A 72,089-nucleotide genomic window follows, 5' to 3' on the forward strand; every position below is an offset into this window, starting at 1 on the left:
TCGAAGATTTTTGTCTTACAGATCGTTTCTTGTCGATTCTCAGCATCCTTCATGATTCGTTTCTTTTTGCCGCATTCTTTCTGAATGCTTTGTTTTATTGAAGACCCATGTGACGTAGAGCTTTCTGCATCCAAGGCAACTGTTTATTTTTTGGGGGGTCACAGAAGCGAAGCGAAATGTTAGAGTATTCAGAAGGCTGTCTGTGTTTTCATGTGCATACCCACCCCCCTGTGAATTAAATCCCGGGGTGAAAAACGTCACCCCACGATTTAACGTGAGGAGGAGGATATGCACATGAAGGGGCCCTTTTTGGGTCCCCCAATTTATAAAGAAAAAACCATCATATCGGTCCCGTCGAACCAATTGTCCGTGACGAGATTCGATCCGAAGACAGTGATAAGTCACAGAGATGAAAGTCAGGTGAACTAACCACTGCGCCACGGTCGCAATATGAAAAATATAAGATTTAATAAACATCATATAAGTAACTTGACAGAGCTTGGCAGTTGAATTCTATTCTAAATTAAATTTTAAGTTCTGAACTAAATTTTAAGTTCCGAACTAGATTTTAAGTTCTGATTTTATGAAAATAACGTTTATTTGTACTGATAATCAAACGCGGAAGTGTTAATACGAAAATAGACTGCTACTAGTGTGTATACAATAAGACGGTTACAACAACTGGCTGTGAAAAACTGTATACAGTTCTGCCCACCGCTGGATAATGTATTTTTACAGGTAATGTGTTATGCAATCTCCCTGTACAAAATATTTACCTGGATTGACAATTGCAAGGTGAAAATAGACTATTGTTACAATTGACTGTGTAAAAAAAATATCTATAGTTCTGATCGGCTGATTTTACAGGTACTGACCTTGATTCGAGATAACTCCGTCATTGATTTTTACACAGCCGCTACAGAGTTATCTCCGTGATCTGTATCTACATAATGAAATGAAATCCAGCTATTAAATTTGTATCAAAACGATGATTTGTATATTTTATCTGCAACACGTTTGACCGAACACGACTGAATACCGAAATACTTGCTAGCCGCGTTCATTGACTTAAATATTTTTTCTTCGTTTGTATTTAGATTTATAGATACAACGGTTTTGGCATTTTTATTATTATAACCAGTGTTTCCAATTTTACAATTCTCGCTCTGCGTGATGATTCTCAGATTAGATAAAGAATTATTAAGTGTATTTTTATCTATATGATCGATCACAAAACCATCTTCGATAACTCCATTAAATACCTCAACTATAAATCGATGACAGATATAATGTTTATTCCCAGCTTTGAACATTCGATAACCAGTATTACTAACAACACCAACTGGTTTTTTCAATCTGCAATTCCTAACTATTCCATCGCGTGACGCTTCGTAATTCGTGATGATAGGGTGCCGGACAAATTCTTGGTTCATTATAATAATGTCATTTATCTAATTTATATTTGTCTGAAAACTTAGTTATATAATCGCGCTCGCATTTCAATATGTCATTTTTGTTTTTTTTTGTTATGCTATCTCTTGAGCTCGCGGTATCTTTTATCCCCGCAGTTTGCGCATAATTGTATTTTTCCTCTGACCCCAATACCACATTTTAGACATGGTATTGGTCCTGACTTTCTTTTTTTTATACTTTGGAAATGTTCTCCACAGAATTCTTTTTTACACAAATTGTTACAGACAGTCACAGATCCCACTCTGAACCACACACAATGTTTCATTATATGTATATATTTCTTATTTAAATGTTTGCCTTAAATATAATATGGAGGAATTTGAGAGATTATCTGTAATCAAACCCAGAAAAGCTTCTAGATTTGATCTTGACAGACTAACCCCTGATTCGCGAAGACGAGCATTAACTGATCTGTTTGATATTATCAGAGATGCCAAAAACGAATTTCGTAAAGATGGAACATCTCACGTATGGTCCACATTAAAAAATATACCCAACATTGATGAAGTCGATAAAATCAAAGACGCTATAATGAATGACAAACAAGCCAAAACAATCATGGATTGCCATGATATTCATCAAGCCAACCATAAATACTATTTCAGAATAAAGTTTATTGTGCGCTCGGATGATGATACTTGGATTATCCGTGACAAACGTGACCGTATCCTTGCTGATGGAAAAACCGCTCTGTTAAGTAAAGATTCCAAACCAGGAATGCTGACCGGAATAGACAGACCATATTACGCTCGAGCGTATCCTGTAACAGCGGTCATTTATGGAATTTATCCAATTAAAAAAACCTAACAAAAATAAACTTACTCCAATGAAATTTTCATCCTTGACTTTAAATTGTGTAGCCGAGTGAGTAATAGAATATTTTAAAAATGCGAAGCGCGGACACGGTTTAACTGATCTGCCACATAAAAAATAAATAAATGGGCTGAATCCGTTAAGGATACAGGAGCGTCAATAAACGATGTTGCTGAGTTATCAAGTAAATTAAAATTTCCAATGATAGTAAAAACATTAACGGGGGAGGTTTTATATGAATCAGTGAATAAATCAAGAGGAGCGCCAATTGAAATTATTGACCATAATTCTCATGCTTGGACTAATGCAGTCACAATATTTCCACGAAATCGTGTTGTGAAATATTACTCTTCAGAGAGTATTTGGGGTGGAATATTTGAGGCTTTTAACCAAATAAGTAAATACGATCCTGTGTCAGTGTGGTCATTTAAAAGCTCCGAAGAAGGTGAGTATGATCAATTTGTAAGACCTAACGGCGAATTATATCGTAAAGAATCTCTCCAAGAAGAAATGAGAAAACTCGCACAGAAATATTCAGAAAATACTGAGCAGTTATTAACTAATTGTTTTCCAGTCCCGTCAATTGCTGCTCATGCCGCTCGAGAAAGAAATTCATGGAAACCAACACACGCTGAGTTCCTTGAAGATATCCAGAATAGTTGTATCGAATATGGACACGGCGGTTTGTGGAACACTCAATATAATATTAGCGAGATGATATGACCGCGTGCTATCCTGGAAGTTTTCTTGGGATGGGTGAGTGTGCCGGATATTTTACGAGGTTTGGTCATCCTTGTCATGAGATGGTCAGAGTATCAATTAATGGTCCTTTACCTGACTTTGATCTGACAGGATTTACTCGTGTAACGTCGTTTAAATTCACTATAAATCTTCATCCGATTTGTTATATTTGGTTTGGCAGACACTTCTCGGAGAAACTTTGGTCGCCAATAGTGTTATTACGATATATGCTTGATAGTAAAATACTGATATCGTTGACGGTCAGTGAAGCAATTATATCATATCGAAAACAAACTTCGGTTTGGTTACCAACACCGGAGTGTATCAGTCTCGAAGACTGCAGACAGGACTATCCAAATTTATCTGAGGATATTATAGTTGATATTCTTAAATTTAAACTCAACTACAGTGAAAAAATAGCAAAAGGTCTCGGGAGAAGAATAATCGGTAAATGTACTCAAGGTGGTGCATATGATCATAAACGACATCATTCACGATTGATTATGGATGAGGCTGAATTGGATTTTATAATTGCTGATACCACTACGAGAGATATACTTTGTAATCGAGAAGATGCTTACTTATCTGACGGAACAAAATTGGGTACTATTGTTAGCTATATCGAAGGAGAATACCCTCAGTATACTCATTTAAGATCTTCGATGCTCGCTTATGTTTCTATAAATTTACTATCGATGATAAATAGATTTCCTGATACTGCAGTTAGAGTTGCTACAGATTCATTTTATATCGATAAAAAAACATTCAGAAGTATTAGTTCATTTCATAAGCAATGACGAATCATGGAGTTCATGGAGAATAAAAAAAGAAATGTTACACTGCTATTGTGAATCCGCTGAGGTTGAGATTAAAGATGGTTATTATGATTCAGAATTATCAGAAATGTCAAATGCACCAACTGTGTATGATCCCGTATCCAGACATAAAACCATTTATTTAAACGGAGCGGGTGGGTCTGGAAAAACGACTCGAGTAATCGAATTATTTCGACAGAATTCAGATATGATTGTGCTAACACCAACACACAGACTTGCCAAGGAGATGAAACAACGAGGAGTTAATTCTAGTACTTATCATAATTTTTTCAAATACAGCGGCGGTGTGTGGACTCCAGATCGAATGGGGGAGAAATATATTCCAAAAATTATTATTTGTGATGAAATATGTACGGTACCGTTAGAAATATTACAAATATTTCTCGATTGGTTATTAATAAAAAATACAGCTGTGACTATGTGCGGTGATCACGGTCAACCACCTCCGTTTGTTGGACCATCCCCACATGATTGGTTAAAGAATTTAAGGATTATTACGAAGTAGTGACTGATGATCATAGATCTCTCGATGCAGAATTAAAAGAATTTAAAACATTAATCAGACTACAACCGAATAAAATTCAATGTGAAATTATGCGCGAGGTGATTTCAGAAACTTTCTTGAATGACTTTTGGAAAACGTGGAGACCAAACGATTTAATAGTAGCAAGTAGAAAGATAGTCAGAGACACACTTCAACGGCAGTTATTTCTATTACACAAAGAGAAATTCCCAACATTGCCAGTGCCATTGTGTTATAGACCAGCTGATACGCGGTTACAGAATATTGACATTGATATACCAGGACAGACTGAGCAACAGAATTTAGTATTAAATGATATTGTTACAGTTGATGTTAATGTTGTTGAAGATGCATTAAAAATGAACAAATCCCCGTGGACGCCAGGATACGCAATGACAATTCATTCATCTCAAGGATTGACTATTACTGATACAGTTGTTTGGATTATTGATGATCGAATCGAGTGGTCAAATTTGGTCAGAAGAATATCTCAACTGCGAAGGATTATATTGGATGAGTCAATAGCTGATGAAATTAATAATGAAAAGAAGTGATATCATCAGAAAAAAATTAGCTGGTTACAAACAGAATGACAAAAAAAAAATAATTGCAATTTTGACCTCGATGTTGAATTTATCATGACACTGAAACAACAGCAGAATAATCACTGTGCGAGTTGTAATTGTATGATGTTATGGCAGTATTCGGATAAACATCCAAAACAATTTACCGTAGATAGAAAAGATAATCGTCTTGGTCATACACGAGAAAATGTGATGCTGACCTGTCTTGAGTGTAATCGAAGTCGAGGTGCTAGTTAAGTGATTTAGGCGGTAATTGTGTATCCTCGGGAATTACTTGTAATTGTTCACGTGCAAATCCACGTTGAGGAGCAGTTGAATCCAACCTGTAGATTGCTGGTCTACCAGTAGATCTAGTTATATTAGATATCTTGTGTGTGGTAACACTCCAGATAGGATTTGTCGCTCTTTATCTACCCTTTTCAAGTTCACCTGGTTCATATAAATATCTCACAGTAACATCACCCAGTATTGGTTGTGATAAAAAATCATGTCGTACGGGTATATGTTTTTTGGTAATTGCATTAATAGGTTTCATGTTGGTTGTTCGAGTTATTTCATTATTTAATGCAGCTATCACATCTGGTAATCTTGCGACCCATTCGCGAGATCTTTTATCTTGAATGAATTCCTTCGCGTATTGATATCCAAATAACCGCTCAGCAAGTGTTCGATTAAATCGCTCAACAATTGCCTGATCACGATGAATTTCAGTATGCCCTCGTCTGATGGTGACGTTATGTTGTTTCATCACTGATGATACTGCACCCTGAAATTCTTTACCAGGATCAACTTGTAATAGATTTGGCCATCGTAGACCACCTCGTTGATAAATTCGTTCAAAAGCACTGGCTACCTCAGATGCTGTTTTAGTCGTTAAAGGCTCAGCATCTTTATATCTACTTGCAACATCAACTACAGTTAACGCGTATTTGTATGTATTTTGACGTCTTCGGATTTTAATAGCATCGTGTGGCAGAAATAATATATCAGCTTGATGAACTTCATTTGGTCCACTAACATTAAAATGTGCAAAGTGAATTTGTTTAGGCGGTGGTAGATAAATTTGCCATATTGCTTGTTTGGATAACCAATTTTTAGCAGTAACTTGTAACTTTTGCTGCTTCAGCGAGTTTACTAATTGCTGCGCTACCTCTCCAATATCCTCTTGGGGAATAATAAATCGACTCCATTATAATTAATTACCAGCACCTAACGCTAATTTACCTTTCATCGCGGATTTTATTAACCAGCTAGCTAATTTTTCCTTGAGAAATTTATCAGTGATGGAATTTAACACGTGAATTAATTTTACATCTGCTAGATGCCTATCTTGTAGATTTTTACTTTTATAAGCTACATCATGCGCATGACATGCTTTATCAATAGCGTTTATCGGATACTCACCTGGTTTTGGTTGATCCTGGTCATCAAGTCGGATATCAAGTCGGGTTCCAGGACCGCAGTAACTATATCCTGGAAGATGTTTTTCTCCTGGGTATTTAGCCCACGGAGTACCGGGTAATTTTCCCAACTTGGCGGCAATATCAATTCCGTGTTGCTTTTTTTTTTTACTTGACTTTGGTTTTGATTTTGGTTTTGACTTTGGTTTTGGTTTTTCGCCTGACTTGCCAGTGGAGATAAATTTAAATTTCTTTGTACCGCATCGTTCACACTTGCCCGTAACCGCAGATCTTTTATTTTTTGTTGTAATGGTTGTTAGATCACTTGTCGGTGTGCGCGGCCTACATTTCACACAATATAAATCCATATTCTTTTTATATATTATTCTAATGGAAATCACTGACTTTGCCGCAACAAAACGACGAGAACCAGTTAAGCATCACGCAGCGCTACCAAATTCTGTTCGTATGATTATTATAGGTCCATCTGGAAGTGGCAAGACGCAGTTGTTACTTAATTTAATCATGAAATGGATGAAATGGGATAAATTACATTTGGTAGCACCATCTGTAGACGATCAACGTTGTTATGATGTAATAAAAGATTATAATGAAAGCGCAAAATCATTAAGCGGTGATGATGTTGTTGAATTTATCACCGACATTAATGAAGCACCAAGTATCGATTCTATTGATGGGTCAATGAACAATTTGGTCGTATATGATGACGTAATGTTGGACAAGCAATCAAACCCAGCTCGGATATTTCCAGAGGCAGGCACAAAAACACGGATATCATTTATGTGACCCAGAGATACACACAAATACCAAAAGTAATCAGGGATAACTGTAATATTCTGGCTGTCTTTAATGGAGTTGATACTCATACACTGCGAAATATTCATCAAACCTGGTGTAGCGGGGATATGGATATAAATAAATTAAAAAAATTCTTTAGTAGTGCTAAAATAACTCCTCACGGATTTGTAACGATAAACTTACATGATCCTCGAACACGGTGTCGAATTGGGTTAGATAAAATGTTTTAATTAACAGCAGCAGGGAGGGCGATGCTCTCAACGCTTCACTGACACTATCGCGTATATTTTCTTAAGTTAAATCGAAGAAAAAAAAATTATCAGCGATAACACGTAAATCAATCGGTCGGTGACGCAGCTATTGACGCGAGGCTTAGTTTCATCAAAGCCGTTTATGTCAGTTAAAGCAATTCCACTATTTGTGTTTATAATCATTTATATTGTTTTGTATTCCCTGCTGGCCACAATTTTCTAGTATTTTTAAACTGAGTTGCCAGAGGGTTGTTGTCTAATTTATCTGAATGGCCTTTGTGTTTACGTAATCTTTAATAAAAACACACGAACAGAATCTCTACTAACACCGATTTCATTGATTTTGGCAAGATTTCGTTACAACATCTGGATTCGCCACGTTACATGTTTAAAGATTTATATATTGGTAGAGGTCAACATCAACCCGCCCATTAAACGCACTCATATCTGCTTTGGTTGTAAACCTGCTCAGATTCACATTAGGGCCGCTTCGGGATCGGTAACGTCCGTAAATATCCGGAAGACTTTATAAATAAAAATGAAAAATCAACATAAGTACGTCGTGTTGTGAATGCTTGCTTAAATAACAAAAGGTCTTCATATCAAACCTTTTAACCGAATTTGTATGGCAGAGTAAAGCATCAGTGATAATCGTTCGCAGCATTGAGTTCAATAATTGACACACGAAAGTGGCATTGCAAACATTACGAGTCTAAACAAAACATATTGCTACGTGTTATTACTTATGTTATTCAGTGTGTCCCATTATTGATCTATCCATGTTAAAAACGTGTTCCACTTGCGTAAGAGCATTTGGTAATTTACTGACACTGCCATATAGAGTGAAATTAAATTTGTACCGGGTAGTCGAATTTCTGCCTGATGATATTCCTCCAGTTTTCCCTGGTACTCGAATTCTTTTTCTACCCCCTACATTTTAGAGTCATCGTGGATGCAGTTCCGATGGCCTCTAACTGAGCTGCCTTTAACCTGTGTTAATATTTGATGCCGGTGGATGTACGACCACAGCTTCCCACATGTCCATCCATCAAAGCGCGAAACGGTCCATGATGTAATTGGTGAGCTAACGTAAACAACAACTTCATGTGCTTTGTTTTGCCATTCCTTTTTCCCATGTCGTTTCTCCTAAATCTATATCCAAGGTGGACGTTAAAAGGTGAAGAACGTTGTGGTAATGACTCTGTGTGGTCCTTCGATGTCTTAAGAGTATCAGACCGTATTAACTGTCCGCGGCAGCTAACACGTTGCCATTGAACATATGTGAATGAATGAGATGCAAAGTCGCATTGTAGAATGTTTGTGCTACACGATATACATGTCGTTTCCGCAGATGTAGAACTACCGTCAAGGTTCATTTTGTCATATGCGCTTGCCCTTAAGGGTAAGTATGTATCTAAATGTACGGAACAATCCATGCGCTCTGGCAAAGTATAAGAACCAAATGTGTCCCTGACACATCCAATCGCATTTATAATTGCAAATTACGTGAGCAAACTGTTTTCAGTTCCCCGATTTTGTTAATATCTGTGGGCATTGTGTATATTTGCGTCCTTTATCATTTATACTTCTCATTAATAAGGGGCAACCACTCCCTGGCAGATACAGCGCTTCCGGTGTTAGTAGACATTCATTGCTAGATTTGAACAACCCGTCTGGACACACCAAGTCGACTTCAAACAATTATCAATTAGTCCTGTTATTGTCGACGTAGAGAAAGTTCACGTCTACGGATTGATCCACTCGAACCTGTCAAAATGCACGGGCAGCACATCCGAACAAGGTCAGTGAAGGAAAATATATGATGCAGTTGTTTGGAACAACAGAAATATATCCGTCTTCATTTGGGTTGCTAGGATTCTTGTAGCGATGACTCGACCTAGAAATACCGCGAAACATAATCCTTTCAATACACACGCATGGCTGTATCACGAATTGTATCAAGTACAGAAGGAAATAATGTCGCGAGGAAATCATCGATTTATAACAACTGAGTTTCAGTAAAGATGTCAGATCATTTCAAATACTCGAGAACAAAACATAGCGCTAGGTTATTGAACCTAAATTAGGTTTCACAGATGTCACGTGCTTATAACTGACACCGACCTTACACCATAGATTGAATTTCATGTTCATGAACAAACAGATCAAGCTTCGAAGTTTCCCAAATTATTAACACAATTATTATTGTCAGATAGAGGGAGAAGAACCTTAAATATTCTGATCAAAGTTATAACGAGCTAACCAACTCGACTTCCGCAGAAACTGAGTATATATGTAGAAAAACACTTGAATTTAGGAAACTGGTGGAAAATATTCGCGAGATACTCCACTATTTTTACTCAGAGTAAAGGCTACTCAATTTTGAATTAGTATTCAATAACCTATTAAATACATAACCATTTTGGTCCAATATTATGTTAATTATACATGGTCTTCAAATATTTAATGTTTAAATCTCTCAGAATGGTGTGTATATATTGGCTGACTCTTGTAATAAGGACATAAATTAATAATTTAGCCCCGAATTATAACGCATGCCAAAATTCAAATTGATCGATTAAGCCTAGTATTCTATTGCAAATTGAATGGAACTCGATACACATAAATTAATACATCCTCATACAAGTGTCAGTCTCTACTTTACTGGAAGGAAATACGACATTAAATCTGTATGTAAACATTGATCGGTCTCCGAACAAAGTAAGATCGAAAGCTGAACTCATATTCAAAGATTGTATCTGTAATAAATATCCAATATATGTGGCTGCACTCGTAGTATTAGTATTAGTAGTAGTATTAGTAGTAGTAATAGTGGTAGTAGTAGTAGCATGATAATATTAGCTATGCTATGTTAGTTACTGGCCTGTGTTACACAGCCTGCTTCTGCACATGACTTTTTTCTTGATAAGACCAAATGCATAGAGGTAGAAGGCTTTAGCCTAGATCTTTAACAAAATAGAAATATGTTATTTTCATAAGTCTGAAATATGTCGTCGTCTGTCCAGATTAATGTTTTTTGAATATTTCTCTTCATACTGCTACGCTTTACAGTAATGTAAAGTAAAACCTTATGCTTACCATGACAGATCAGATTCATCCCATTAAACACCCCTGAATGGCGAGAAGACATAGTAATATCAAAGCAATGTAGAGTTTTCCTTGTTTCGCTTTTTGTGGGAGAGGTTGGGGGCTTATTTACCTTAGTTACTAAGCAGAGCTCACCAACAGTCCTCATATTACCCAAAGACAGATGTCCATGCAGCCGCGAGTAATCACCTTAAGGCGCCAAAACAGGGTCCAGGAACAGCGCGTTCTAATCTCAGTTTCAGATTGATTACCCATGATCACCTCCCGTTGGGTCCTTGCTTCTATGTATATCGCGGGTCTGCCATTGAGATATTTTGGCTGACAAACAAAAATCCTAGTAGCTGACCACATAAGAATTCTTCTTGCCCCTGTTCTAGATGGCATTTTTCAGCAAAGAACCCGGCTTTTCTCGAAAGTTTGCAAGAGTTAGACGCTTATTTAATGGAGTGAATGTAGTTTCCTTAATTTCAGATATATTTTCATTCCAGTGACGGTAATGATCCCTCTACATATTTAATCCAGCCATCGATGAAGAAATATTATCAACTATTGCATGTAGATAGTACACTATCGATACCAGATATTTGTATATCATGATAGTATTTAAGAACACTCCATATCTGATATAATCAGGTTGAGATGATTTCATATTAATTTTAAGTGGTCATGACCATGTAGGCTTTCTATTTCTACAATACTTTGAGGTGGAAGGAACATTTGTATTTTGATATTTTATATATGTTAAAACGTTTTAAAAGAAAAGTACTTTATTGGGAAACGGAACTCGCTGCGGACCTACCAGGTAACATTATTTATCCGAAGACCCATATATATTTCTCCATTTTAGCCGACACTTACTCTAATTCTCCTGTGGTAATCGTTATTTTCCGATAGCTTCTGAGCACAGCATAGAAATTGTGCAGATATTGCATTGGGCGGCAGCAAAAAGTTTCCTAACAAAAACGTATAAGTAGATGAAGTTGATTTCAATGTTTCCAAAACAACATTGATGCTGTACACGTTTGACGTTTGCAGTTTTTAAGGTCGAGAGTGACAAACCACCAACTCGTTTGTGTCGACGCCAACAAAAACTTGGTTGTCAACTTAGTCAAATCGGGATTGATACCTGGTAAAATCCAGATTGAGGCCTCCGTCAGGTTGCTGTGCTTTATCGTCCTATAACTTTGTTTACTTTCAAACGTAGCTTCCAAGTGACACCTCTAAATCAACAATGGTTTGCGGTTTCGAACTTCCCGCGAGTGCACTCAGTGCACCATAAAAGTGATTCCCAAAATATTTTTGAGTTTGTAATTACAATATAAAATAACCAAGATTTCCGACATCAAATGTATCGTTAGATACTTACCAAATTTAGGTGTAGAACAAGACGTATGTGACTCAGTGAGTTTCATATCCTAATTCAGGTTAACGATTCTGGCTTTACACGTGGCGATGATCATGTTTCCTGATCCTTTGTCTTGAAGTTCATCCCGCATAAGGACAATCTAGGAATATTTGACAGATTTCTTCATCGCGAGTAAGTCATAATTTGTCACCAGGCTTCCAGAGAAACTTTGTTTTCACGTCCGTCAAATGCATGAACACCACAAAGTTTCCCTCTGGTCTGACTCCGGCAGTGATGTCGAAGATATTTTCTCTCTTCTAAAAGGTCCATACCTTCTCAGCAATAGTACATGGCTGAGAGGATACGTGATGCCACCAACACTAGGACTGGTCGACACACTAGCAAGGTGTGGGTCCACGATTGTTGATGCAAAATATGCTGGGTATAGTATGCACTGCTGTCTGTATCCTAGACGAAGATCATAGAAGAGCCAGACAATCGTGTACAGTCATTGCTGTTTTTTCTGGTAGGGGGAGGCAGACCAAGGATGTATTCTGGGCGATAACTCCAATTTTGACAAATATCCGGGCGAATTTCCGCGTGGAAGGTGGCCATTCTTATTATCTCGCTGTCACCTTTAGTATTGACTTTAAGGTAAATGTCCATAATATACGGCATATGTGTGGTGGTGTCTCCTGCTTTTCCTGATGTCGATTGTGCAACGGACCATCTTGAGAAAGATACCATACTGTCTATAATCTCGTATCATCTTTGCCACTTGTTCCGATGTTTCGCGCACGTTCTTGATCTATGGTAAGAGCTTGGATCCGAAACATGTGCGAATATCTCCACTTTTGGTCTCCTTGCAACTGAAACTTATATATTGTTTTACAAATTCCCGACCAAACGTGTGTTATACTTTGTGTAACGTACCTCCTGTCACGTTAATAATGAGGAAACTAGATGACTTCCACGAACATATTGAAAATTCCTTCCAAGACTAATCTACGGTACACAAAGTTCAACGCATGTCTACATTGTTATCTGCTTCAATCTGACGAAATATTATCAACACGTCACAGTTCTCACGGATTACATTAGGCATGTGTGTTTATCATTGTCAGGCAGATCACGTTTCCGTTGTTATCGTTTTTGTGAAGTATCACATCATCGTACAGGACAACAATTTTTTTTGTCGGCTTTACATCTTAATAGGCATAGTTTTTTTTGTTCAAGGAAAATAATTAGATGACCCGCGACGAATTTGTTCACATTCTTGAGTCATGCGCTTCTTCGAAAATTGTAAGTATGTTATATTACGTAAAGACAATCCCAATTCAACCATTTCCTCATCATATAATAATCATAATCAATATGTCTTCATATCGTGTATGATTCAGGTTGAAAACTGGTACATAATATTTATCTCCGCTGTTAATGCATACAGACAGAGCCAGAATCGCCATAACGTGTTACCTTCGTAGAGCAAATTAAATTTCATAGACCTTCTAGGTATATCTTGTCCATGATTCAAGGTTTTGTTGTGACAGTATACCTGATAGATACATTGGATTAAATAATCTAGTCTATTACTGGATGCAACTGTTTTGAGCCTAGAGCACATCTGAATTAAATTAACCGACCTAAGTCAGGGGAAGAACCTCTAAATTGTGTTGACTCATGATCTGCCTTACAATGCTTTAAGAGAAAGCTATGAGGGTCAAAAAGAGACGTTGATTCCAACCTTATGCCAATTGTAGGACCGATTATCTTTTGATAAGAATCAGCAGATGGCTTATCAAATGAGGCATGAAAAGGGTGAAGCAAACGTTGCAAAGTTCACGACATCCACAAAGGTACTAATAGCATCATCAGAATGTAGTTGGCCAACTAAGCGTTATGGCATATTTATTTACCCGCAAACAGAGGACACTATTGCGAAGTGTGTAATACTTTGACGTTGCCAGCAGATCAAATGAAGCAAAACTCTGAAACGTCTAAAGATTCAATAAGTGTTGCAGGATCATGCAAATGCATATATACATGTGGGCCGCTAACATGCCTAGACTTGTTCAGGAGGACCCTAGAAACTAATCTTCCGACGCTGCTGACGAACCATATTGTAATGGGTCTTCCTTGACAATACCAGAGATCATAAAAATCATGCTAGTGCGGAACGATTCAACTATGAATTTGGGAACAATTATTGGGACATCCGTACCTGCATACATTATTTGTTCACGACAAGTCTCGATAATGAATGATTTAGCTTCGATAGGTAATATAAATGATGAATAATAAAATGGAACTCATGACTGGTATCATGTGCTAAAATTTGGCAACCTCCATAGCTAGTTGTCAATAGTCCGGTTAGATATACGCATGCCCAGAAGAAGTTAGATTGCGAATTAGTTCCTTGATACAGGTACCATCTTGGACCAAATTAATATTCCTGGCAGCCAAGAAGCTAAGATTTGACAGCATCGACACCCGGTATTTTTAACGAGAAATGGCAAGTCGTTCATGCGAATACGCATTTACCACTAAGGCTTAGTTTAGGATCTTCGCTTCGTGAGTGGTGATTCCGTCAGAGAAAGTCCACCCCGTATTGTTCAGCAACTACAGCCATACTTTGGTTCAACGATGTAGACCGTTTCTTCGAATGAATATTATCCCATGGTGTCAGTCCAGGTTGTTCCTGAAAAAAAACCGCGTACTTATTGTGCTTGAGATTTTTGGCAACGACAGGTATCACCATCGATTTCATATCCCTCTAATGCATTTTCAAATTGTCACCGTACTTAGACGGCTTGACTGATTCGAAGTAGATTCATACAAGAGCAGCTTTGACAGATCCAACACAAATTAATGGATTCGTCAATTGTAACCGACATTTGTTTCTGTATAATGAGTACACCATTTGAAAAAATTATATGTCTTCAATCAATTTGTAGAGTTTTCAATGAATACCGTCCCGGACATGCTCGAGGAGAACTGTTTTTCGCAGATTATTTATGGTTTTCCAGAATATGGCAATGCTCGTTTGCATGAAAACAACGTTTCCAAATCCCTTCATGGGGGCCCTTTTGTAGATCTTTAAGCGTCGGTTTCTGGGCGGATTCAAAGTATACCTGATACATGGCGTCAACCGATGTATTTGAGACACATATAATCCCAACTTAAGATGAAACTGGACGACATACTTATGCTTCGTTGCAGATTCCGAAACAGCTTTGTGCATTCGACGAACTTGCATGCGGCATTTTCTACAATCTCTGACCGGAACGGTGAAAACTAGTTGCTATACCGAGGGCAGCAGATTGTTATTGCAGGAGCGGTGAATCTCGTCTGGGCACTCCATGTTGAATGGGAAGAAATAGTCATAGTTCTTGTTTTCATACTTGTGTAAGTGGTATTAAATATCGAAGTGTGAGGACATCAGCTGCATCATAGCTCATCTCTGCGTGTTGTTAGAGAAAGGCACGTAAAGTAATTTGTTGAGAGGGTTTGATGATATTCTGCCATACAGTGGTTATCCTCACAAGCAGAATTGTGAGTTGCTATGGAAATCCAGCCGAAGATACTATATTCCATATACAAATGTTAATCACTGTCAGCGACCGGTACCGCTTCGATCGTGGTTTTCAACAGCAATATATCCCAGACTATACCCTCAATGAAAAGTACTTTGTGTGGTTTAGCTTGTGCACTCTAATGGTGGTATTGCTGATAAGTTTTTATAGACATCAACAAGAAGCTATACATCCCTGCGAAGCTGCATTTTGTCGAATTCAACTAAACTCCGACAGGACAGTGATGAATAGATGGTCTGAACCGGTGGAGTTTCAGAAAACTTTTGCTGATTCATTCATGTAGTCATAGGGGGATACTCCATTGCGCGCGAGAGACTTGAACAATGAATTTTCATTTCAATCGTCATTGAAATAAGCGACTAGTATTGTCTGGCGCAGGGATGAACACAAGTTTATGCAGCATGGATTTGAGAAGCTGTGGGGAGAAAATGAGCTTCAGCTGACCAAGACAGAACGTTGTGTATTTTTCCATGTCATTGATAATATCACCTTCCTTTGCGAGATCTTAAGATGATAATAATACACAGGTTACGATTCAAAGCCGGATTTCTTGTTTTAAACTATAATCAATTTTTCAAAAACCAAAATTCCAAATATCCTACTAAGCCATTGTTCTATCCGACAGGGTGGAACTAGAAACGCATTAATTGGTTTTTCATTCGTTTCTATTGGTTTATACATTACTATATTTATTAGACACAAAGAAATAAAATCAAGTTTATTTGGAGGATCGATTTCAGAAATAGTATCATGCGGCACAACAGTAAGATTCAATTATATCAGGTATTGGCTAGTTTGTAAAACGACGTCAAGACCGAATAAACGAAATACAACAAGCGCATCAAATACCAATTGTGTGGATAAGAAATGATACGTTGATAAGTATTCTTCACGTACAAATCAACTATGGTTGAAATGTTTTTTTAACAACACAATGTGACAGCTCCGGGGGAATAGGTGGTTAGAGAGTCCGAATTGGAGATCCAGGATTCCAAACTCAGCCAAGTTATTCCAAAGACTTATAAAAATGGTATTAACAGCTGCCTCGCTTGATGTTCAGCATTCAAAAGTTAGTGTTAGGACTGGTCGGTCTTCTGGCAGGATAGTAGATGGAACATGATGCTACATGTCCAGGGCATAATGGCCCAGTGCCAGACATCGCAATAAACTGCAACATCACATACATCGACACGATATGATATAATAAGTGTTAAAGCTAAGTTAAAAATCTAAATCGCGTACAAAATGTTGCAGAAGTTGTTTATCTAATTTCCTGGTTAGGCTTTTCAGTTATTTCATGTTGTGTTTACTTTGTCTACAGCACCAACATACAAACAGGATAAGCTAGAAAGGAAACCATATTTACAGCAGTCATAAGTAAGTAGCCTATTACACCACTAATGAGTCTAGGTAAGTTTGAGACTGCTGTTTCCTTTCCTAATTTTTTTATCAACTATTTATGTATTTTCATTGCAAAATATTTTCACATTATCAAATTATAGACTATAGACCCAGCCACCTTCATATTTTCAACTTCAACTTTTTGCTGACCCTTTTTAATCTTTCTGCCGGTGATGCTATAACTCTTACAGAATTTGTAAAAAAAAAATCAAAATATGATAGTACCAAAAACGAAGAAATTATTGTAGCTACTATTATTCGTCTTATATTAAGCACTCGTTTTGACATTTCTCCTATATAGATCTTTGATGTTTCACAGATTATAGTTGCGCATTCACACAGTGGATTTGCCCTTTTCTGCGTGTTCAAAGTATCCACCTTAAAATCTGCCATGGTAAATATGCATTATACTAATGTTGTCTTATTTGTTCGCCAGTTTGTTTGTGTTGATTGTTTAGAGTTTAGTTTCCCTTTACACAATACTTATTGCTAATGCATATTTACACTGTTTATATATATATATATATATATATATATATATATATATATATATATATATATATATATATTGTCTACCATTGATTATTATCAGCTTTTATTATGTAATATTACTAATGAAACTTATCAAACATTACCCGCTTTCAGGAATATGACCTTGTTTTCTATCAGACAATAATTTGTGTCTGATGGCATTTTATTCATAGTTGATACATTATCACTAGCCTATATGTGGATAGCCCTTGTAAAGTAAAATATTATTCATTATGTGATGAATCAAGTGAGTACAAACGTCATAAGGAATACAATGATATATAACACATGTCTTTAATGACTGTCTTTGAAAATCTATCCTCTTCCATATTGTGAAGCACTGTTTGTAAATATGTAAATCTTGTTAAATGAGCCGCATCTGTTACTTGTTTCCATAACGTTTTTCTTATTGCCTTTTTCTTGTGTGGTACCTGTGTTAAAATAATACGTTATAATGTTCTATACTGTCTGCTTTCTAATTTATAAAGTGCTCCTTATTCTAATATCACTAATTTCTAAACAAATATGTACTCACTGCTTTAGTTGTCCCTAATATGTAAACTCTGTTGTTTTTTTTAAAGTTCATATTATTACATAGTCTGCAGGAAAAAAACCTAGTTCGACTCATTTGTAACTTTTCTACAAAATGCACTTGATTAGGACTTACTTCGTCCCTGTATCCCAGTTCATACTCTCCACTTTTCGTTTTCACCACTCGAGCCACACTGAGAGCCCTATCGTATTGAAAAGTTTCAGGCACACCACAAGCCCTGGCATCCCTCTTGAAATAATCCCATTTGTCGACGTCCACACCACTTGTCTTGTTTGAAACGATCTTAATAATAATAATAATAATAATAATAATAATAATAATAATAATAATAATAATCAAATTGGACTGATAATATTGTAAATAAGAAGTATTAAATAAATAGTCCAATTGATATGAGAAGTATGAAAATTAATATCTTATTTGAATGAAAATATTTCACATATGAAGCATGAAATGTATAATCCAATTGATAATATTGTGCATAGGAAGCATTACTCGTATATCCAAGTGCACTGATAATGTTTTACATGGGAAGCATTAACCGTATAATCCAAGTGATAATACTTTACATAGACACTATAATAATATTCTTAGTTCAGTTTAAATTAATTTCAGAATATGTAATGTTCATATTTGCAATCAATGTTATTATGATGTAAAAGTTAAAGAGAATCGTTGCATCTAAGATACTCATAATCGAATCTAAACTCTCCAATCTGCAACTACAAATTTTAAAGATTAAAGCATCGCGATCGCATAATATCATTATTGTTGTTACAAGATATCTTCATATCTTCAAGAAAAACTCCCAAAACTCCATATCGCACCAGTACAATAATAGAACGGTTATACTTTAATTCCCACTGGATACATAACGTATCTTGCTACAATCACTTCATTAGGACATGATCAAATATTTTCCTTCCTATTGTACATAAATGAAATGTACATTCCTCTTCTACGGCAAATAATATTGTGTTGAAATACATAAGATATATATCTTACCTGAAACATGTACTTTTTCTTCTTCATGCTTTCGTCTTCTTTGTACTTATCGAAATCCCCCTAAATAAATAATAAAAGGTGAAAAGTCTTCAAGCATCAAAATAATGAATAGAAAATGTTAACGCATTTGATAATCTAACGCTGTATCTCATTTTTATTTTATTTTGAATACCAGAAGAATCAGCCTGGATACACAGTCGAAAATGACAGCATAGTTGGTACGGTTTAATTGTAGCTAAAATCGCACGTGTGATTAAAAGTTTCAAAAGTATTTTGAACAAACTAATTGAAATCCATTATCAGATTAGGTGACGTTCAACGATATTGTTGCAAACTTTACTTTGCCTGTAAGCATAAAACAGAACTACGAAATTATAGCGAATGATTGAATTAACAATGGGGCATAGAGAAAGATGCACAAACAAGTAGAAATATATTGTTATGAAGGAATGTAAACGTTTAAGAATACAAAATGATTATATTCAGTCCATTAATCCATTTCGACACTTGATAAAGTATATGTTCAGTCCACTAATCCATTTCGACACTTGACAAATTATATGTCCAGTCCACTTATCCGTTTCGAAACTTGACAATGTATATCATTACAAATATGTTGATAAGTCATATTATTTTACAAATTTCGAGGTGTATGTTTTCCTAATTAAAGTGACAGCTGTGTTGATATTTTATTTCAGTAATGACACTATTTTCATCTTTAGCACATATACTTCAGATTTCATTATTGTTCTAAAGCTGTGCATTGGTACAAATATTTTGAGGTTTAGCTCGGTTTCGTTTTGGTTTTTTAAAACTGAGTTTCTTTTTCAAGGCCTCACACTCTTGGTGAAGTTAATTGTTGTACATGTACAAAAAAAGCCATACCATGTTTATGTGTATGCTCTAGAATATGTATACAATCTTGAATGGACATTAGATGCTCTTTTGGTCATCAAATTGCAATGGCGTTCAAAGATCTAGTTATATGAAAAAGAATATAATGGTAATGTTTAATAGTAATAATGCTTTCCTCCAGCTTGCAAACTATATTTACGAAAGAGAAGCAACTTTGTCTTTAAAATCCCAATGATTTCAAATTGATTGCATGAGTTCATCTGTATTGACGTCTGGACATATACCGAATGGCTGCTTAAAGGAAGTTATTTGATATGATGTGACAAATTACAAGCGTTTCACCGTTACTAATAAATGATTTAAGGAAAAATGAAACAAACTTCAGTGATGCCTTTGTTTTAGCATCAGGCACGAGATGACAATTTTTTAATTACTTCATGCACGATTATTTCCTAAAAACCTACGATTTATTCTTTGCTAATTTGAAGATATATTAAACCATATGTCCTCTGTAGAATGATTTTACGTTCCAAATATAATGATGCATTATGCAGGCACAATCTTAACATACCTCAATCAGATCTTGAATAAGTTCAATGCATTTAGATTCGTCGCCCTCACAATGATTCTTGAAGCCAGATATCTCCTTCAAAAGTTTTTTCACCAACAACCGAGAAATGCGTTCATGCTGAAAAATGCATATATATAATCGATATCTAAATCGATTAATTCAATGATACAGTCCTAAGACAAACACAAGCATACTTGCATGAGTAGACAGATGCTTGACATTGTTTAGTACGTTTTCCTACCACTTCTACTATTGCATTTCCTTATTACTTTGTCTTAATAAAGATGTTGGCAAATAAAAACTGCTAGATCTTCAAAAGTTAGAAATGAGAAGTGAAAGAAAGATTTTGAGGATTGTATTGTTACAACAAAAAGACATAATTGTTTTTTCTTTAATAATCGCACCTTTAATTTTGTGTTTAATTTCTTTTGGCCCGAGGGTTTGAAAGATAATGAAATCGATACTCTTGCTTTTGATGAGAGTTCCTCAGTTCTAACTTCATCTTCCACTATGACAGACAAACTGAACTCTGTCCAAACAAGATCAACACCCAGATATGTAAGGCTAACACTTCTGATAATCATATACCGACGAGAAACTAGAAATTACTGATACCAGTGTGGGATACAATAAAGAAAGGCCTATTTCTTCGTCTGAAAGACATACGTGACCATCATACCACCAGTAGTGTAAGACACGAAGCAACAAATACAAACCATTAGTACGCTATATTTCAAATTAGAAGGAGCCCAAAAAAAATCCTAGAACGGTTTATGTTGCCAGTGAGTTTTCAAATGATCCACTTTTTTAATCAATGAACAAAGCTCACATATTCGATAAAGACAAATTAGTATTTAAAGACCATAAAGCCTGGAAGCTATTGAAAAACATAAGATGAACATTTATTAATAATTTGATGAAGGAACCAAGGAGGACAAAGTCTTATATTCAAATGGACTCTAAATATACATTTTTAGAAAGATAGTGGTCAACATGTAGATTCGAATCGAAACACAACTTAATATAGGTTATAAAAATATAATTATACTAAACAAATGACAAGAAATGTAAGAGAGAAGAGATCGAAATTGTTAGGACAAATAAGAAGATTGGACATCATTTAAGAGATAATATAGAAAATAATATGACAGGTCCGAGGGAAGAAAGCTTTATGTTGGATAAAGATTTAGCAAATGACTCCTGTACAGTTAAGTAAATGTTAATATTATTGCTATACCTAGAGTTATCTCGTTTCTCTTATCGCTAATCGTTTTGTGTTGTTGATTTTATAACTTATTTGACTCTTATTTGGGAATTTCAATTCTATGGAAATTATACTACAAAAATATACATCGTCGTAGAAAGGAAATACATTCGATTCCACGGATCATGAATAAAGTATTTAGAATTTGTTTCTTTGCTCGTTTTCTAATCTTTTTTCTTCGTTCCAGTTTTGTATCTTCTTGGAAATCATTAGTCTTATTTTTATGATATGCATGTATCTTGATATTCCCCATGCATAAATTTTGTGCGACTGGCTAAAACAAAATATCATGCCCAAATTTGTGCTCTAATGTGTACGATTTTGATCTAAATGCTCATTGCAATAATTATAGGATCTTGTGACCTGTAGAAGTGACAGATTCGACGTCGCCATATCGCTATTCATACAGTACAATTAAAGTGGTCATGCTAAAACATGTTCTCTGTTATTCATTTTATCTCAAATCAAAGGACGTATTTGTTTCCACACTGTTCGCTTTAGAGATAATGTAAACAGTTGATTATACAGTGCGAATGCTGGATGGATAGATGAATGTTCAGCGGAACAAAATCCGCGTTATATATGCCGCATTTGTCTCAAAATCGTGCCGCAAAACAAATGTACCAATGTATTTTCAAAGTCTTCCAGGCATAATTTGAGGAAAGAGTATGTGTGATATTTGGCCTATAAAGATACAGCGTTCCACATGCCAAGTACTGTAAAATGAATTTAATCTTTATCAAATATGAATAGTTCAATATGCTGTATCCATTTAATACTACCAATAATAATAATAATAATAATAATAATAATAATAATAATAATAATAATAATAATAACAATAATATCAGAAGAAGAAGAAGAAGAATAAGAAAAAGAATAAGACATAATACTTAAATGAATAAAACACCCTTTGTATCAAGAAGAAAAATAAGAAAAAGAAGACTTAGAATTATTATATGAAGCAAACACTCATGGCATCAGGCAGCTTAATGCTGGAGTGATATGAAGCCATGGCGTGGCCGATGACATCTTTCGGGGATGGAGGAATTATGCTTTTAAAGAAGATTGTCAGAGACGTAAATTGAACGCATAACTGTGCTCTACACAGAGAAATTAATGTACAAGATTACCAACAAAAACTATATTATCGTACCTTCAGTTTAACTTTCTGGACGTCTTCGAATATTTCTTCATAACCATGGGAAAATGGTCCGTGACCTTATGAAAACAAGATAAAGCATTGATTTCCTAGTCTGCTATCATTTCCGATTGATACATCAATCGCTTGTCATTACATTGACACTTTACTGTGACAATTTGCACCATATCAAAAATACAATTGTTATCCTATGTGATGTAATCTAGGAGTCTGTATATAACCAAATAATGCAAACGTATATTGCCATAAACTTTTGGAAGACACCATATTTTCCTTTAAATGCCCTGGTAAGATCATCTCTTTGCAAATATTCCAATACTTATTAGACTTTGTGAAATGTTTGCTTAAATTTAAAACCCAATGTTATATTCTTATTATTAAGAGATAATAATAATAATAATAATAATAATAATAATAATAATAATAATAATAATAGTAATAATAATACAAATATTAATAGCAATCTTCTTCTTTTTCTTCTTCTTCTTCTTCTTTTTCTTCTTCTTCTTCTTCTTCTTCTTCTTCTTCTTCTTATTTTTATTATTATTATTATTATGCATTCATTATTATTATTGTTATCGAAGTTAATAATATGTGCCTTGGCAGTCAACAGCATACAAAAAGGAAATGTAAATTTTATAAAATATATATATCTGTGTTTCACGTAATGCGGTATCTGCTGCAAAGTCCTAATATATGGAAGACAGTCACTTTTAATGATAAATGTCGTGACATTTAAACACAATAACTTCAAAGCGTAAAGGACATATATGATATTTACCTAGATCATGGCACAAAGCAGCCACACGAATACACATTTTGTCATCTGGAGACAATCTGATTCTCTCGCTGAGATTTTGAGCATCGATAACCTTGATCATTTCACATGCTAAGTGATATACTCTGAAAATGATCAAATGATCATTAATGGTTTGTACTGTAATAACAACTAAGTGTAAAAATGGCCAAATTGTTTATATATTTACACATGCAATTAAAATAATTGCCAACAATACCATATATATATATATATATATATATATATATATATATATATATATATATATATATATATATATATATATATATATATATATATATATATATATATATATATATATATATATATATATATATATATATATATATATATATATATATATATATGTATATATATATATATATACATATACATATATATATATATATATATATATATATGTATATATATATATATATATACATATATATATATATATATATATATATATATATATATATATATATATATATATATATATATATATATATATATATATATATATATATATATATATATATATATATATATATATATGTGTGTGTGTGTGTGTGTGTGTGTGTGTGTGTGTGTGTTTGTGTGTGTGGTTTCTCTATTGTACAGATCAATATCAAGAAGCAGTAATGATTTCTGCAAATGTTTAGGATTTATTGTTTTAATCGTAGGTATCCACCAGCCTATGTCATTTACCTAATTTCTACTTGCCACATGACAAAATGATATATGAATAGAAAAACTAAACGTAGCCCACCCAACCTCCTTTTAAGCAATGTCTTTAAAACAACACTATGATACCAACCTTGCAACCACCTACTCTGAAATGTCAGAACAACGAATCCTCTTGTCTGTTTAAAAAAGCAGGAACAGTGAGAGTGTGTGTGTGTGTTTCACAATAACTATGTTATCACAATAATGCATATGTTATATTTATGATTCTTATCTTTGAGCAGATGTTTACGTAGCTTATTTATAAATATAATACAGTGTTTTGCAGGTGAAATAGGCATATTACATACAAGCTATATTGATATGTATATGCTGATATTTATATGTCTCATTTTCAGACCCATTATTCTGACCATAGTGCAAGCGGTCAGTATTCAGATGTTCTGGCTGTAGATAAATAAATGAATTCACTGTTTCCTTTTATGTTAAACACCCACTTTAAATCCTGGCACATTGTTCTTCACATTTACGTAAAAAAGTTTATAGACAATGAAAACGATGAAGTCAGGAGGGGACTTGTCCCCTCTCAAATTTTAATAATTGTATTTTCAATTTTAACTTTGTTTATTGTGTCATTTGTTTCCTAAAAGACAACACATCGTTGTGTTTTTTTTGCGTGCATGGCATTCCATCTGTTTGAGGAAACTTTATTTCGGTCACATTTGAATCAGAATCGTTTTTGTTCCGGTAGATTTTTATAACAGGAAGGTATCACGTTGTACTGAGACGTGATCAAGTTTCATTCATATAATTCATGATCTATTTGTTTGCTTTTGGGATTTTTTTATCTTCATTTTGCTTTCGTTTTCTTTTTAATTTTGATATTACCGCAATGCATCAGAACGAATTATATGCTTGCGTTTAGGTTTTTATTGAAATGGCGTATTGACTGATTAGCGCAAAATAATGGGACGTCATTCATGTGGCGTATGATAACATCCAGTATCACATTACGTATACCCAATAATTTTCAATGATAGGTTTTAGCCTACATATATTCACATTTTGTATACCATAACATATTGAGAAGTTGGAATATCCATCTTGCATTCGCATCTGAAACTGAAATAATCAAACGCTATAAATGTGATAAAAATAATAAATTGGCGTTTAACGTAACTGCAGAAGTAATAAACATTAGTTGGATGATGTATTACAGTTTTGCATGGAAGACGTTTAAGTGCTGTCGTGCAGAGGAGGTAGTACATACGATTTTTCTGTTTGTTGGCAATGTTTAATTGTTAGGTTTATAAAAAAGTAAATAATCTTTTAAAAAAGAACAATGGTTTGTTATATAATTGTATTTTAATATACAAATTACTAGATCACACTGCTAATAATCCGAACGATAACGCTGTTACGGAAACAATTTAAAGATTTAATGGAACTGTAGGTGGATGACGGAGGACAATATTTGTGAAAATGTATGTATCAGTTCGAATACAAGTGTCCCTATACAGGTTCAGCAAAAGCTGAACTATCACCAAAGAAAATGTATTCAGCACTATTGACCTGAACATTGAAAGAACAATCGATGGGGATATAGTATATTAAGGCCAAGGTCAATCATTAGGTTCTTTACTCCTGTGATACATAATATATATTATTGAAGAAATGGTTATGACATTAATAAACATTCTTCATGAATTGTTCGTAGCTGACATTTGAACATCTTTTAATTCTGATTTCACTTTGCACCTTCATTAACTAATGTTGAAGTCTGTTTTTGTTTCATTTATATTTTCTTATCTAAGTGCATCAACAATTTTGTTAGTGTAATATGTTTAAGTTGCATTTTTTCCTTATCAATACAATATTTTATTAATCGCTGCTGATTTCCTCGCTGCAGATTTCCTACTTTATATCGATTTTGTCAATATAATTCTGTAATGCACCAGTTACAATAAACACCTCTCCAAATGCATATATTTTACTATCCTTTAGCTTTTGGTATATGTGTGTCTTTTTCTTTTCCAGCAAGTAGTTCAATAACATAGTATAAAAATACTTTTCATTAAGAGTATCATATTGTAAGTCTTAGTATTCATAGAACTATGGTAGTTTTCACATTTATAATAACGTGGTCATCAATATTGTTATTTCTATTTAGTCTTTCTTGTTTTTATAATGCAACAAGGTATTTGTGCTACGAGTGTCCATTCCATTTTACGACTGTAGTAAATTATTCATTTATTGTATTACTCTCATTCGTTATCTAGTGCATTGTGTAACTATCCTAAATGCGATTTGAACGATCTAAACTCATCTAAAACTGGAATGATAATGTGCTAAAGTCTATCTAAAAAGGAATACAAAAGGAGGCGTTTGCTAATGTGTTTTATAATTGGTGGATTTTTCCCTAGCGTTTTCTTTCTTTATTTTGTATCTTTATAAGGATCTTTAAGTATAATACTAAGAGTTAAACAAATAAAATAAGTATATTAAGAGGATTGTCTAGTTTTGTCCCAAATGTTATTGAAACGTGCATGGTGTGGAGTTTTCAAAACAAGGAATAGACACAAAACAGGTGGGTAGGATAGCTTGCACCAAAAGGTCTTATTTGCTGCTTAGTCTGGACGCTTTTAAACTGTTATCAAAATGATGCTTTATTTTCATTATCAAATAACCATTAATACCGCTTCATAAATGAACAACCCTCAAAATTTGTTGAGAATCATTTATAATTAGTATATGAATTATTTGAATAAATGTTAACTAGAGAGACAGCAAACGCCAACACTAATGCATTTACTCACGATCTATACTGTTTCCATATAGCTTTCTTCAAATAAATACAAGTCTGCATAAAGATAATACAATAATATATTGCATGGATACATTTTCATCGACAACTTCAGAATTAAATTTGTAAAAAGCGGAGGATTCATTTTTTTCAGAAAAATGATAAGGTTTCAAGATCTTGACGACCATATTCCGCATGATATATGTGATTAATCGTTCTTGGAATATATCTAACAGCACATTGTATGGATGGCATCTGGGACTAATGTTCTCTTTCGAAAGATGCTTTCAGAGATTGAATACGCATATAATGATACCAATAACTTAATTAATGAGATATACACTGAAGTTTACAACACTTGCACACAACGTTTTCGATTTGTATTTTTTTTGTTGTTGTCGCGATGATATACGCAATGAAATATATATATATATATATATATATATATATATATATATATATATATATATATATATATATATATATATATATATATATATATATATATATATATATATATATATATATATATATATATATATATATATATATATATATATATATATATATCCTTTCCAGTCTATCACGATCATTTTAGGGCAGCCATCAAAAGAAAAGGTATCAGAATTTATTAATGTTCACATACTATTGCCTTGCGAGTTGATAGATTTAAGATTTATTTATTTGTTTTTTTATCTATTTATTTGCTTCATACGTACCCGATGCTGTGGACGAAACGCGTATGGGTGGCTCCGGGGTAGACGAATTCTGCAAAGGATAATTGTTTGATGTTCCTCAAACGCTGAAAGCGGTCAGTGTCAATAATTTTCACAGCCAAGGCATCAAGTTGTATGATCCCATAAATGGGATCCAGTACTATCTGTAAAGTAATAAGGTGGCCTCCTCTATCAGACTACCCAGACTACAATACCAACAATGTTTGATCTGATGATTAATTTGTATGGTAACGATGACAAAACAAAAGACGCTACATTAGTTGGCACAAGTACATATTATCTTATAAAAACCATATATAATGTGACTATTCATCTATGCATGTATCTCCAAAGACTTTCCGGCATATTTACTCAAGAATTGGATATATGACATACACATCTAAAATGAAAAAGAAAACTATTGTAAAATGTCTAGAATATGAGATACCCATATCCATGAGACCAAAACATATAGTGCTTTTCTTATTTCAAAATTAAATGTGTAATAACATATTGCCAATTAACAATCTGATGAAGTAACTAATTCGCAAACTATGGAGAATTAAAACGGTTACTGTTAAGGCTATATTTACTAGTGTATGCCAAGAATTAAAATAACTGAGAAACATGTATGTCTATTAAAATGAATCACAATTGTAAATAACCTGAAGATATTAATCTGTTGGCTAATTAACGCATTTGCAACATTTTATATGTCCTGGAGAAACTGATTGAACCAATGCAGTCTGAGGCAAGATTATTGGAAGCACATCTTCATCTCACTGAAACAGGTAATTACTATTAAGTGACGTCATCTTTTCATTAAGACATCATGCTTACGCTGGATGATTGGAATTATGTTCACTTTCCTAAGATCCTACTCAAATATTATCGTTTGAATTTGACATCGACTCCAAGTTTTAGCAAATTTTTGTTAAGTTGAGATGATAAAGATGCAAACTATACCTGACGTTCAGAACCTTTGACGCCATACAATACTGGACTGTAAATACAACAGCTTTATGAGTTTAGCAGAAGACTAGAAAGGGACTTATAACATATCTATCTACACTAATTACTTTTCTACTTTAAATATTTTGCTGTATTTTTCTATATTTATATTTTGTAACATGTTGCTGTGATAAGAACAAACTCCAATCTCATATGACTAAATCATATCTTACTTTTCCTTGTTCGGTAGCCATGCCTATCTCAGACAATGTGCAGATCAGCTGATATAGTACCGCACGTCACTTCTTTGTATTTTATTTGACAATCAGCTTAAAGAGTATCAAAAAGACAATATATATATATATATATATATATATATATATATATATATATATATATATATATATATATATATATATATATATATATATATATGCATGTATATAGATTCAGATATGCATTCATGGCTACATCTAACGGACATATCCGACAGGCAGACATACAGAGAGACATAAATGCATGCACACTTATATAGCAGCTGTCTTTAATAGGAATATTTGTTAAAGTTAATTCTTTATTGTACAAATCAAAATCTTTATCCTACAATCATTACTGCTTCAAAATCCAACCCAAATGAAAGACACATTTAACTTCGATCATATCGAAATCTAACTCTCTGCCCATAAAGTCCTTTCAAATTGCTGTTGTGAAGGTAGAAGTTTGGGGCCATCCTGCTTACAGCCCAATAATTTTTCTTCAGTGTGATCTTCTGCAATCGAATCTGAGCTGTCAGTCACTGATGAAGCAGGAGCTCCCAACACTGTTTTTGGAAACCTGACCGGATGCCTCCACAGTCTTACCAGATAAATATGTGCGCCTCTTATATCTACCATATAAAACGGATTCTGTCTTCTTACAGATGGATTCTCTCCCATATAGTAATCTTACACATTTCCTCACAATGTCACTTTATTTCCGCCTATATTTCCGCCTTAAGACACTCAATATCGCTGCTACTAATAGTTTCGCAGTCGTTTTGTGCGTCGTCTTCCCACCCCTGGGATAACCCTCGGGGATTTATGCTCAGTTACCACTGGTAGCATTGCTCTGTTTATATTATTCCAATCACGTCAATACGAGAAGCCAACGCATCTTGCACCAACTACAAGTCTTTTATAGAAGTTACCTGTCTCTCACTGAGCCACCAATCTCATTTTGTTGCCATCCACCCTTTGTTGGAAGACACTGGTAATCCAGATAAAAAAGGGTACAGATATTAGTATTTATCTGATTATCTGCAAGTACGCCCTCTCAAGCCAGATTCGATCTTGACAGAATAACCCATGGTCCCCTAACATAAAGTGCTTGAACCAAGTACCCCTCCCGCACATATTAGTTGATGTTAATCTGGAATTGATTGATCGTAACCGTGTGACTTAAAAGGAGTTTAGCGATGATAATGCAACGAATATCTGGTCAATATTCAGAGTAAAACACGACAATATTTTCAGCAGTGCTACCATGAATGACGAAGGAGCAATGATAATCATTAATTATTTGGATCCTGATTGAACACATACTTTTTTCAGAATAAAATGTATTGTTTCCGCTATCCACGCTAACATAGACATTGACGTAACCTGGATTATCCGTGATGAACGCGACCCTGGTAGTGAATCACGAAAACACACAAAAATGAGCACCGGGGTTGTTGCCGTGTTAAATAAAAATTCTAGAGAAGGAATGTCATCTGGCATTGAAAAACCAAACTATGAGACATCATGTCTTCTTACTCCAGTTGTTTATGGGATTTATCCGTTAAATAAGCCTAAAGTCAATAAACTATTGCCGATGCGACATGGGACTTCCACAGACGAAGTTATCCCGAATTGAGTCGTCCATAGAATTACATAATACTTTACAAATGAGTTACGTGGAAAAGGTATCACAAGTCTGCGACGCGAACAAATAAACTCGTGGGAAAATAACATTCAATTTATTGGAGCCACGATCAGCCACATCGCAAAACTGGAAACATGATTAAAATTTCCGATCGAGATGAGAACAATAACCTGAGATATCTTGTACACAGCTAAATGTGTAAGAAACGGAGCTCCTATAGTAATGATTGATCTTAACGCTCACGCATGGACGCCAAGTATAATGATATTTCCACGAGATAAACGAGTGATGACGATGACCACTGACATGTTTCAGTTCATCCATACGATCAGTTAAACCGAGTCAGTTTCCGTGTGGTTGTTCCAGTAAGATGAAAATAGTAGATTCGACCAGTTCATACTGCCATGGTGCGATCTTTATCGAGCGGAATCTCTTCATATCAAATGACAAAGACTGCGCTGAGATACACGGAAGAAAACGACAATATAGAACGATGACTGAGAAATTGTTTTACTGTTCCGTCTTTTGTTGCTTATTTTCCTCAGAAGAACAAAATATTGAGACCGATATGTGGATAATTTCTTGAATACATTCAACGATCATGTGTGTAATACGGGCATGGAGGGTTGTGGAATACCAAATATGATTTCAAAGAAGTTAGCTCAGCTGACATAGTTGCATATTATCCTGGAAGTTATCTTGTTATGGGTGAATGTAAGGAATATTTTAAACGATTTGGACATGATACACATGAGATGACTAGGTTATCGATATATGGCCCCCTACCCTGTGGGGTAGATCCATATTTCGATGTATCTGGATTTGCCGAAATTGAATCGTTTGAGTTTGCAGCGCATATTCATCCATTTATTGTTGTTTGGTTTGGCCGGCATTTTCATATACCTAATCCAGATATAAATATGATGGCTTGTCGTGCTAAAAGTGAACGTGGCTGGGCTCCAATAGTGCTGCAGCGATATATGCTTGATAAGAATATACTAACATCGCTAACCGTAAGAGAGACAATCATTTCATATTGCCCACAATAAACAGGTTTGGATGGCAAAACCCGCTTGTCGAATTCCTCAACATCGAAAATGATTGTCTGTTCAAAATCTAGCTTGTGTATAAATAAATAAATGTTAAAGATGCTTAAGTACACACCCAGCTTGTTGCTGAGTCCTTCGAGTTGAATTTCCTCAGGTCTAATCATATCGATGATGCGTATGTAAAAGGGTTCTGGAACATTGACAACACTGAGGCACCAGTTAGTGATGGAATAATTTATTGGTGATCATTTATCGATAATGTATAGTGTACCCTATCAGCCACTATATTCGATTTAGATGCCTAAATACGACATAGATTCGCTTACCTTTAAGAGGTGTGGTATAGGTTGATCAAAACGATCCCAGACGGCAAAAAAAATAAGTGTGTCATTTGTTTTGCCGGATTTTAAGTTTCATCTCCCTCCCTGTTTACCATTTATATAATTAAGATCCATAAATATACTTTCCGTAATAGTGAGAGTAGGTCCTATATAACCTGGCTGACTTCTACATCTATATATTATATTGTCATATCAGAACTTGACGAAGAAAACAAGCACATTTGATTTGATTCCTTTCTATCTACTGAATTCGGTCAGGTTTCTCGCAGTGGGTCCTCGTGAAAAACAATAATGTTGATATCTAAGTTGGACAACTGCAGTTGTCTAGTTGGATTTTTAAAAATCACACGCTCCATTGATTTATTGTTAAAAGTCAACAGCGAAACAATTGCTCCTCTTAGTCTTATCTTCTTTGCTAAATCCATAAATATCGCCTCCCGCGCCTGCCACTGCTGTTGCTCCTCTGTACATATCAACTCTCACGTCTTGTTTACTTTTAAGTCTAACTTCTAAGGGGCGTTGTCTTTGGCAAAACAAAATACATTATCAGCATATACAAATGTCCTTTCGATCTTCAAGAGAACAATTATATTGACGTGTCCTACTCTTCTAATTTTATTCGTCCAGATTCGTTGTGAACACTATATAATAATGATAATCTCGGAGGTTTCGATCAAGCAACAGAGAGGCGCCCACGAAAAACGAGTATTGAACACGTTTTTAATCGAGTCGTCATCCAGATAATTTCTAAGACATGGAATCTGCCATCTCAGCAAAACGTTTTAGCGACTTTAGTCATGATTTTACTAAAATAACTGCCAGTGTTCATGTAATCGGAAGTTTCGCTTTCCGGAGTGAGATCATGGCTGCTAGTGGTACTTTCATCCCTAATCGACGCAGTCAATCTTTAACTGATTGAAGCACCCGCCATTCCATATCAGCGCCTCTGATGCTATAAACGACTCGTATTGCAGCTTGTTTAGCAATGGGTGCAGATCACGAGACCAGGCCAGTGAAAACCGCATGCACAAAGGTGAACAATAACAAGAAGGTTGTTTTATGCTCACCAAGCGTATCTCCATCACATCTCCGTTCTGTTTCCCGAGGAGAAATAGGAAACGTTTGACATCCTTGAAGCATTTAGCTGTCTTGACAACTAGACCATATTGTGTTTATTTCCCATTATCGTTTCATACGCGGGCTTGACTAGAGACGCCAACCTTTGTTTGAAGCGCCGGTAAGGTCTTCGAAATTGAAAGCATTTTGTTTCCGCGATTTCTCGGACAGTCATTAATCACAGAGATGCTTCATTTGTTTGCGGTTATCTTTGTCTTATTGGTTAGCACATTCTACTATAATATCACTGGCGCCACATCCTATTCATACATCGCGGTCTTGAAGTTCGCTAAAGAAGCAGTTGTATCAAAACCCGCAAAAAACATGTATGCCTATTGTCGTAATGTCATTGGAAGGTTTAGTCATGTCGAACGTGTGAAACATACGTTTTTCCCGGGAGCAGGTCACACGTTCAACACAAACATGTCTCTAAACGCATCAACCGTACAAAAAAGCCAATTAAGTTTTGTAAGGTCATGTATGTAAACAGCATATCATAAATTTGTTGCAGTTGCCCTCGATCACTTTGGGCACATGTGCGTGCGTAACGTTGGGTCATATAGATCACGTCTTCGTCGACCCCGTAAAATATTCCTATCTGGTTGACTTGATCGTAAACGTCGAATCGTCATGCATGACATGATTAGGGTTTTCTGGATACATATCTCAAGGGTAGGGGACTCATCAATCATGATAAGTAACTGGGTGGCTGAAGATTGAGTCGTGTTAGCTTTAATGTTGGAACCGAGAAGAGGCGAAACCAATAAGTACGTTAAAACACATCTGATCGTCTACTCATGGTTAAAAACTTACAACGAATTCCAATTTAGCCTACGCGTAATCAAATCCATAAGCAGTTGCATTTTCCATTTTCCAGGATCTGACAAAATATTAAAGAGCGACCTTCTTCGATCGGAACTATGCTTGGATGGTCTGCTCATCCCCGGAAACTCAGTAAAGGAAAACTAGAACTTTGGACGCTTCTAATTTTAACTTTCACGGCGATGATATGTTAAATGTCAAATGTTGTGTACAAGATCTATATGCTGTCTTTGTGTCTGCAGTACGACATTATACCTCATATAACAACTCTAACTCAGAAACAGCAGTAGCAACCGCATGAACCTGCATGTGAAGCAAAGCAGTTTACCTTCTTTATTTAAGAAAATATAGCCTTTTTGTCGCTGTTGCATTAATGAAACTACCGGGATTATGGTGGAATAAATATAATGGTGACAAATATCCGTGGACACAGGTACTGCGGGCCAAGAACTCGATAAATAAATAGCACCTGATTCCAACGCTGATGTTGCATGTTACCGATATGATCTTGCTCAACATCAGGGATCTAATTCTTTACTAGGCCGCAATTGTAGTACCAGGTATGGGAACAAGATTCGCTGGATTGATTGTCAAAGGACCTTTGAAGGCCAAGAAAGCAATTGGCGAATCTGAAGTTCTTCTCAGGGTCTCCAGCTCGTCATTTGAAGGTATAGCCTCTGTATAATAAACGGAGACGAGCAACTGGCCACACTATACTATAGTCCTTGCGTTTATTAGAAGCTTTCGTCTTTCAATTTTTCCATGACATTCCTGTTGACATTGCAGAATAGTCCACGGGTATAAGCTGCTGTCATATTCACGCTAAAGCGACGTCAGACTCATAACTGTGTAGATCTTCATGGTAATGCGCATCATCAGCAACATAATGATGTCTGTATCATGGCATCATCGAGTTTACCAGAACTCTTCAATGTTCAACTAGGACAGATTCAGGACAGACGCACAAACGTAGATTTGTATCGTCAGTTTCAGTTTGAATTTCTTATTATGAACTGCATTCAATCAGCCATCAAATATAATGCGGAATTTGAACGCATTCCCATCAATCAACGGTTTGTATTTAACAAAGTCCCAGACAAGGTCTACACCAATGCATTTTTCCATGTTTTTCTAGTAATATAGCAGTATTCTGATAGAAGATAGCCTTTGTAAATTAGTTTGTTGCGGCCGTCTGCAGATTGTTTTTCGTCGGAATATAGGGGTATCTAGGGGCGATGACAAAATCTCATCACCGGTGATTCGAAACGCATTCCAAGATGTAAGTACAGAGTTCATACGTAGACGACATATTGGAGCTTAGTAAACTGTTTAGACGAACTTGGAGAACTTGATAAACTTCCCACTGGAATCCTCCACGAGCATACAATTTAACCGCGACAACCATTTGCTGGCTAACAAAATCTCGCCTGGAGCCAGTGTGTACTCCGTGTGGTCTAGTCTTCGCGTAAGTCATTGTGCATACCGACGTGTGCATTGCGTCTAGATTTACCAGTTAAACGTAGCCTACAGGTATTGGCTGCAGCACAGTCCATCGTACAGACTGTTCGTGTAAAGATTCGTTTTGTTACTGCTTGGTTTATCCAGGTTGTTTCGGTCCACTCATGGTTTGTTCACGCCGGATCACCAATACAACCTCAGAAATCCCGTTAGCCACTCTGTAGTTCTCAAGGGAACAATCGGAGAACCAACAATGAGTGGCCGCAAAATATAGCGTATTTCATCTTGGGTAAAAAAAAATTATGAGTGCGGAAGATAAAAGCTCTTGTCCAATTCATTTTGCTCTAACCTCAATCTATTTAATATAACCTCAACCAAGTCCTTGTATCGATATCATATCCTCCGACCAGTTTGTTTTTCGGACCGGACAACTTCTTAGCAAGACCTTTATGGGACTTTTTCCGCATTTAAATTCGAGAAAATAACATATGAGACTGAATATTCTTGCCTTAGTATGACATAATTGACGCTGCAGATTTTATTGACTCGTCCGCAGTTATAATCATGGTCAGATGACAACACTTCGGCATAATATATATGCAGGCGGCGTATAAATGCAAACCTGTAATTTTCTTGGCGATAAGAGTCATTGAAATCCGGGCTTGGACCCGGATGTATCTACTTGCTGCATTGTTGACATTATTCATGTATGCAGGGCGTAAAAAGTTTTTTCATTGCGCCCGCTCGACAATAGTAGTTTCGATACGATGGAGGCGGTTATCCTCATCAGCGACCACAGCAGTGACTCCAGCCCACCAAGACTGCGACACAATCTTAATATGTAACTGTAATACTGTTGTACAAACTTGCCTCCTGGTATCCTAATTTATCTGTAGCGCACGATTTTGTTTGAGTTGATTCACAGTAGGCATGACCATATATAAGAGACACATTATATAAGCTCCTATGAGATAATGCAAATCTTCTAGCATCATTGTATAGTATCAGGATCAGAATCAGACGTCTTTTTAAGATAGATATCTCTATTCTTGCAATCCTATATATTAGTTTAGTCATTGACGTCATCATCGGCCTTTCGACATTAGTGTTTTACCTTATCGCCGCCACCCACGATAAAGCTCAGCTACGGATCCTCATGGTCTGCATATATGATCATTTGTCTTGACCCATACATTACCTTAAAGGTACGATCAATCACGATTCCAGCATGTATTGGAATCAAAAATGGGATCTCAATATTTAAAATGTCATGTTTCATTGCAAAGTTATGCTTTTTCAAGCCATCAGTCATTGTATATATTGCCCCTCAATGGCAATGAACTTCCTATATAAATGAGGACTGTATTTTTTAACAGACAAACTAGTCAGTTGCCTCCCAATGAATGATGTATAAAACCTGATGCGATTCGATGCTTGCTCGTTTCATATTTATTTATTTGGATATTTGTGGGATTAGAATGAAAAAGCTGATGTTATATAGATGGATGTTGGCTATGGATTGTAATGAAACAGTTGCTGGATTGTATGATATGTAAAGGAAAGTAATAATACAAACCTTGGAACTGGACAGTAGAGGCATATCTTGGATTTCAGTAAAACGTGGGCTCTGTATGATAAGATATCCATGGGATTTCAAGCGAAACCCAGTTGCTGGATAGTATAGATATTTGTAAAAATTTGATGAAACCAAATGTTCGATAGTAGAATAGGCGTGGGAAGGGAATCAAAACTAATTCATAGCAGTGGGGTGTTTTGATTATTATGCAAAGTTTGATGGTAGATATTATAATATGTGTCTGGTTGTAATATAAAAGCGTGTGCTGGATAGTAGTTGTGTGTGTTTTGATTATAATCAAGAGGTGACTGATGGATATGTAGGATTGTAATCATAAAAGCGAGTGCAGGATGGTATGGATGTGTGTTTGGATTGTAATTACAAAGTGGGTGCTAGAAGGTAGGATACGTATGTGTGCGTGCGTTTAATTAAAAGGAGCTTTAGTCAATGTAGGAGCATGTGTTGTATTGCAATCAAAAAGTGGATTCTAGATAATAGGGTATGTTTTGGGATTGCAATACAAAAGTTATGTGTTGGATAGCAGGATATGTGTGGGATTATAATTAAAAGGAAGTTGATAGAAAGTAGAGACATGTGTTTGTATTGCAATAACAAAATTGGCTGCTGGGTAATAGAGGACCGTGAATGGAATGCAATAAAACAGTCGGTATTGGTAAGCAAAATATATGTGGAATTGTAATTAAAACGGCGCGTAATGGATATTAGAGATAAGTGCTTGGATTGCAAACAAAATGAGTCTGTTAAAAAGGGTCTGTGTTTTTGGAGTATAATCAAAACGTGGATGCTGAATAAGTAGGATATATGTTTGATTGTAACTAAACAAATAGAACTGAATATTAACTCTATATGTGGGCTGGTATTATAAAAGTGTGCGCTGGAAAGGTAGTGCGTGTTGGGATTGTAATAGAAAACTGTGCTGGTAAGTAGGATTATGTTTGAATTTGCAATCAAAATGCGAGTGCTGAATGTAATGCGGGTGATATATAGTATTATATATGATGGATTATAATCAAAATCTACGTCCTGAATAACAGTTACATGTGTCAGATTGTAAATAAAAGATTGGTGCAGGCAGTATTTTGAATTTTACATTATACTTAACGTTACAAGTGAAGACATTCCGATTTTCACAGTAACATTAAAGATGCAACTGGGAAAAGATATGTATTAAAAATGTACATTATTGTTAACCCTTAAGTTATAGGTATTCCAAAATATTCGTGTCCCTATAAACCTTCGACCCTTTATCGCTCATAATTTATAAGGTTAAATTTTCCGATTTTAAACTCCTCTCATCCCTGAAAGTTTTCGAACCTGTTTATAATGAGAATCCCGTAAAGCGACCGAACGTTATACATTACTACTCATATATGAAAATAAACATACATGAACAGCGCATACATCATGCATTCCATGCAGCAAAGCCAATAAAAGAGGGAGGTATATAAAACTGTTCCCTCACTCAGAACCTGTACGAAAGGCATTCAATATTTCGGTAAAGAGAGAGAAAGTGATTTATTCATAGTTCTCGGTTTATATTTAATAACACCCACATTTAAATGACTATATTACTTCGATGCAAATGTTGTTAAGTGCTCTGTCAATTGATATAACAGGGCAGCCGACTCGTCATTGTACGCCAGGATGTGAAACTTCGCAACCATTCAGTGGAATTACACATCGGTCTCAAATCGCCTACCTAAGTGTTTTTAACTGGAAGCTATAATACATATTTACAATCTTTTAAATTCTCCACATCAACGAATTATAGGTAAAATGTGAGTGTTATAAATTGGTAAACATCATGTGAAATAATATAAGGATAAACATTATCTACTCTAAAGGAAATCAAGCGAAGAAATAAAGTCAGATTTGTTGCCTACTGAAAATCTAATAGCAATGGGCATTCACATTGCAGTCAAACATGTCAATAGCATATAAACAAACATATTGTATTATTACGAATCTATGGTCTCAAGGTAAGAAAACACGTTCCTTTCTAGAAACTTTAAATTCATAACAGAGGCTACATCTTGTACTCCGATTCAAGGAAAGGTTTGTGTATACCTTACAAACAAGAGATAAATCAGGTACGCACTTAAACTATATCCTCAATCATGGGGAAATGTCAGGAACACAATAGAACTTAAATATACATATAATTGTATGTTTATAATATCAGTATTTCTAAATTAAATCACTGTTCAACATCTGTATCTAAGTAAAATGTATCCATTCGCCATATAGTTCAAGCAGTCGATAATTAGTTCTGAAGTAAGTGTTGACACGTAAGACCAACGAAAACGATATCGATATCTAGTAGATAATGATACATCGAATGTTTTATAGTAGTATGTTTTGAAGCATATCAATGTGCATTCTTTTAAGTCGTGCGTATGTTCTGCTTTGTTTGTGTGGATTGTATTGCACTAAGTCTAATGAATGGGTTTGTCATGACCAACGTATACTCAGATAACACGCTATCCTTGAGTCCTTGACAACAGCTCCACAATTGAAATAATTCTTCGTAATAGTCAGGGAATAGGAACATAAATAATGGTACCAAGTTCTTTATTGTGTGGTGTGGAACACAACACACACCTTTGCCTATATGCTGGGCGAAAAGAAACACAACATCGAATAATTACAGAAACACTCTTTCTCACAAGCATACCCTATCTCGTCATATATTATTGTTAGAGTGGCACTGTTTTATCCATCAGTTAACTCTCTGTTTAATGTTGTTGTTCTGGGGTTTCTCTTCTCAAGATAATCTATATATGACAGCCAGTATCAAAGATCGAGGAAGAATCTGGGAAAACCCTGGCAAGAATCACCGATCCACTGGATAATATTGGCTAACTTTCTCACATGTCCACATTGGCTGAGCCTGAGACTGGAACCCACACGGAGAGAACAGATGTGAAATGGCAGTAAGTGGTACAGACAAATGCTTTAGACCGACTGCTACCTGGTGATTTATGGTGATATATCCATACGTATTTAAATGCATACTTAAATTCATGCATACTTTTTCTAACCTAATATATTTATACCAATGAAACGGTCCTCCTGAAATTGGTCTATATCAACTGCTTAGGTACAAATGGCGAGTTGTATCTTTTTAAACATACATACATACATACGTACATGCATACATACATGCATGCATACATACATACATACATACATACATACATACATACATACCGATACAGTATTTATATTCAAAGGCAACTTTTAGAGCAAAGATAACACTGGGACAAAAGCTGAAAACATAATACCTTTATATTTTCCTTTGCATTTATTAGTTCTTAAAGATAGGGATCCTCTTTAAACAATCACATACCAATCTCTAATTATATCATAGCGTTTCAATAAATCAGGGACGTTTACTTTACAAGATAAACAGATGCAATTCAATTCATATAGCATGAATATAAATATGGAGAAAATATGTTAATATAGCTTACAAAAGCATACAATAGACTGATAATAAGGTAACACGGATAATCACATATAAGAAGAAAGATTTACTTACAATTCCCACCTCCTTCTTAAATAAATACAAATTTGCAAAGGTTTCGGAAACGCATTCATTGGTAAACAAAACGCATTATATTCCTCCAGATATGTCCTCAGCAATAGAAACTTCACAGTTTATCCCGCAAAAATTATTCAATACACTGCTGCCGAGACAAGAATTTAGCTGGCTTCGTTTTATCTCACTTTGCATTGTCTGTGACTGTACACTTTACATGTTAATACGCAATTATGATTAGTTAAACCAATACTTATGCTGATAAATTATAACAATATGTTATACAATGTTGCATAATTGGTATATAACCTGACTATAGCGTTTCTGATCATATCAGTAGAATATAAAGACTAAATTATAATTATTTATAAATATGAATGTGTACTTGAGTGTACGTGGATATATTAGCTATTTACGCAATGCATCGATGCATTTGATTAAAGAAAGTTTTAATTTGATCCTTAATACTATTATTTTTTTAATGGTTCGAGAGGATAGTCTTGACATATTCTTTAGTAGTGTTATGTATAGCTTTGAACTGTGCTTAACCTTTGGAGGCTCCGAGTGGCCGAGTGGTCTAAAGCGCTCTCCGTTACGGATCACTGCCATCTCACCTCTGTCTGCGTGGGTTCGAGTCTCGGATTCGGCTAATGTTGGTATGTGAGAAAGGTTGCCAGTAACTTCTCGTGGGTCGGTGGTTCTTTCCTGTGTTTTCCCGGGTTCTTCCTCCAACGTTAATACTGGCCGCCATGCATAGCCTATCGTCTGCTGAAAAATGGCGTTAAACCCCATAGCAACAACAAACAACCTTTGTCCATAGATGTAGGTTGTACATTAAGACAATGTCTCTCGTGAATAAAATGTTTTAATAGATAACCTATGTCCATGACTGTAAGTTGTAAATCAGATGTTTGCATAGCATTTAGAACAATCAAGGCTAAATATTGTTTTCAATTAGACTGACATATTTCCAGTGGAATGATTCACGTGGATTAAAGTGCTCATTCAATGTTGGGTTAACACATTACTTTGGGACCATTGTGAACTCATGCACCGACATTCCAGAATGAATCATTGTCATATCAGGACATTGAAAAATATTGAGATGGGACTAATAATAGGACTTTTGTGATTATTTCGAAATTAATTCCCAATATGGTAAGTGTAATTGAATTCCTACTTTATCTTGCAGAGGAAATCATAACTTAAATTGTTATTTTCATTTTTGTTTCTATTACATATTTTAAGACCTTGAGTCGTGACACTTGTTGAAGTGCATCTTTATAATGTAACCGATTTGATGGTCTAAATCTATATTGTAACTATGGAGATTTGTAAAATGCATATCTAAATGCTCTCACTTTTGAAATATAGAATGAATGTTGCCACACACGTAATACGTTACTAAAATGCAAAACTCTCTGAATACAGATGTAAACATTAGGCTCCTGCAAAACTACAGACGACTGGTTGCAAATGACCAAAACGTGTACTTACCGCATATGTGTAAAGGGCATGTTACAAATGCAATCAGGTGAACACTGTCCATGTAGATCTTTTAGCTCATGCGTTACCAAATATGTGAAACTAATCAGGTAACATGTATCAACGACTAATGTAACTGTTTCTTATTAGAGATGTAAAAATTATCGTTGGCATAATCTTTCACCGGGTGATTTGCCGAGACAAGAAACATTGTATGATGCATGAACACTAACCCACTATTAACCAGGACAGTATCTCAGGATTATTCATAACCCCAAGTACACGCTTTCCAGAAGGTTGGTTAACTGTATATGGTGAACAACTTGAGTTTTAGTACAGAAACTAAACGGATTAGTGGTAGACGCACGGACTTTTTATACAACTTCATAATATAATATGGTGAGCTTATAGACATTTACTATTATGCAAGTTTTGCGCCATAAGTATCTAGCTGGTAATGAATATTTACTCTCACTTTGGCATTCAATTTTCACTTATAATAGAGCAAATAGACATCGTGGCGTGATTATACGTTTATGATTGTTCTTGAATCAATAGCCATGTGGTATCCAATATATCATAGAAAGGGTTTCATTGTCCTTTGAGTCAGAGTCCATTTTAAAGTTCCGAAATATGGTAGAAAGGTAACACCGTTTCACAAGGATGCACATTAAAATTGGGTGTCTATCGGTTCGTATGAACATGAACTCTGTGGGGGCAAACATAACGAAATTTTAAATTTATTTTATAAAAATAGAGGCTCAAGTATATCCCTTTTCCCTCCTTCTTTGCCATGTGCACCAAATAGCAGATTCTGCAAAATTTTGTAACTAAATGCACGAGGTATGAACGGGTCAAACTGAGAACTCGTATAGCGTAATAACAGTTTGTCTGTTTTAAAATATCCACTTCATTAAAAAATATGTTTCAAGATCATAACTTGAATAACTCAAGGGAACTGTCCAAACTAATTCTGGAAACGTGTCAAGGTCATAAAACAAATATTTCTAGCCTTGATGAAGGAATCAATTACATATATTTGTCATTGATGATCGATGGTAATACCTTAACGTTAAAGTCGTGAACATTTCGTTCAATGGGTTTCTTTGACTTACACACTAATTGTTTTTAGTAATTATAGCAGTAACGTCACCTGCAGGCGAATTTATATGTTAGGGGACATTAATCAACTCTTATTAATTTTGAAAGTCTGCTAATTTTATCGATCTATCAAATGGGCTGTGTTCAATGGTTGTGGTTTATTATAAGCTTCTGTACAGCAGTGGGTCATCAAACGTGTAACATTTGTAGACCCAAGCGTACTTTCACAAATTGTTCCGGTACCGGTAATGTTTTTAATTTATGTACTTATTTTGGAATTATTTTATTTAAGATGCGAATTTATTTTTTCAGGTTTTATGTGGATAGTTTTAGGTACCATGGTGGTTCTTATTCAATAGACAAAAAATATATCTAGTTTTAGAGATAAATGAGTTAGATATAACATGGATACCATTTGAAATTCGAGATTCGCCAGATTTGGAGATCATTAATGCATCCTTAATTCTGCATTCCAAGTAATATCCCTTACATAGAACAAATACAATTTTACAGTTATATGTACTTATTTGCACTCCACAGCAAGGCAAGAGCAGAAGTTATGGTCCTGTTTTATCTTTTAAACTTAGTGACAGACATTACCAAAATTATTTTCAGGTTTAAATTAGTTTCCACGTGTTCAGGCTAACGTGGCTCGAATATCACTTATCGCCAAACCTGGTGACCAGTAAAGGTTTTGGTTTTGCACAAATACTGAAATGTAAGAAGCAATATTAGATTCGTGGTAGCTATATGATAGTTAACATTATGCCGTAGGTTTATAGCAGCATTGCTATTAGTGGTTACCCTAAAATGTGCTTATGAAGCTGCATTGCTAGAATTGACTTCGCTAAGCACTAAACTTTTATTCTGTGTTAAGGTTGTTCATATGTTTAAGTCTGACACTCCCTGGACGTCGTACGGTAAAGACTATATAAAATGTTTTAGTTATATATTATCCAACATCACATGATTATACCACTAACACGTCGAATGCAGTAACCAATACCCCACATGTACAATCCTCGACGTCATGTGTAATAACCGAATCCAGTTAAATACTATCCAACACCAAGTAAGAATTTATGATACTATCAATAAACCATGATACCACATAGTATCCAACTCTGCGTCTTTAATGAAAAATACCCAACACATGTTATTCACCATGCCGTATGTAGAGAACAATATCCTACATATACTATCCACTAAACCATTTATAGTGACTAAAATACAAACAATACTATGTCATGGTAGATGTATTGTGACCAAAACCAAGTAATATACTAGTGAACACTCCAAATTATTACATCAATACGCCTTGTGTAGTGACCAACACACGGGTATCTCCTATCAATCACCCTAAATAAAACTATCAATACACTGCTTGCTGTGATCTGCTTCCTTAATATGCGTATCCCTAGCGATCGGTTTATAAAACTGTACTTATGCTTTATATCGAAGAGTCTGGAAATTTGCATGTAATATGAATATATTACGCTGATGCTATAAATCAATATAAACAAAGGAGCCAAACTAACAGCATCAAAATGGGCACTAACAGATGTATTACAAAATGTCTAAACCGTTTAAGAAGACACCGATCTATATCTAAAGCGTTCTAACATATCGCACATTCAGTTCCATAGCTGATTGTGAAGCTCCAACATTTGTAACATAAATACACATAGAATATGTCGATAGTTATGAATGTAGTAAGGGTAGTTCAAGCAACTTTAAAGTGTGACCTATAATAATAGATTTTTATACTGATGAAGACAAGCTCCATAGTAAGCAACCAGTAGTATAATTTTTTTTCGATACAAAACGAATCCGTTGCAATTATGATTGCAGTGTCAGGGAATCTATTTATCATCGATAGCAACTTTATAGAAACATAAACAAGCACTGAATATCTTAAATGAGTATACTGAGGTGACTTTTCATCAGTATAACCAACAACTGTATCTAGCCTTATTCCGTCAGATAAATAAGCGTTTTCTCGACTTGCAAATATCTCTCTCAAAGCTGTATCAGCGATTATAAAATCGTACTCAGCATCGTCCATAATTAATCGTGCATAATGCCGTCGGTGATCATATGTCCCACCTTGAGTGAATTTACCAATAATTCTTCTACGAGATCTTTGCGGTTTTATCATTGGTTTTGAGTTTAATTTTAAGAATTTTAGGAGCTTCTTTGATAATATCATCCTCGGAAGTATCAGGGCATTTTTACTTAAATTTCTTAATGACTTCATCGAGACTGATATAATCAGGTGTTGGTAACAAAACTTCGGTCTGCTTCCGATATAATATAATTACCTCGCTTACAATCAACGATATTAATATTTTACAATCAAGCATATATCGTAACAGCACTGTTGGTGCCAAGCGTTTTTCTGAAAAATGTCTACAAAACCAAATATAACAAATAGGATGAAGACTCTTAGCAAACGCGAATCCGGTTAGATCAAAATCGGGTAATGGTCCATTTATGGATACTCGCGTCATCTCGTTTGTCGGATGTCCAAATCATTTAAAGTATCCAGAACACTCACTCGCTCCAAGAAAACTTCCCGGATAACATGCGACCATATCAACCCGTATAACGTCACTGCAATTATACTTGGTATTCCACAAGTCCCCGTGTCCGTATTCAAAACAACTTACCTGTACGTCTTCGAGAAACCCAAAGCGTGTTGGCGCCCACGAATTGTTTTCTCGGGCAAAGTGAGCTGCAACTGACGGAACGGTGAAACAGTTGCTTAGCAACTCGTCAATGATTTTTGTTGAGAATTTCTGTGCAAGAATTTTCATAGTTTCATGAAGAGATTCTCGACGATATATTTCGCCGTTAGGTCGTACAGATTGATCATATGTTTGATCATCTGAACTTTTAAATAACGACACTGACACAGGATCGTTTTTACTTATTTTGTGAATAAAATCAAACATATTTCTCCCCCCCCCCAAGATTAATCTGGGGAGTAAAATCTTACAGTTCGATCTCGTGGAAACACTGTTACTGCGATTGTCCACGCGTGAGCGTTATGTTCAACGATATTTATAGGAGCTCCTTTCGATTTATATTTCGATTCGTTCAATACTTTTCCTGTTATTGTTTTTACGGTTATTGGGAATTTTAATATTTTTTTCTAACTCAACAACATCGTTTATTGTAGCTTCTTTATCCTTGACTGAATGAGCCCATTTATTTATTTTTTCACGTAGGAGATCCGTCAGGCCGTTTCCACGCATCGCATTTGTAAAGTGTTCTGTTACTTGTTCGCCTACGCAATTTAGCTTTGCAAATTTCATTGGTTTTAGGTTATCAGCGCTGGGTTTTTCATTTATCGGATAGATTCCATAAATAACTGCTGTTACAGGATACGCTCGCTCATAATACGGTTTGTCATTACCAGTCGACATTCCTGGTTTTGAATTTTTACTCAGTATGGAAAATTTTCCGTTATGATAGACAGGATCATATTTATCATGGATAATCCAATTATCTGTTTCTGTTAACACAACAAATTTTATTCTGAAAAAAATATTTTCGATTGTCAAGGTAGTTAATGATAATTGCCGCTCGTTTATCGTTCATGGTAGCATCGGCGATGCCCTTGACATCTTTGTCATTGCGTATAATTTTGAACGTTGACCATACGTGAGATGCTCCATCGCCGCTAAATTCCTTCTTGGCGTCGTGAATACTATTGATTAAACTTTTGTTCTTCGGATCAACCAGATCTTTTATTGGCATGTCAGGAGATAATCTGTCGAGATTAAATTTATTTGTTTCCCAAAGTTTAATTCTGGATAATCTCTCGAATTCGTTCATATTATATTCAAGACAAACATTTAAATTAAAATATATTATAAATACAATGTCTCAAGCAAGAGGCAAATGCAAATGGTTTAAGATAGGTTCATTGACTCCTTATAATAAATCCTGCGTAAAAGAATCTGCGGAATTCATTTGCAGAGCGTTCGTAATGGAAACCTAGGACCAATACCGTGTCTGCTTTGTGGTGTCGGAGTTAGAGGGAAAACACAGTTGTGTGCACAATGTGGTGGTAAAAGATATATGGAACTCAAGAGATATTATGATAAAAAAATAATGACAGTGACAGGATTATAAAATGTGTAGAGGATTATCTAACTAAGTTCTCAGACAAATCATGATTTAAACAAATGATATATTATATATAAAATGGAGAACATAACAGACCAAGAATTTGTGAAACATCCTATAATAACAAAATACGAAGCAAATGGTGATGGAGTAATCAGAAATTGTAGGTTGAAAAGACCAGTTGGTTTTGTTAATTATCATGGTTATCTCATATTCACATACGAAAGAAAGAAAAATTATCTCCGTCATCGATTCGTACACGAGTGTTTCTTCGGGGTGATCAAAGATGGTTTTATGATTGATTATATTGACGCAGACCCTCAGAACAATTCTTTATCCAATCTGAGAGCTGTCACGCAAAGTCAGAATTGTAGATTTGGAAACACTAGCTGTAATGATAGGAGCGCCAAAGCAGTTGTATCCATAAATTTATATACTGGCGAAGAGAGAATTTTTCAATCAATGAATGCTGCTATCAAATATTTTGATATTAAAAGGTTTTCAATATATTCTGTCGCGGAAAATATAACCAAATTAGTTTTCTCTAACAAATATAAACAAAAAATCATTTTCCACTATCGTTAGAGGTTATAAGTAAGTAGCTGTTATATTCATAAACCATTTATTTAAGGGAGATAACTTCGTTGAGGATACGCCATGCGATTAGCTACCTCCGTTTGCCCATGTCAGAAATAATAATACAAACTTGTAATTATTTACATGATACAGACTTTGTAAATATTTTTTGTGGTTAATTCTTTCATGTTATGTATTTCTAAAATCAGTTGAGAAACCGTAATATTGTGGCGTTAATTCGACAAAAACCGTACTTATTTGTCGATATTGCCTTAGGGGAAGAGTATCGGTTTTTTGATATTAAGAAATGTCATTACGGCACGTGTAAGGGTAAATATGAAAACAATATCTTTGTTTTATTAAATTCGTTCGGTTTCTTGGTTCATCTGTATTTTGCGATCCAACTGTTAACTCTATAATGTAATATCAACGGTTAGCTATATAATAATTTCTAAAACATATATCTGTCAGACGATTCCGTAGCTCATTGCTAACCCGTAGAACTATAATTCTTTAGGTCTGGCGATCGAGTCCCATGACTGGCAACTGTCGGTGGTTTTCGCGTATTTGCGATTTTTATCGTATATAATTGGGGCTATGTCCAGCCTCGTAGCTCAACAGAAAAAAAACACTCTCCCACACTCACCACGTGGTGGGTGCACGTTTTGCATCACCCACGGGTTGATTATAGGGGTGTGTGAGTGAAGAGAATGGCCCCGTTCTGTCCTTACTGTAAACATTGTAAATACTATATGTTGTGCTGTCCTTAGAATTACGTTTGTATATACTGTAAACAGTGTAAATACTATACGTTGTGCTGTCCTTTGAATTAAGATTTATATATATATGTAATATGCCCTCTGAACTTGCTCGAATGCGGCGGCAAGTTCACATGGGGATTGTACTATCCTTATGTAAGATTTATGTGTTGTGAAGTCATTCACCAAACACGCCCTCTTGGGCCTGCTAGAATGCGGTGGCAAGCTAGGAGCTCACATAGATGGTTGTGTTTCGTGTGCCCCTGAGCCTGGTAGGATGTCATGTGGCACCCTAGAAGCTCATATGGGGATGTGTCGTCTTCATTGTGAGCAAAAACACCATTCTGGACTTGCTAGGATGTCATATGGGCAACCTAGAAGTTCACATAATGGTGTAAAATATTTTTCTTTTAAATATATATTCGGTATATATTATATACTGTATAATGAATTACGAAAATATCAACAGCATAATTTCTGTTTTAAAAAATTAGAGCGCGACGGCATAAATTTATCTGATGAACTAAATCCTGAAAAAATTATTTCTGATTTTGCGACACTGCAGGAAAATAAAAAAAAGGAAGACGGAGCATAAACGCTACCATCTGAGTACAGACTTGTAAAGAAAATTCAGACGGCTATGTTTCAATCACTAGCAGAGTAAAAGATGATCAAGTAAACGAATTTGTCTGTCGCTCTCGGGCCATTGAAAACATCAAATCAGAATTATCTCGTGAATACGAAGCAAAAAAGACAATTAATACTCGTGTGAGGCATCTAAGAAAGATTATGTCAGAAAACGAAAACACTGCCACAAATAATGAAAGTGCCTATCAACCATGTCATTTCTAAAGAGGATTGGGAAAATGAAAGTTAATTTTCCTACCGAGAATCAGTAAAAAATATTATAACAGAGAATCAGTAAAAAAATATTATAACAGAATATTTTTTTACTTGTATCACTCTGATGAGCTAGATCATATTTTTTAAGCCGATCAAATTTAATGCAGGAATGTGCATATTTTAGAATCTGATCTCTGTTACACGTGATCATAGAATATGTTCTAGCCGCAGTTCATCTAACTGTTCCTGCGTCAATAAAATATCTTCGTTACCGTATTCATCAATAACCACGTCAACACTAAATTGTTCTGTATTGAATGAAGACTGTGTAAACACCTTTCTGATGGAGTTTTCAAGTACATCTTTGTCGTGTATGAAAACCTTATCTTATTCCTGTTCATGTTGAGTTCAATCGTCGTCGTGTCACCGGTTTTTTTTAAAACGATTAGCAACGCTTCTTACAATTTCATCTCTGATGGTTGTAAGCGATATATTTGAGTCTCTGATTCTACCGCCGTCGCTAGACACAGGGATGTTATCCCCGGCCACACCGAGTATTCGTCGAACTATATCATTCCATTTGATGTTGCTGGTTTTGAAAACACCGTATTTATCCTAAAAGACAGCAACGTCATCTCGGTCGATCCCAGCTAGGTTCATAAGATCAGCGAGTTCATCTTTGGTCGCGTACTTCGACAAATCAATATCTTTTTTTCTTAGCACTGGTAGAAGAAGATCTTCCGTAAATATCAACCATTATAATTTAAGATCTGTTTAAAACGAAGCCGTTACTTGTATAATCATGCACGACTTTATGAGGTGCATCGGAAGATTTTGATATAGCGTTAAGTACATTAATTACTTCAAGGCCGCATATTGGCGGATCTGTCATGGTTTGCGTTGGTAGCCTTGAATACCAGATTGGTATATTAATTTCGTTGATATACTTTAAAAACTCAACTAGTGGTGCTAGTCCGTACGAATCGAAATAAACGATTCCACATGGATCAAGTGCGTATGATACCCAATGAGTACCGGGTCCTGAATTATCATCGAGATTAATAATACCTGTTTCAACGCTGTTTGGTCATTCCGGTAATTGATCTCCCATAAAAACACCCCTGAAGGCTTTTATTTTTAGTTGTTTAGCACTATCAAGTAAATCAAAATTTGACATCGGTGTAAAACCTCATTGGAAGTTCAACTTAGGTAAGTTCCTGGAAGCCTCAGACCTCTTCCTAGATGAGTTCCTGGTAATCTTAGGCCGCTCCCTCTTTCTTTAAAATCCTCGCTCTGTTGCTTTCTTTAATGCCATTCCAGCAGCGGTTCCAAAGCACCTAACGCAGCTGCTTTGCAACGGCAGGTGCGGCTGCGGCAATTAATGCTGAAATAGCTGCAAGAAGTGGAGATATACCGCCTGTTTTGACCACAGATTTAATGGCGCTTGGAGAAAGTTGAAGTTGAACTCCGGTTTTTGATTCTATCGCCTTATTGAAGTGTTTAAGTTGATTCTTGGTTAATGATAACTTGTTTGGACCCCCTGTGATCTGATCTCGCTTTAGTGATAATTTTATTCCGCATGTATTCTCGAGTTTTGATTGCAATTTTTTCACCTGACCTTGAGTCAGAGTGACATTAACATGACTATACGACATTTTTATCATTATATCCAGTAATTAATTGTCACTACATGTTTTCTACTGGTGCATCAACAACTCTCATTCGCCCACCAACACCTTCAGGTAACATTGCTTTATCGCTGAGGATAACTGCGATTGCTCTGTAAGAGTCGCGAATAACAGGTACACCAGGTATATCAGGAGGAGGGTCTGTTACTTTTGCTCAAAAGTATATATCAACGACAGATTGTCTAACGAAATCAAGATGTTCCAGTGAAAAGTAATAGGTTGGATAATATGTTATAAAATCTAATTGTGATATTTGTAAGCCAGTATCTATATTTAAATCACGTCCCATATATTTCATCAAACAATGATATACACGTGCAACATAATTAGTAATATAATCTAACAGTATATTCTCATATGGTTATTGATGTCCGTTTATTCTTAAGGAAACTTCAGAAACACCGAGTTTATCAAATATCATATGACTTTGTGTTTGTGAGTCTAATCGTGCACAATTTTGAAAAGCAACGAAAATATGTCGTGGTGCTGAAACACCTTGTTGTGATGCTATATGCCATGTAAATAAACCATTAATACTACTTTGAATAAAATCTGTGGTTACTGTAGACCATGATAACAACGATTTACCACCTTGATTCATAAAAGAAAGTAATCGCTCTTCTTCAGTAATTGCCGGATTCATTGCCGGCATCCACAATGAAAGTTTTGTCAGTATTACTTTACCATTATCAGTTCCAGCAGGATGCCATAAAGAATCATTCTCATTAACTTTTCTAACAAGCACAACTGTATGTTCTGCTCCAAAAAATATTTTTCTAACATCTCTGCAAAAGCCAAATATGTGTGACAACGGAATTGCACATGAAAATCTTCTATAATCACCACTCAACATTAATTTACGCGTTGTAAATCCTAAATTAAATTCTGTATAAGCACCATGAACCACCGGCCATACATTAGCATCAGCGTTGTTGGCATTGTTTTTTGGTCGTCTTATATTGTATTGATTATTGTTAGGATAATCAGAAGTGTCTTTAACAAACATCATTGATGGACCAGCTGATCTTGTATAATCACCAGAATATATTGCCAAACCTATTATTGTTGTAGCTACATCAACATCTTTTTGAATCGATTCAATATTTCTTCCGTCAATCATATATGTAACACTGTCAAACAAGGCCATAATTCCATTATTAACAAAACCGATTTTAACCTCACCTGCAAATGGATTATCATTATCTGCTCTTATAATTTCACCTTCTGCTTCAATAAATGCTTCAGCGGGTAATACATATCTACTTGTATCCTAATCCTGTAATTCAATTCGTCCATGCTGATTTGGATTTCGTGCGTCATAAGAATAATACCGAAAATCACGTTCTGATTCATTTTTAAGAACTGGTTCGTCTATGTCAAACGCTGGGTCGGATTCACGATTAAACATTTTATTATAATTTGTTATCTTCTAAAACGAAGATCACTTCCTGATATCAGACTTGTATTTATATTTTGTTCTACTTGTTCAGTCCCTTGATTCATCAAAGCTGCTAGTTTTTGATTTTACTGGTGGTGGTTTTCGTCGTATTAATCTTGCTAATCTATCTTTGATTGCCAAGAGTGCTTTGCCAGCAAGATTACCAATAGCACCAGGAGCTTTATCACGGATAACATCAATAGCTTTCAACGACAATTGTTTTGCAATTGGCATTGCTTTGGGGGCTATCTTTGTGAATAAACCTTGAACAACATCACCACGTCCATTTCCGTAAGTCATCCTATATACTGGTAATCGTGAATTTACCACCCTGACCATGATCGGTGTACGATGAGAATTGTGTACGATCATTTTTATTTAATTATTTATTTATTTAATCACTGTGATAATTAGTCACTATGATAATCATTAACGAGCTCATCAATAAGTTCTCGGTAAATATTAATATCCATGATACCACCTTGAAATAATCGTCGACAAATATCAGCTGATTCATTAATTATTTCTGGTGAACTATTTCCAGCTCGTTTTCCTCCTATGAGAACTTCTAACCGTTGCACATCATCGACGATATTGTTAGAACAAACAAGACCATCTCCCAAACCACTACTAGTAGCACCAGGGGCATCGTGAAATTCTTCCTCATCTGGATAATACATTTCTTCTGTTTTTTGCAGAGGTGGAGGAAGTTGATAGGAAGGATCTTGCTGGTGTTGATTTTTTTTCACTGTTCTTGCTTGTTTTGTTTCTGTTTTTTTATTTTGTTTCTGTTTTCGCTTTTCTTGTTCTTTTTTGTTTCTGTTCTTTTTGTTTCTGTTGCACCTCATCATGACATACTAACTCTCCCCCCCAAAAAAGTGTTATAAATGTTGTCTTGTTTGGATATCCGACTAATACCCTGGTTTATTTTATACACCCAATCAACCCATATATCACGACTAATATTTTTAACATATTCAGGTTTTAAAAAATGATGTCTTGATAGAGAACTTGCGGCAGCAAACGAACCAAACTCCATTACATCCTTATTAGTTTTCAACGTGAATCTTTTTATTTCTTGTATACCACCATCAGTAAAAATTTTCCTTAAAACAATTTCCCTTTCATTTTCTTCTTTACAAACATCTTTATCCACGACAGGGTCAACGACAACTTCTTGTGGTTGGGGTTGAGGCCGTGCGGCGGCTATTTTAGTTGGAAGCTCCTGTAAACAAATTTCTGTTCGTTTTAATACCGGAAGAAGACTCTCCTTCTCCTTCTCCTCAATATCCCCCACTACAACGTTTTCAGCAACTGTCGTAACAGGTTTAAATAGCTGTTCTGTACCCGTAACAAATTCAACTTGTGCTTCTTGACGTTCTTGAAGTTTTTGTCTAACAGAATCACGAATAGGAAGAAATTTCTTAATTGCTTCTATTCGCTCTCGTGCTAGCCGGGCAGTATAAGATTCTGGATGAACCATATTTGATATAATAATTTTTAATTAATAGCAGCAGAGAGGGCGTGACCTCAAGTTGGTTCGTTTTTGTAATACATCACGCTATTGATGAGTTTTTAGTCAGAGAAATAAAATGAACTAACCTCCAAGAGGGACTCTTGGAGAGGGACTCTTGGGGAATCCTCAGTGTAGTTATTTTGATTTTTTAAGGTCATTAATCCTTTTCTTTTAGGAAGGCTTATTTCGGCATTTGGAACCTTCCTTCCCTTCGTCCGATTCGCATTCTCTGCTGCTATATTAATATGGTTATTTGTTACAATTTCAAGAAGAACTGGACATATGATATCCCAGGGGTGGGCAAACTTTCTAGTGCAAGGGTCGCATACACAAATGTACACATTGTCGCGGGCGGCATAGTTCTTTAAGTAAAATAATTAATATTTGAAATAGCAAAAACCAAAGCTTTTTCTAAACAACATCATAATTAATTTTCAGTTGTTAATATGTTGTTAATATTTGAAAGCTTCGTGTGGTTACATTTCTCTCAAAATTAGAAAGAAATTTTACACTTGAGAAAATTAAATAGCGTGAACATAGGACTTGTTCCTAGGCCGCATAGAAACACTTGGCGGGCCGCATGAAAGCCCTTGGCGGGCCGCATGCGGCCCGCGGGCCGTAGTTTGCCCACCCCTGTGATATCCTATTTATGTTGGCATTACACATGTGAAAAAGTAAAAAATAATTTAACAACAATAGATAAGCAAGTAAAGATAGATACTTGACCTAAAGAGAGACAAAACAATACATACATACATACATACATACTTACCTTGTTCGAAAATCAAGACCACCCTCTGCATGTGTCTATAGGAATATAAACTATGTAATTCAACTTGCTTAATCTTATATACATCGACAACGAAACAAGAATGCACATGTCTGGCCGTTGATTTTATTTACGTATTATAAGCGAGGTGAGACAATACGTGTCACTACACGAATATGATATGTAGGACAATCATTTTTAAAAGAAACAGGAAGCTAATACAAATACGTAATTTATGAACCATCCGTTTATGATAAAGATGAAATATTAATGTAATCATCCTTATTACATGATTACTTGTAATGTGCAAATATTGGCATACATGCATATAAGGCAAATACTTTCTGAATCTGGTATGAACTCATTTAACCTAGTCAAAGCAATTTGGCGATTCTTTTGCAGATCTTGTAGAGGTATGGCTTGTTTATGAATAATGTTAATTGTTGATTGATTTAGTTATTATTGTCTGCTCATGCACAACGTATAATACCCTAATATTCAGGACCGAAAGCTTGTATTGAATATGACTCAGATTCGAGACATATTCAGTACAAGATTTCACCCTATTCAGCTCACCACTCTCCATCCCGCCTGCTAGAGGCCTCATAAGTATATAATTAAAGCTTACCCCCATTGCAAACTCAATGCGATACTCTCACTAAGCCTGAGATCTCATTTTTATCACGACACACATCAGGGAATATAACAGACGGAAAACAGGTTCTTTCATTGTGTGGTGCAGCGCTAAGATACAAACAGTTTGGATATCTTTATCAGAAACAATAACAATAATTGAATACATTCTTATAACCATCAAGATGATAAAAAATGTATATTTCTGATTGAGGGTTTCTATAGGATGCTAAAGTCAACAGTTTGTCTTCTGACTATAACATGATTTTCACATATGTACACGTATTTGAATACATATATCCGCTTCAAAAAGCATCCATCTCTCAATTTTCAAGACCATCATGGTGATATTATTGCAAGTGTTGCGTATGTACATAACGACTAATTGTATATTTTTCAATAAGATACATTAATGCATGCATACCGACTTGCACGCAAATATATTATTCTTTAAAGTCCAAAAAAAACGATTTATATTGAAAGGCAACATTCAATAATATACAATCTCATAAGAAAAAAGCTGAAAGCAATATACATTTGTTATTCCATTTTGTGTATTGATACCTCCAGGTAGGTGCGCACTATCCCCTAGCAGCAGAGAGGGTGAACAGACCATAGAATTCCGACAAAACAAATAAAACAAACAAATAAATCATCTCGTAGAAAGGTCCAGATTTTACAAATGAACTTTCCTTGAGATGTTTATTTTTGCAATGACCGATTGTACTAATAAAACCTCAGTTCGAAATAGTAGCTGAAAAAATAAAGTACTCTACGTGTTTATTTATTTCTTGTTTATTTTTTTGACGACCAACGTTGGTAGGTACCCTCTCTGCTGCTATTAATTTACCACCATACCAAGTTTGATGAATATTTTTCAACGCGTTCTCGCTGTCGTTTTTCCTCATCTGTTTCATCTTCATCTGAATCTTCGGAATTTGTTCTATGTTTCAAGTAATATTCAAGTTCTGATGGTGGTTTTTCTATTTTTGGATTTATGTTCTTTCTGTGTTTATAATATATCATCAAACTTCTGTATCGATCTCCACCGCAATTTTTACAAATCTGATATAATCCTCTAACGCCGTTGTTACATCCAACACATCTTCGTGGACCAGCATGAGGATTTTTCTTTATGAGATAATTATGTTTCTTGCAATATTCTCCACGGCACCTTTTGTTGCATTTATCTGTTGTTCCTTGACGCAGCCACGCACAGTTGTTCATTATATTAATGATATCTGTTTAATTAAATTTAATTTTATCATCACCCCTGTTACCCAAATATTTTATCAATACCCACACGATATCTTGTTCTTGGATCATGTAAATTTATTGTTATAAATCCATGCGGAGTAGCTTGCGCTCGTGAGAAGAAATTTTTGAATTAAATTATATCCATGTCACCACCACACCAAGTTTGATGAATATTTCGCAACGTGTGTGTGTCTACGCCATTAAACACAACTAAAATGTTGCAGTTGTCTCTGATCACTTTTGGTATTTGTGTATATCGTTGAGTAACATAGATCACGTCTGTATTTTTATGTCTCCCTCGGGAAAATATTCTGGCTGGATTTGATTGTTTATCTAGCATCACATCATCATACACAACTAAATTATTAATAAATCCATCTATGAAATCTACGGATGGTGCTTCATCAATATCGGTTATAAACTCTATAACATCAGTATCTTCATCCAGTAATCGTGCGTTTTCATTGAAATCTTTAAGTACATCATAACATCGTTGATCATCAACGGATGGTGCTACTAAATACAACTTATCCCATTTCAACCATCTCATTATCAGATTAAGTAATAATTGCGTCTTACCCGATCCAGATGGTCCTATGATAATCATTCTGATGGAGTTCGGTAGCGCAGGATGATGCTTAACTGGCTCTCGCTGCCGAGTTGCTGAGAAATCAATTATATCCATATATATTATAACATGAATTTATATTGTTTACGCTGTAGAGTTAAAACTCCAACTATTGATTTAGCTACAGTTACAACAAAAAATAAAAAAATAGCGTACGGTGGAAAATGTTCTGTATGCTGTAGAAAGAAATTTTCATTTTTACCTAATAAGCGGGGGGGTGATATTGCTAATTTGATGTCAAAGTTTCCAGGTGCTCCATGGGCTAAATACAGCGGAGAAAAACATCTACCAGGATATAATTATTGCGGTCCTGGTACTCGACTCGATATCAGGCTCGATAATCAAGATCAACCAAAACCAGGCGAGGAACCAATAAACGCTATTGATCGAGCTTGTCATGCTCATGATGTAGCTTATAAAAGTAAAAATCTACAAGATAGGCATATTGCAGATGTAAAATTAATTCATTCATTAAATTCTATAAAAAATAAAAATATTAGAGAATCATTAGCTAATTGGTTAGTAAGATCCTCGATGAAAGGTAAATTAGCGATTGGGGCTGGTAATTAATAATGGAATCAATTTATTATTTACCGAGAGGATACTGGAGAGGCAAAGCAGCAATTGGTAAACTCGCTGATGCAGCATCGGTTAAACATTCTACTGCTAAAACGTGGTTATCTAAACAAGCAATATGGCAAATTTATCTACCACGTCCTAAACAAATTCAGTACTCGTATTTCGATGTCAGTGTTCCTAATGAAGTTCATCAAGCTGATATTCTGTTTTTACCGCATGATACTGTGCGTGGAAAAACTTACAAGTACGCGCTAACCGTAGTTGATGTTGCAAGTAGATATAAAGAAGCAGAGCCGCTATCAGCGAAAACATCATCTGAAGTAGCCGATGCGTTTGAACGAATTTATCAACGAGGTGGTGGACCACAAGGTGGTCTGCGATGGCCACAGCTACTACAGGTTGATCCTGGCAAGGAATTTCTTGGTCCAGTATCATCGCTGATGAAACAACATAATACCAAAATACGACGAGGTCATACTGCAATTCACCGTGATCAAGCAATTGTTGAGCGATTTAATCGAACACTTGCTGAACGGTTATTTGGATATCAATACGCGAGGGAATTTATTCAGGATAAAAGATCTCGCGAATGGGTTGCAAGATTACCAATCGTGATAGCTGCATTAAATAATGAGATCACACGAACAACCAACATGAAACCCATTAGCGCGGTCACAAAAAAAAATATACCAACACAACGGAAAGATGCTGGAAAACAAAAAATATTAGGTGATGTCACAGTCAGATATTTATATGAGCCTGGTGAACTTGAAGGTGGTAGCGCGAGAGCAACTGATCCTATTTGGAGTGTTACCACACACAAAATATCTACCGTGACAAGGTCCACTGGAAGAAATGTAGGCGTTTCCAGACCTGCAATCTACAGATTAGATTCGGCCGCTCCTCAACGTGGATTTACACGTGAACAACTACAAATAATTCCCGCGGATACACAACTACCGCCGCGATCACTTCGGTGATTTCGATCACTTAACTAGCGCCAAGGGTGCCTGCACCCCGACGTCGATTACACTCCAGACAGGTCAGCATGGTATTTTCTCGTGTATGACCGCGACTATTATCTTTTCTATCTACGGTAAATTGTCTTGAATCATTACTTGAATATCGCCATAACATTATACAATTACAACTGGTGCAGTGATTGTTCTGCTGCTGTTTTAACTTAATAATAAATTCAACATCAAGATCAAAGTCACGTTTATTTTTTTTGTCAGATTGTTTGTATCCGATTAATTTTTTTCTTATTATATTATCATCGATGATGTTAAATTTATCAACGATTTCAGGAATTATAATTCTACGTAATTGAGATATATTTCTGACCCTCGATACCGCTAAATAAACTAAATTTGACCACTCGATACGATCGTCTATAATCCAGACTCGTGTATCAGAAATAGTTAATCCCTGTGACGAGTGGATCGTCATAGCGTATCCCAACACCCATGGAGATTTGTCAGCGCGTAATGCATCTTCGACCACACTGATATCAACGGCGACAATATCATTTAATACGAGATTTTGATTCTCAGTCTGTCCTGGAATATCAACATTAATATTCTGTTTTCGTGTATCTGATGGTCTATAACACAACGGTACGGGTAGTTCTGAATATTGTTCTTTATGTAGCTGAAATAACTGCTGCTGTAAAGCGTCTCTGATTATTTTTCTACTTGCTACGATCAAATCGGTGGGTCTCCATGAGTTCAAAAAATCACTCATTGATGTCTCTGAGATCACTCCACGTAATATTTCACACTGAATTTTGTTTGATTGTAATCTGATTAATTTTTTAAACTCCTTCAAATTTGCATCAAGAGCTCAAATCGTGTTGGTTTCCATGAATTTCTTTCTCTGGCGAAATGAGCCGCAACAGATGGAACGGTAAAACAATTAGTTAGTAATTTGTCAGTATTTTCCGCGTGCTTGCACTGTAAAAACGTCGCAAGATTTTTCATCTCGTCATGGAGGGATTCTGTGCGATATATTTCACCGTTCGGTTTGACAAACTGATCAAATTCACCCTCCTCATTACTTTTGAATAACCATACCGATACAGGATCGGTTTTACTTATTTCGTTGATAAAATCAAACATGCCTCCATCAGAATTATCTGTGGGGTAAAATCTAACAGTTCGATCACGCGGAAATATTGTTACTGCGTTAGTCCATGCGTGCGCGTTATGATCGATAATATTTATTGGAGCTCCCTTCGATTTATATTTCGACTGGTACAGTACTTCTCCCGTTATTGTTGCTACGGTTATTGGAAATTTTAATATTTTTCCTAACTCAGCAACATCTTTTATTGTAGCACCAGTATCCTTAACTGAATCAGCCCACGAGTTTATTTTTTCACGCCTTAAATCAGTTAATCCATTTCCACGCATCGCGTTTGTAAAGTGTTCTATTACTCGTTCAGCTACACAATTTAACCTTGAAAATTTCATCGGCGCTAGTTTATCAACGTTGGGTTTTTTATTTATCTCATAAATTCCATAAATAACTGCTGTTACAGGATACGCTCGCTCATAATACGATTTATCAATACCAGTCAATAGACCCGGTCTGGAATTTTTACTTAATATGATAGTTTTATTATTGCCAAGGACAGGATCATACTTGTCAAGGATAATCCAACTATCTGTTTCTGTTAATACAATAAATTTTACTCTGAAGAAATATTTTTGATTGCCCTCGTATTCAGCGATGTAGTTAATGATAGTTGCCGCTCGCTTGTCATTCATTGTGGCGTCCGTGACAGCGTCCTTGACGGAGTCAGGGTGTATAATCTTGAACGTTGACCATGTATGAGATGCACCATCCGTGTAAAATTCTTTCTTAGCGTCATGAATTTTCGAGATCAAACTTTTATTTTTCGGATCAACCAGATCTCGTACTGGCAAGTCAGAAGATAATCTGTCAAGGTTGAATTTATACTTAACAGGCCTAGTTTGGGATAATCTCTCAAACTCGTTCATATAATTAAAACAAATATTTAAATAAAGAAAATTATATATATATATATACAATGTCCCAATGTAGATGGTTGATGATCGGCTCAGTAAATCGATGCAACAAATCCTGTAGAAAGGAATTTTGTTGGATGCACTCACAAAACATACGACGAGGAAGTCTAGGACCAATACCATGTCTACGGTGTGGTATTGGAGTGCGAGGAAAGACAGAATTATGTGGAAAGTGTGGCGGGAAACGGTTCAGAGAGCTCAGAAGATATTATGACAAAAAAAATAATAGCGGTGAAAACGCTATAAAATCCGTGGAGGATTATATATCAAGATTTCAGACAAACAATGATTTAAACATATAATATTATTATAATGGAGCAAAATATATTTGTCCCACATCCTGTCATAACAAACTATGAATCAAATATTAATGGTATCATCAGACACTGCAAGTTGAAGAAACAAGTTGGTTATATTACTAATGCTGGTTATCTAATGTTCACATGCGGGGGGGAAAAGAAACATTATCTATGTCATAGATTTACATACGAGTGTCACAAGGGTTTGATCAATGATGGTCTTGTTATTGATCATATTGACGGGGACACTCAAAACAATAATTTATCCAATTTACAAGCTATCTCTCACAGCGAGAATAATACACGCGGTAATACAGGAAGATGTAAGACAATCGGAAAGAGGGCGGTAATTTCCTCAAACATAGAAACTGGCAAAGAAAATATATTTCGTTCAATATCTTCTGCTGCGAAATATTTTGATATTCACCCGCAATCAGTACAAAAAGTCAGCAGCAGGGAGGGTGTACAGACCAGGTGGCTCAGATAAATTTAACCCTCCCACCAAACATTTATCCGTAGAAGCCTCAGAAAGCAGAAATAACGCCTCCTACGCAAATTAATCCGCAAAATTTCAACCCAAAGTGCATTTTCAGACATAAAAAAAAAACAGCAATTTTTGGGGGGGGGGTATTGTAAAATTTGTTTGTGCCATAATTGAATTATGGTGCAAATTCCGACTGCGGATACTAATTTTATTTCACAATAAAACAATATAGTTGAAAATAAGATGAGTCGAAAAGTTAGCACAGTTGGAGAGCCTCATTCTGCCAGATTAGCGCGAGAGCAATTAGCGGCATTAAAGAAGTTCATTCCGACAAAACGATTATTTAAGAGAAATGTTCGTGGTTACGAAGATATGCAACATGGAATTTCAGAAACTTCGGCAAAATGGTTGAAGCCAGTGACCGGAACAATTGAGCAGGTTGTATATGGCGACGAAAAAGATCCAGATGCCAAAAAACGTGGAATCTTTCCTATGTTGAAAGGTATTGAGGATCAATCACGAACATTACCCGAGCGATTAGCAATAGCAGCAGCGGCGCAACAACTTGCAATTGCTGATGGAGGAAAACCTGGAGATGGAAAACCGGGAGGAAGAAAAATCTCAATGATAAAAGGGAAGTTTAATATTGATAATTTAAGAGAAAATTTCACCGATGAGGGATGGGAAATAATATCGCAGCCCCTCTCGACATTGTATAATATAGATGAGATTGGCCAATTTGCGGAGGAATATTTTAGTAGTCGAACTGAATTTTTGACTGCAGTGGGAAAAAAAAGATATGCAACTCGCGATAGTTGGTACGATATGGTATATAAAATTTACACACAAACAACATCAATAAGGAAGACAGCGGATCCGCGTTACAGAAGATTTTTAGAAACAGCAAGAGATACACAAAGATATAATAAGCAAGTAGCGGACGAAAGAAAACAAGAGGAGAAAGAAAGAAAACAACAGGAAAAAGAAGAAAGAAAACAACTGGAAAAAGAAAGAAAACAACAGGAGAAGAAGGAAAAAACTAAAAAACGAGGAAGAAAAGTAATACCACAGGAAGATATTCAACCACAGGAGCCAATATTTCAACCAGAGGAATTAGGAGCTAGACCAAAGGAAGATATTCCACCACAGAAAAAAGAAAGAAAATCAAGAAGGAAAAAAGATCAGAGTGATGAACCGATAATTGTATCTAAATATAAATCATCACCGGCTAGTAGTGTGTTTAAAATTGATCCTAGTGTAACAGCGGATATTTATTTGAATCCAAAAAGATTTTATTTACTTGGCGACTATGATTCAGTAGTTCAAATAGCTGCGGATGATTCTACGAAAAATAAAAGATTCTTTTTGCGAAAAGAATTTGATGCTGATAAAGTTAACATACTTGATTGGTATGCGATAATGTATTTTGGTAGTTTAGGAAAACCAGTAAGATATTCCGATGAAGATTTTGCGAAATTTTCATCGGATGTTGGTAATTACAGAATAAAGTTATCAGAGGGAAAAGCAAGATTATCAACTTTAATAACACCTAAACAAGATAGTCCTGAAAAGTTTAGTCCTAAAAAAATTTATAATCCCACAGAGGAACTTATTTCTAAATTAATATACCCCAAACTCGAACCATCACCTGAAGAAATTTCTACTTTATTACAACCTCTTCCTCCTCGTCCCACTCCCCTTTCATTACCTACAGGTAAGGAAATTTTGCCACCTAAAAGTTCGCCACCTGAAAGTAGTGGTACTCCTGAAAAGGCTTATATTAGTAATCTTCTTACTATAAGGGAAAAATATCCTAAACAAGATAGTCCTACAGGGGATTTGCCACCAAGGTCATTGTCAGGGACATCTTCAACATTGTCAGGATTATCGTCGTCAGGGACATCTTCAACGCCGTCAGATGAAGTATTCTACGTAACGCCATTGGAATCTCCAGAAACAAAAAAAACAGGAAGTGGATATTCAGTTTGTCCCGATAGTGTTGTCAACGATGTATCTCGCCTCGAAGTATTAATCGGAGGAAAGCGAGCCGGAAATAACTCCCGTGAGATAGTCAACGAAGCATCAGATATTTGTCAGCGATTATTCCGTGGTGGTATCATCGATTCTCACATTTATAAAGAGTTTGTCGATGAACTCATCGATTAAATCAACACAATTGAAATAATATGATTATTCATAAACATCAGCGCAGACCTAATCAGGTTCGCATAGTAAACTCTCGATTGCCAGTATACAAATATATTCACGGTAATGGATTCGGCGATATCGTTGGAAGTCTTGTCACGCGAGTAATACCAAAAATTGGACCCGTGATTAAGCAATTTGGGTTGAAAGCGATAGGAAAGATAGGTGAGACTGCCATTTCTGGTATCGGTAATTTGGCCAGTAAAGGCTTCAACGCTATCAAAAATAAAATATTAAGTTTAGTACGTAAAAAGCAACCTGTTAAATTACCCATTACCAGAGAAATGCCACCCGAAGTTAGTAAGGTCATAAATGATGCGGCAAATAAAAAAATAAATGATCTAGCACAGGAAGCTGCTATAACAAATCTAGTGCAGGAAGTTGCTAATATAAATCCAGCACAGAATGTTGCTAATACAAATTTAGCAAATACAAGTTTTGTTTCAGGTAGTGGTCTTCGTTTTAGACGATATTATTAGTAATAAATGTTCGCACAAGTGTCAAATGAAGTATTTGATATGGACGAGCCAGTAGGTAGGGACACATCAGTGCGAGATTTTCAGTATTTCTCGTACGATGTAGTTGAGCCAGATTCAAGAAATCGGAAGGAAATTCAAGTCCACGATACAACAAGATATTTTCTTCCATCTGAGGCGTATATCGAATTTGTTGGAAAAATTGTAAAGGCAGCTGATGGTACCAACTACGATGCAAATTTTGGTGTTGGTTTTGTCAATAATGGTATCATGGCATTATTCAAGAATGCCACTTACATGATTGATGGAAGAGAGATTGAATCAATTACGAACAACGTTGATATAGCAACGACTATCATAGGTCTAGCAAGATACTCGGATGATTTTACCAGATCAGCCGGTCCTAGTATGATGTTTGCCAAGGATAATTCCAACTACCCTGAACATTTACCATTTGATATTGGTAGACCGGTAGACCCCGCTGGCCAACCCGCTGATGTTCGTTCAGCGATGATTGCCCCCAATGGCAATTACAATCTTGGATTTGCCATAAGAAAAAATATGTTGAAGGGAGCTGAACGAAAATTCTCCTGTGCAATTCCATTATCTCATATTTTTGGATTTTGCAGACATTTCAGAAAAGTTATTTACGGAGCGAAGCATACGATATCTTTCGTTCGAGATGCCAATGATGACAGAGCCATTTGGAGAGATCCTGGTGATCCTGGTAAAGTTGTCCTTGAAAAAATTACCTTGTGGATGCCAGCAATAGTTCCATCAATGATCATAGAAGAAAAATTATTATCATTTATGAATCAAGGAGGAAAATCCATCATGTCTTGGTTGACAACAATGACTGACTCCAACGAAAATGTTAATTTGGACGGAATATTTACTTGGCGAATTGCGTCACAGCAAGGCTCTTCCGCACCTAGACATATCTTTGTTGCTCTGCAAAGCATGATCAGAGACGATCAATTACATAGTAACATGATATTCGATCGATTAGAGGCAACAAATGTATCGTTGAGAATAAATGGCCAACAGGAGCCATCCGAGGAAATAGCCATCGATTTTGAGAACAATTCGACGGCACGCGCGTATCATCGCTTGCTAAGTTTTATGGGACGTGATCAAAATATTGATACCGGATTGCAAATATCACAGTTAGATTTTAATACTCTCTATCCCATCTATTACTTTTCCCTGGAACATCTCGATTTGGTAAAGCAGTCGGTTGTCGATATTCATTTCAAAGCCAGAATTAACACGGGAGGACCGGCAAGAGCAATCGCAGTTATTCTTAGTGATAGAACAATGATCCTAGAAGGTATTAGTGGTAGAATGAGAGTCATCGACGCGCCCGTAGAGAACATGTAACAAAATTCTAAATTTAGATTAAGTGATTATTAATATGCCATACGATCACGTCAGCGTAACTCTGACTCCCGGTCAGGTGAAAAAACTTCATGCAGCAACAACAGCACGACGAGGTTTAAGTTTAACCTTAAAAAGTAATCAACTTCACGGTGGACCTAACAAACTATCGTTAACTAAAAATCAACACGGACATTTCACCAGAGCCAGATCAGCAAATACTGGTATTCGCTTGAATCTCTCGATAGGTGCAATCAGAGATATGATCAAAGTAGGTGGTATTTTTCCTTTATTCGCCGCTATTCCAGGATTAATAGCTGCGGCGGCCCCCATGATTGCAAAAACAATAGGATTAGGTGCACTCGGTGGGATAAGTACCGCATTAGGAAAAAAGATCGTCGGAGGAAGATATCGTAAAAAAAAGGGAGGGTTTATCTCCCCCTTCTCTCTTCTAGCAAAATTGATGCAGCCGCAACAAGGATCAGGACTTTACCTAAGACGACCCCCATACGGATCCGGTCTAAGTCGAGTCTACCAGCCTCAAATTTAGATTTAATAAGTGAAGCAAAAAAAAAGAAAATAAAATTTTTCAGAGGCGTATTTATGCGAGATCAACTACCAGATAAACCAAATTCCACCGAGACAGGAATAATAAATCTCGATGAAAATTCCGGTCCTGGCACTCACTGGGTTGCGTATGCGATTAATCCTCGCGAAATCATTTACTTCGACTCATACGGATTAGCACCGCCAAATGAATTTATCAAATATGTGTCAAAATTAAAACTTCCAATTTGGTATTCAACACTTCCAACACAAACATTAGCAGATCCACCAATATGCGGTCCAGAGTCAATTAACGTCCTTGATGCAATTTCAAAATCATCCAATCCTTATCGCAAAATTTTATTTGAATATACCGTAGATAAATATCATGGTTGACATTTACGGTAGATCTCTCTTTAGGAAAGAAAAAAAAGACGCAGTCGACATCGATACATCAAAATTCGCAACCAAGAGCGATATTAACAATCTTTTATCGCTGTCAGAGGTGGATCCTGGCGAAGTTGCTGTTTTTCAAAATACCGAAGGGCGATTACAAACTAGCAACGTCAAAATAACTGATATAATTAAGCGAGACGAATACCGCGATCACATTAGTCAATTTACTCGCCAATCGGAGATGGTATTAAAATCTGTTGCTGATATCGCCGATATTATAGCAAAGTTACCCCTGAAGGCCGATAAAGCATTACACGACGATCTTCAGGATAGAATGACAAAAAGACTTAACAGGTTAAATAACGACCTTAAAAAACTTGACGATGTTTTAGATAAATTTAGCAAAAAATTTGACGAGAATATAAAAACATCCATTGATACTTCCTCCGCATCAGATAAGAAAGCCGATCAAGCATCACATGACGATCTTAGCGAGAAAATAAAAAAAATCAACGAGGAAATTACTAATATTCTTGCCGAAATTAACGAAGTAAATATCTCGATGAGTCAGAAAATCGATAAAACATCAATCGACGATCTCAACAAAAAAATAAAAAAAATCAACGAGGAAATTACTAATATTCTTGCCAAAATTAATGAAGTAAATATCTCGATGGGTCAGAAACCATCGATCGACGATCTCAACAAAAAAATCAACGAGGAAATTACTAATATTCTTGCCAAAATTAATGAAGTAAATATCTCGATGGGTCAGAAACCATCGATCGACGATCTCAACAAAAAAATCAACGAGGAAATTATTAAACTCGGCAATGTTGTTGTTCCTGAATTTACCAGGGGAATTAACGCGATGCAAGTACAAATAAAATCCATCAACGATGAAATTAACGTGGTACGTGAATTAGCGCGTCAAAAAGTCGATACATCAACGTACGACGAAAAAATTCAAGATTTAAAAACAAAAATATCGTCAATGAACCTTGGAAGATTATCGCGAATTTCGATACCAACGGAGGTAGAAACAAAAAATCTTACCTGTAGTGTGCCACTTGTGGTAGAGATACGAAAAGAGGCATGGTGGACACCCGAGAATAACACATTTAAATTTAACCCGCCAATTAGTGGATATTATCGAATATTTATTCAATCTATGGCAAATTTTAAAATAATAGCCGCAGGTGGTAAAATTTTTGGTGAAAATTTTAATTATATTATGTACACAGGTTATAATAATTTATTTGTGTTGGAACCACCAGATAGAACCAAGATGGGACCAATTGGTTATAGTATAGTTTTCGAATATTTAGCCGAACGTATTTCGGATTAAATCATGCAATTGTTATCGTAGATTAATAAATGACCGCATCGGATTACCGTTACAATCAGGCACGATCATGGCAGGATTCGTTGCGAAAACAACTTGACGATTATCAAACAAAAATAAATAAATACCAGCGCAAATTAGTTATCATTGATGTTGCAGTGTACGCAGTATCTGCTGTGGTCGCTGGTGCAGGAATAATTCTATCCGCGGTAACAATGATAGCGCCAATTGCAGCAACAATAATAATATCGTCAACAACAGCAATCGCGGGTGTTCTTAATATCATCGCGAAAAAGATATCCTCGTGCACAAGTGAAAAGTTATCTTCGTACAAAAGTAAACTAACTAAAGTTAGTGACGCGTACTCGAAGTTATCATTGTTACTTTCTGAAAGTCTCAACGATGGTATTATATCCGATCTAGAATTTTCTACAATGATTAGTATTTACTCGGAGATTGAACAAATGAATATTAATAATGTCCGAGTTAGCCCAGATCGTGACAAACACGACACCGCCGACAACAACGTTAATATCGTTAAGTTCAACGAAACCCGAGTTTAGTATTAATTTCTCAACACCAATTAGCGTCAACGAAATTGCATTAACACAATTGCGCGTCTACAATAGCTGGCCTAATGTTAGATCGAAATCATTCGGTAATTTGATGCCAAATAATTCACTTGTTTTTGCAAATAAGAATAAACCCGATGGAACACCCGATTGGATCGTCGTTGGTATACCAACGGGCAGTTATGAAATTGATCAGCTGAATAATGAGTTTACCACTAGAATATCAAATTTAACCGGCGATGCTACTCCAGGAATAAAGATATCTTCACATGATCCAACACTATCGTCAATGATAGAAGTGAAATCACCGTACGTGGTAGATATTTACCAATCATCGATCAGGAATATATTAGGTTGGCCCGAGGTCGCACCTCTGATAAAACCAAAGAAATCGGATGTTATTATTCCAGGTTGGTATGATGAAACCCTTCCAGAACTACCGGAACCAAAAAAGGAAGATTTTACAACCGACGAAGGATGGTATGGAGATATCAAACACAAACCTTTGATCCACAGCGCCATCAATCTCATGAATAACCACAAATTTAACCTGGTAATGTTCGCTTTCACTTTTATTAACGAAAGAATTCTCTCATGGTTGCCTCTTCCTAAAATCCCCCCAGATGTGAAAATCTTCGACGCTACCCACATTAACAGGATAATAGCCCCCATAGACGGTATCTTGGTAAGAAGAACACTAGACGAGTTTATTCAAGAACACGAATTACAATTAAATTTATTGCGAGGATCATTTCATGAATGCATCCTAAATAAATCTGGTTCATGTAGCGAAATTATAAAACATGTGAAAATTTTAAATCAACTTGCGAATGATATTGAATATTATCATGATATGTTTATTCAGGCGATAGTCGACGATATATCAATTGCCGACTATGTTCTTCCTATTAGCAAATTCGAGTTGATCAAGAACTCGGGTGAGAAACAAAAATTCATGAGAGTATTTGAATTAACCGAGGAAACACTGCCAAATTTCAAATTTCCTAATTCTGATTTTGATGCGATGAGAAAATCCGTCACTGATACCATCGATGATTTATTTCCGAAATTACATGCCGCATGGACCAAAAAAATACATTCAGAATTGATTCTTAAACACAATAACGATCCTGACAAAGGTGGACGACATATATCGCCGGGTATCGTTAATATAACGGAAGTTATCGCGATTTATCTTCACGCGGATGTTGTCGAGGGTAGCTACAATGTTGATGCGTCAGAATCAAATCAAGCTCATCAGGGTTTTATATTGTATTCATTTTCACCTAGCGCATCTCCTGGTTTTTTGATAATAAAAGAACCAATGAATCCGTTTTACCTGCGATGTCATAATCGATTATTGACAAGAATAAATTTCAAACTAACGGATCAGAAAGGAAATTTACTTGATATACGAGGAGAAACTGTAAGTATCAATCTTTTGGTGAAATCGTGAGAATCTCTGATTTTTAAATCGCAAGTGAGATTTTCCAAATCTGTATCCCAGAAATATTTCTGGGGGAAAAAAATAAATAAAATCCAGGAGAATTTTCAAAAAATTAATCTTTTTTTTTTGTTTTGCGGAGATATTCAATTATTCTTCATCGATTTCCGAATCAAATATTATTGGGATATAAGAAAATTCGATCCAATTGCCGAGATTATATGAAAATGTAGCGTGGATTATTTTTTCTGCCGCTCGCCGCACCGATGCTGAACTAATATTATAATATTTCGCAGCTGATTTCATCGATTCGAAAGCGATCTCCTCACCTGTTTCTCGATTTATCGATTTAACCGCCTTAGCTGGTCGCCGTCCGCTACTGGTATTACCAAATCTTGCATTTTCACTCGGAGTTACCGCGCGAAGATTAGAAAGTTTGTTGTTAAGTTTATTTCCGTCAATGTGGTCGATAACCAAATTATCCTTGATGATTCCATGAAAACACTCGAATATAAATCTGTGAGAAAGATAATTTATTCTTTTATTCTCGTTGAAGTTACACGCCAAATACCCCGAATTACAAACATTACCGAGATGATACTTTGTTTTGATATTTCTGATATTACCATCGGCAGATGCTTCGTAATTCTTAATGGTAGGATGAGATCTATACTCGTGTGAGATTTTCATTGCAGGGATCGTTGATTTGTGATTCATATATGATATTCTGTTTGTTTAAATCGTAATTTGCTTTGAATCGATTAATATAATCTTCCTCACATTTTATCACTGACGAGGATCTTTTTTCATAATATCTCCGTAACTCACGATATTTTTTCCCTCCACAAGAGAAACATAATCTTGTTTTTCCTCGAATACCAACTTGGCAAACTAAACATCGTTGTGGTCCTTTGTTGCCTCGTCGAATTTCGTATATGTGAGCGCCACAATATTCACCTCTGCAGGATTTGTCACATGATTTTGTTGATCCGACTGTTATCCACGCGCATTGCTTCATTATATTTAGATATTTGTCTAAAATATAATAATGGATTTATTTGATCTTGATGAGGCAGAATATATCATTCCTGAAGTTGATAGTGCGAAGAAGGAATTTTTCGATGATGGAGCGATTCATGTTTGGTCGACATGGAAAACTAACTTCGTTAATGCTACGATGAATCTAGAGCGAGCGAAAAAGATAATCGAACATATACAATCTGAACACAAGGAAGAGCGATTTATCTTTGGAATAAAATTTATTGCACAAATGCCTGATGACATTTGGATTATTCGTGATAAACGAGATCCGGTACGCGGTGGTAAGAAAAATGTTGTTCTTGATAAAAATTCAAAACCAGGATTGCTGCTGGGGATTGATGGTCCTTATTATGCTAGGGCGTATCCTTCTAGTGCTGTTGTCTATGGAATTTATCGGCTGAATAATAATCCTGATATGAAAAATCTACCTGCGATGAGGGAATCTCCGATGATAAATTGTGTAGCTGAGCGAGTTATCGAACATATGAAAAATGCTCGTCGTGGATCTGGTCTAACTCAATTGAGATTGGATAAAATTAATTCATGGGCAAAGACAGTTGTTGATGGCGCATCAATCGATGATGTTGCTGCGTTAAGTAAGAAACTTAAATTTCCTATTACGGTTAAAACACTATCGGGTGAAATATTATATTCATCGCCGTATAATTCTCGAGGAACACCAATCGAAATTGTTGATCATAATTCACATGCGTGGAGTCAGTCGGTAATGATATTCCCACGAGATCGTGTTGTTAAGTTTTATCCCGTGGAAAAATCCACGGTGGAATCCAAAGATAGTTCCGATGCAATGTTTAGGTTTATCAAACTATTAGCCAAGT

The 72,089-nt window shown here is 35.7% G+C and overlaps 1 protein-coding gene across 1 annotated transcript; it reads right to left on the reverse strand.

Moving 5' to 3' along the window:
• Nucleotides 1-10,316: 10,316 nt before the first annotated feature.
• Nucleotides 10,317-29,059, reverse strand: LOC149792127 (deoxynucleoside triphosphate triphosphohydrolase SAMHD1-like). The gene is made up of 8 exons (XM_089969528.1): nt 29,018-29,059; nt 27,837-27,997; nt 23,610-23,731; nt 22,823-22,887; nt 20,403-20,519; nt 18,977-19,036; nt 18,086-18,253; nt 10,317-10,400 (listed from the first exon to the last, which is right to left on the reverse strand). Exons 1-8 carry the CDS (start codon nt 29,036-29,038, stop codon nt 10,317-10,319), a joined length of 798 nt encoding a protein of 265 aa, XP_089825654.1. The 5' UTR covers nt 29,039-29,059.
• Between the last annotated feature and the right edge of the window lie 43,030 nt (nt 29,060-72,089).

This window comes from Sinohyriopsis cumingii, chromosome 9, assembly GCF_028554795.1.
Source record: "Sinohyriopsis cumingii isolate HCF-2022 chromosome 9, ASM2855479v2, whole genome shotgun sequence".
In the NCBI taxonomy this organism is placed as follows: Eukaryota; Metazoa; Mollusca; class Bivalvia; order Unionida; family Unionidae; genus Sinohyriopsis; species Sinohyriopsis cumingii.

Excerpts from the sequence above, each read along its gene's own strand:
- LOC149792127 (XM_089969528.1), bottom strand. The coding sequence starts at position 29,038 with ATGGCTACCGAACAAGGAAAA. Across the intron at positions 23,732-27,836 it reads CGTTTCGTCCACAGCATCGG|AGTATATCACTTAGCATGTG; the intron begins GTACGTATGAAG and ends GATCATTTTCAG. Across the intron at positions 19,037-20,402 it reads TTATTCAAGATCTGATTGAG|GGGGATTTCGATAAGTACAA; the intron begins GTATGTTAAGAT and ends TTATTTATTTAG.